The sequence below is a fragment of the Zosterops lateralis genome (genome assembly GCF_965231275.1).
Source record: "Zosterops lateralis genome assembly, chromosome: 8".
Classification (NCBI taxonomy): domain Eukaryota; kingdom Metazoa; phylum Chordata; class Aves; order Passeriformes; family Zosteropidae; genus Zosterops; species Zosterops lateralis.
The window spans coordinates 28,979,809-29,041,061 of record NC_139768.1 but is presented as its reverse complement, the minus strand read 5'-3'; the positions used below and the strand labels follow the sequence as shown (position 1 = coordinate 29,041,061).

General features: G+C 40.8%; 1 protein-coding gene across 3 annotated transcripts; it reads left to right on the top strand.

Moving 5' to 3' along the window:
* Nucleotides 1-875: 875 nt before the first annotated feature.
* On the top strand, nucleotides 876-50,904 carry RHOBTB1 (Rho related BTB domain containing 1). 3 transcript variants are annotated; one of them, XM_083865995.1, is made up of 11 exons: nucleotides 876-976; nucleotides 5,394-5,489; nucleotides 29,779-29,980; nucleotides 30,346-30,449; nucleotides 39,800-39,985; nucleotides 41,753-42,720; nucleotides 43,142-43,260; nucleotides 45,146-45,296; nucleotides 46,830-46,918; nucleotides 48,002-48,107; nucleotides 48,605-50,904. In XM_083865995.1, the coding sequence occupies exons 3-11, from the start codon at nucleotides 29,789-29,791 to the stop codon at nucleotides 48,772-48,774; spliced, it is 2,085 nt and encodes a 694-aa protein (XP_083722121.1). In that variant the 5' UTR covers nucleotides 876-976; nucleotides 5,394-5,489; nucleotides 29,779-29,788; the 3' UTR covers nucleotides 48,775-50,904. The 3 variants fall into 3 exon arrangements, with proteins under 3 accessions (XP_083722121.1, XP_083722120.1, XP_083722122.1); XM_083865994.1 differs by lacking the exons at nucleotides 876-976; nucleotides 5,394-5,489 and having other exon boundaries at nucleotides 29,642-29,980; XM_083865996.1 differs by lacking the exons at nucleotides 876-976; nucleotides 5,394-5,489; nucleotides 29,779-29,980; nucleotides 30,346-30,449 and adding an exon at nucleotides 39,500-39,595.
* Nucleotides 50,905-61,253: the final 10,349 nt, after the last annotated feature.

The window sequence follows — 61,253 nt, the reverse complement described above, 5'->3', positions numbered from 1 at the left end:
TCCCAAATCCTGCTCAACAGCACAGGATGACCTAGGGTGGAAAATTGAGTCCAAGACCCTGAGTAAGCAGAAAATTCCTTTACCACTAGGCTACTGGGCAGTTCCTCAAATTTATCTAAGCATTTCAGCAATACATTCTACAACCATTTCAATTGCCTCACGGAGCTAGATTACTGACAGCACCTCGCTATTTTTCCCTTTAAAGACTTCAGTTGGTGTATTATTGATAGAGAGGTCAGACACCCCGAGGACAGTGTTAATGGAAAGCATCCTGGGCGGAAAACAGGCTTGACGTTGTTTTTTAGCTGCGATTCAGCATGAAAATTTTGTGTGGGGAAACTGAGGAGGGCAGTGCGGTGGGATTTATTCGTCAGCAATGTTAAACACAGGAGTATTCACAGTTCGGGGAGGCGCACACACCTTGATGGCACTGTCAAGTTCCACATTTCATCACGCGGATGCTCACACGGAGCAGAGAGGAGGCAGCCGGGGACCCCACCCTCTCCCGCGCGCGGAGGTGATGCCATTGCGGCCGCTCCCCGCACGGGGCCCCGCAGGATTTCCTGCCTCCGCAGCCCCTCAATTCCTGGAAACGATCTCTCCCGAGGGCAGGAAGGGCGAGCGCTCGACCGGCGGCAGCCCCGGAGCCCCGTGAGGAGCGCGGCGACCCCCGGCCCCTCAGGGCACGGCAGCGCGCGCGCTCCTCACCCCCGGCCCCTCAGAGCGCCGAGCGCGCGCGCGCTGCTGTAACGGCCGCGGGCAGCACCGCGCGCCGGGGCGCGCTCACGTGACGGCGCTGGTTGGCTGGGACGCGCGCGCCCGCTCCGCTCCGCGCTGGGCACGGCACGGCACGGCACGGCACGGCACAGTACAGTACAGAACGGCACGGCACCGCGCCCGAGACACCGCACCGCCCTCCGCACCCCGCCCAGCGTCACTTCTGTCCTGTCCCCAGCCGGTCCTGCTCCGCGCTCAGGTGACAGACGCTGCGGCCCCGGCGGCGGGAGGGCGTGAGGGAGAGAGGGAGGGCGCGGGACGGACGGACGGCGGCGGTGGCTGTGGGTGACCCGGTGGCTGTGGGTGCCCCAGTGGCTGTGGGTGTCCCGGTGGGGCCGGTGGCTGTGGGTGTCTCGGTGGCTGTGGGTGACCCGGTCGGGCCGCCAGAGGAAACCGCGCCCGAGGAAGGAGCGGCGGGCGGCCGGGGCACAGCGGGTCGGCACCGGCGGGCCGGGGGCGCTCCCCGCGCCGCGGCAGCTCCTGACAAGAGCCCCCGGTTCCTGCCCCGGGAGGGTCTCCGCACCTGCCCGCCTCGCCCCGAGGTCCCGTCCTCTTCCGCGGTAAGGTCAGAAATGCTGACAGCTCGCTTGGGTGTCAGGCGGTCCTGCTGCATCGCTCCCGAGCCGTTCCATACCGTTAGCCGTGTGCGTGGTGTCTCTGGCTCCTCACGGGGCAGGCAGGGCGCTGGGGGTGTTATCACTACACCTGGCATGACTTTTACTCGCTCTTAGAGGGCTTCTTTACAAAATTTATCCTGGCTAACCCCTGTTTGTGAAAACTAAGTGGACAAAATTAAAATCTGTTCATATTTCACTCTCTGGGTATTGGTTTGGCACATTTGCCATAGAAATGAAACTTTCTTCTTGTGTAAACTCTCCGGGCACTTTCTGCATGCACTTTGTTTGAAAAGCAATTTGCTGAATTAACGTAGCATGCACAAAGATAACTTGAGTTGACGTACTAGCAGCATATACCATCTATCTCGTGAGCAAAAATGGAATATTCCTGCCCTTAGGTTCCTTTTTAATCTTAAATTATTAATGGTTCTCTGCATTACAAGAATGAAATTTGTAATTGGTACAGAGTGCAAATGCATGTGGAGAGCTGGATACAAGAGGAGCTGGTTATAAAGAAGGACATGCCTCCCAAAAAGACCTAACAGGAGAATGACATTAAAGAGCCTTTTCTCTTCTTCACAGTTGTTGAGAACCTCTGGGGAGAAGCAGTAGGCCATACATAGCTCAGCTCTTTTGCTGCTCTTGGAAAAAAGGAATGAGAAAAGGGAAGAACTTTACACTACTTGGGGAGGAAAGTAGAGTTACTTGCACTTTCATTTGGCAGCTGTTTAACTGAGTTGTTGGGGGTGCTCCTAAGATAGGGGTAGTGGCAATCATAATATCTTCTTTTAGAATCTGATTGTCAACCTCACACAAAATGTTGTCATTTGGACTTAGTTAAATGGAAATATTTATATCACAATATAAATATTTTTGTCTATGTAATCAATACTGGAAAAAGTTTGTTTTCCTCTAGAGACCCCGGCAAAAAAACATACTTGCCTAAACTGAAATAGAAAGGGCAAAACACTTGCATTTGCTGTGGATCCAACCACATTAAAGGCTTGAAAATATGTTAAGAAGAAACGTTGGTTTAGGTATCAATGGCAAGTAACATTTCTACTGTCTGTTCAACCATGTAATGTAGAGCAAGTGAGGTGTGTCATAGTAAAGATTACAACAGTGAGCTAAGGTTCTGCATTCTTTTACTTAAATTTCTCCCAGTATTTGAACTTTTAAAGGTAAAAGTTTGAAGTGAGACCATTTTAAGCAAGTCAGAAACATAAGGCTTAAAAGCAGGTTTTTTTCCATGCTGTCCCTCAAAGTTTGTTAAAGAGATATGGAGCAGATGTACTGTGAATATGTGGTGTTACAGAAACTGAAACCAACGCACAGAGATGATGGGCTAGTTAAAGGAAACTCGTAAAAAACCTGAGAGGATTAAATTCTGCAATATTGTTAGTTTGGTGATAATGATAATAAAATCCCCCCAACGAACTAAACAAAACAGGAGTGGGGAAAAGACTGGATCAGCTTCTGGACAATGCAAAGGTGAAGCTGAGGTGGATTTGAGGTAAAAACTGGGCTGAGTTATCTTGAGTTTTCTGTAGTGTCAGTGTGTAAGAGTGTCTTGTCCATCACAGAAGAGGCTTCTAGAGCAGATTAGACATGACTGTTGGCCACAAGAAGTCATCCAGGGAGCCCAGTGTTCCACCTGGCCTCTTCTGTGTTCCACCTGGCCTGCTTTGCACTGCAAATGTTTCACTTGCCAACCTGCAGCAGGTGTTCCTGTTCCTCACCTTCCTGCCCATTTATAAGAAATTCCCCACTTTGGAGAATTACACCATGCAAGTACATCCCTCACTGAATTACTCTGTGTTCCAGCAGGTCATAATTTCCCTCAGCCCACGGTGACCTTGCTGCATGTGCTGCACTCAGTCTCACAGTGTGCTGGTTGTTGTGGGTGAGCATTAGTTCAGGTAATGCCTGCCTGGGTGTGGAGCAGATGGGAGAGAGAAGGAAGTGCACTGCCACGGCCAGAACTGATACTTTCTCTGCAAATACACAGCAGGCCAGCTCTCTGCTCAGCTGTGAGCTCCTCCAGACTCTGGTAAGGAAGGTGCATGTAAGGTTTAGCTGCTCTGTTCTTCTGAGTGCAGGTCATCATCACAGAGAGAGATCTGCTTCCACTACCATGGTATGAAAGATGTTTGTATTTTGGAGTTGTAATAGGGTAGAACAATGCTCATTAAGAACTCAACTGTCTTCAAAACCAGAAAGTGGAACACTGAGGGGCAGGGGAATGAAAGCCACAAATTTTTACCTGTGAAGTAGAACTTTTAGGCTTATGCTTTAGTAATGATGAAAATCAGGTTTAGCTACATTTCTGTCTGCTTACATTCTTCAAACAACTGGTCTGACTTTACAGCATAGCAGTTAAAAAAAATCTCAGCAAGCAGGAGAGTCTTAATGTGGCCTTTAGTAGGACAATAATGTAAATGATTAATGATTGATGAAAAAAAAATGTGAATGAACTTGTGGAAGGGCTTTACATGTCTGTTTAAGGGTAAGAAGCATCTCGATATATCCTTGGAGGTCATGTCTATAGATTATAATGAGGGTGAAGCAGAGAAAGGCTATTAGAAGTGAATGAGATCTCAGTGAAGTAAAAATGTAGAAAGTTCTGGGTTTATGATCAGATAAAGCAGATGGCCTTTTCTTAGTTTGGTGTTTTTGAAAAGGGATGTTCTGAAAGAAGCTGCAAGTAACTTCTAATCTGCCATCAGTACTCAGGAAACAAGTAAACAGTTATGAATGCTGCAATATCACATAAAATATCTATTTAAACAGTTTTAGAGTTCTGAGTATGCTAATGTCACTAATTAATAATTTGAGGGGTTGTTTAATTGTGGATTAAGGCAGTTATTTGTAGAGCTTATGAAGGGAGCTGTATGGGCCTGCCTTAGAGGAAGTAAGGTTGAACACAATAGAAAAGATGGTGAGAAGATTCTCCACAGCTGTAGCTGCATGAAACATGGCAGTTCAGGAAGACTGATAATGTTTTTGCCCCTAAAATGCTTATTGATAAGTAGCAAAGGGAAGGGCAGGACTCCTAGAGGACAGAAGCATCATGCCTCCAGCTCTAGTGTCAATTCTTGTGGCTTGTGTATTCCACAAAGGTGGAATAAATTGTTACTTCATTTTCTCTTTGTTCTCTCTGTTGTGTTGTGCTGGGTATCTACAGAGGGTTGTAATTTCTGTGAGAAATTAGCTTCAGTCCTAAACTCAGTTCTGAAATGATCCTGATAAGAAGGAAGAAATGCCCAGTGGGCCACTACTCTGTTCATTTGAAGACTCTGCACTTCACTGCTGCTATTCAAGCTAGCATGAACCTCTGAAACCTACCTGTGCCACTAAGCATTAGTTTTAGGGCAGCATCTGAGGTGAAATCAGCATCTTCCATTCCTGGAAAACCTCCACCTTGCTCCTGGATGAGAACCAAGCCGCAATAAAGTGGCATTTACCAAACCCAACAAAGGGCGTTTATAATTAATTTTGTTTGTAACCCAAGGGGGAAGTAACACAGAATTCCTAGTTCATGTGTCATCAGGCTGTCAGCTCATACCTTAGAGTTTTGTCATCTTCTTGAAGGTAGCCAAAAAACCCCTCCTCAGACTCTGTTGCCTAAGAGAGAGGAGCTGGTTAACTGGGATACAGCAGTGTTGGGTTCTGACACCTGAGGTGGTTTGGTCGTTTTTAATCTAAATCCATAAGGGAAATAATTCATGAACAAGTTCATTTGACAGAGTTGTGTCAATTTCCAGTTATGCTCAAAAGCTCATCAAGCTACCCATGATTTCTTCAGTGCATTGGAGCAAAGAGTGTTTTAGTAAAGATACACAAGTTATCTGTTTTAAAGTTTAAAAGACTGTTTTGTTGACCAAGCAGGCCTGCTTTACAATATGAAATGTATCATAAAATATATTGCTGTTGCATGTGTTGTAATTTTAGGTTGAAAATAGTAAAGCTTATTTTTTTTTTCCCTTTTTTCCTCCTTAGGAGTGCCACAGTAAGAGAAAGACATGAAGTATTTTTAATGAAATTCTGCTTTTGATCAAGCTGCTAAAAATGGATGTGAACATTTTCTCCTGTGAGGTAAGTATTGACAGGGAGAAATAAAAAAAACCTGACTCGTTTCACTTAGTGTTGCCTGTCACCACTGCTCTTCTGACCAGCAGCTTTTGAGTTATAACATCTGTGTCTTGGCAAACTTTGTATCAAATGTCTTAACTGAAAAGTCCTACAAATAATCGTTTCATTTACAGGATTAGTCAGCTTTGTTCTGATATTCCAGCAGATAAATGTACAAAGACTTGGTGTTTCAGGGTTGGTAATGAGCAGCTTCTGCACAGGGTTGCTTTTGACCCAGTGTCAAGCTTTTTTCCAAGCATCAAAGAAACGGAAGCTGCTAAGTCTGATTTTCAGGAGTGAATACTTACACAGACTAACTGCAGGTGCAGGAAATGAGTGAGATCCTGGGATGAAGAAAGAGTTTGTACCACAAATATGTAGGTACTTTTCCATGCATCCAGGCAGCTTTCTGAGTTCCTGCTCTGTGCAGCCTAGGGAAAAGTGGGGGTTTTGCCAGCCTGAGTTACAGGTGTATATTTGTATTGCTTTTGTCAAGTGTCACAGCCAGATCTTCACCATTTGTGCAGTAAGTATGTAAGTTAGTAAAACCAAATACATGTATTTAATTTAGGATTGTGGGAAAATTCAGCTTGTAAGGAACCTCAGGAGATTATCATAGAGTCAAACCCTTTGCTCAGAATTTGGAGTAGTCAATTATATCAGGTCATTTTTACCCATTGGCCTCCTCAGTCTGTTATATGTTCAGAGGTATTAACAAAAGGTGGATTTATAGCTTGCCATATGTATTAAACATACATTATAATAATGCAGATAAGGAACATAAGACACAACTAAAATTTGTGAGAAAGGAGAATGTTTTGATTAAGGCAGGATCGCACAGGAATGATCTGTTTCTCTGAACAAAGGAAACAATAAATCTCTGATGTGTTCATTTGTTGCCACTGCAAATGAAAACCTCCACAGGTCAGCTAACACTGACCTAATGACATGCTGCCAGTATTTTCAGGATGGGTTCCCTGCAAGAATTACCCTTCCCAGGCATCTCTGGGGAATCTATTTATTTACTTCCTCCTGTAAGCAAAATTGCTTTCTCATAATAAAAGAAAGGGAAGTGAACACACTGCTTATCCTGTCTGAAACATGTTACTGAAACATTTCCTCTGAAGTATAAATATTTGTTCATGGGAAAACATAGTGACAATGTGAATAAAAATAAGCATCTTTTCAGGAAGCTTAGGGAGCAATCTCTCCCCTGGGCTCTAAAAGTAAACACAAACCAAGCATCCCTCCTCCTCCCATCATCATGTACTACCAAGTAGAACATTTTTCGTGTGAGCCCTAGGAGTAAATACTTCCACTGTTTTGGCCAGGGAGGATTATACAATGAAGGGGTTAATCTTGCCAGGAGAAAGACATTTTAGCATTCAGAGCCTCATGGGAGGGTCAGTGAAGCGAAGAGACACTTGGTTTACTTTGGATTTATGCTTATCTCAATGTGCTTTGAATTGATCCCTCAAAATTGGTAATTTAATAGCTTTAATAGTTACATTAGTAATTTAATGAGCCCCTTTCAGGACATCATCAAAGACAAACATATACTTTGTGAATAAAAGTAGAAGTAATTTTATAGGTAATGCAGTTCCTGAAAGCCAGTGTACAGTATTACACATATGCAAGTTGTGATTGTCGTGGTTTAACCCTAGCCAGAAGCTAAGTACCATGTAGCTGCTTGCTTATGTGCCCAGTACATTAGAGGGGAAGGGAATCAGGAAAAAAAGGTAAACCCCATGGGCTAAGGACTGTTTAATAATTAAAATAAAATATTCTAATCATTGGAATTAAAAGGGAGAAGGAAGAGAAATAAACCCCCAGAAAAACAAGTGGTGCACAATGCAGTGGCTCACCATGTGCTGGCTGAGGCCCAGCCCAGCCCTGAGCAGCACTTGGCAGCTCCCAGTCAACTCCCCCAGTTTATATATTAGGCATGACCTTTTGGGGTGTGGAGTATCCCTTTGGCCAGTTTGGGTTACCTGTCCTGGCCCTGCTCCCTGGCAGAACATGAGGTCCTGAAACGTCCTCAGTTTTGAGTGAGCACTACCAAGCAACACCTACAACATCAGTGCGCCATCAGCGTTCTCTCAGGGAGTCAGAAACACAGCACTGTACCAGCAACCAGGAAGGAAATTAACTCTATTCCAGCTGAAACCAGGACAATGATGGTATGAATTATTTACTACGAATTGACTGATCTCACCATCAAAAAGTACCTAATGAGGGAAATGGCACACCCAAGAATCCAAATATCTCTTTTCACCTCTGCTCCCAGTTTCAAGCCTTATTTCCCAGTCTGTTTTAAAATGAATTTCTGAGTTACATGTATAGCACATGTAGCTAAATTATAGAACAATATTCTCAGAAACTTGCTGTTTCCACACCAGTTCCTGTTGTTTCTCTGATTTGATCTCACTTCTCAAAGAGAATATATCTGCAGGTCTGAAAGAAGCTAACTTATGGATGGGTGTGTGCTTGAGTCAGAAAACGCTACATCTCTGGAAGATGTGTCATGTCGTTGTAGAGGTGTTATTTACTCCTTAATATCCCAGTCATAGTTTATTTGCTTCTGGGCTTCTGTGTCACTTGAGGCATTATGAGACAAGTAGTAGTAAATTTAGCTGTCTGGGTAAAGGAGCTACTGCTCTCTCAGAGATTACTGTCTTCACAGTCAGTGGAATAAAATAGCCACGTGTGTGATTGCCTCTACAGAGCAATCTGGCACTTGAATGTAGCTGACAATTCAGAATGGTAAATACAAAGTTATGCTCTGTGCGAAGCCAGCAGAGGGTGAGCACTGTGTGTGCAACAGTAACCTTCAGCAGAATTAAATTTATCATGGAAAATTTTAAAACTGCTTGAACTAATTCTTCTCAAACTTATGACTGCTTGTGACCAAAGATTAGAAATGTGGGTGGTTCAAGTGAGAGAGGAGGGGCAGTGTTGCTGTTTTGATCTTTGTAATTAAATTTATGTTCTCTAGCACTGTTTATCATACTGTTGAAATCCATGTTTCTAACTTTATCATGCCTTTTCCTGTGCTTTACATAAAGGAGAATGACTGTTTTTCACAACACCTATGCAGAATCAGGAACAATTAGTTATGGTTAGGTGGGAAAGGAAGAACGAAACGATGCAGTTCTGAAATGTCCATTAATTCAGGGAGCTTAAGCATCAAGGTACCCAACATAAGAAGTTGAAGCTGAGATATAAAATCAGTGCTGTTACATCAGAATATTCTCTTGCCAGCTGGAATTACCTTCTGGAATGTCTCTCACACTTCTAGAAGCAAGGGCCTAGCAGCCTCAAAATTAGGATTTGCAGTAAAAAAGCACAGTATGGTAATAGTACCTGAGCTTTAGCAGCTTTTTGTTTTCAGCTACTTTGTCAGTGGTGAAATTTACTTCTGCATGGGCTCCTAGATGTGCTCAGCATGGGCAGGTGTTCCAGTAACTGTCCTGTGCAACAGGTAGAGTTTACACTTGAGATGGATGTGTTGTGGGGCCTTATGGCTCTCCATGTTTCAGTTCTTGATTCATGGCTATTCCGTAACACTTGAACTTCCTGAATTTGTCACTTCTATTTCAGACACATCTTTTTGACTGTCATGCAAGCTTAGGACAATAATGTAGATTTTTGGTCACTAAATACAGAAGAATGCTTTGTAAAATACTTTCCAGTCTTCTAAGAAAAGTACTTGCGGGTCAGGCTTTCCTTGACTGTCTCCAGTCTCTTGACTGTCTTGACTGATCCAACTGTCTCCACTGAATTTCTCCAGGGGTAAATTTTGTTCTTTTTATTCTCTTATGTGTTTGAAACAGTGCTCCCCACCAGCAACACTATAAATAAAGAACTTTTAATGTTTCTCTTACTATAAAGTTACATTAGTCTTTTAGCTGTAGATCTGAATTTCAGCTAGAAGCCTAATGTAAAAAATCGGAATGGTGGAGAAATGTTTATCTTCTGTAACAGATGCAGTTTGATGACATTTTATTGGCCAATTCTTCTGTAAATAATCCATACCTTTTCCTGCAAAAATATTTTTGGGACAAGGTATGGGAGGAATTTATTTCTCTTGAGGATTTTATAATGCTCCAAAATGCACCCTGCTCTAGGAATTTTGTCAATATTATGTGAGTAAATAAGATTAATACCTTAGTAGTTCTCTTCTACCTTTACCCAGGAAAAGAACTCTTGCCTGACTCAGAAAAGACTGTAAAAAAGCTTAAAAATAGAATGCTACATGCCTTGCTACTTTATTGAAAGAGAAAAAAAAAAAACCCTGCTAGTAGAATTCATGATGCTTTGGTAATATGATTTCAAGCAATGAGTGGATGAGAAATTTCAAGGCACTGGGACATTTTTGATTTTGTTAAAGCTCCCTGAATTCCTGATTAGCTTCAAAACCACTGCTGCTGCTGGTTCTAGTTTGTTTTTTATTTTACAAAGGTATATTCTATTCCTGACATATTTAAATGCTGCACTTGTAAGTGTAATTGGAAAGTGATGTCTTTTACTCAGTACTTTGCAAATTACACAGTATACACACACTCCTTTAAGCCTTCTGATTTGTTCCCCATCTGTAGTCTAAACCTGTAACAGTGATATTTTGGCAGGTCCTAAAAGTAATGTCCTAGACCCTCTGTGAAAACTGCAAATATATGCAAGAAGTATATGATTTCATGGTTGATAGCTTTTGGATGGTAGCATTTAAAAGAACAGAATTCTTCTCTTCCTAATAAGCATAATTAGGGAAGTCTCATCAAGCAGCCAGTGGTGAAACATGCAAACTGTCTTTATTGCCTGTTTCTTAGACTTGGAATCACTGGTGTGTGTTTTCTTGTATGGATCACTTGTGTGCATTCTTCTGCAATTTCTGCAATTACCATTATCCTTCAGCTACACCCTTTTGCTAGAATTTATAAGAAGTGTTTCAGGAAGTGAAAAATATCCATCAAAACCAACCCTGGTAATATTCTTTCTGCCTGTGGTTTATGACCTTAACTCATTGGGGAAACAGAAAAAATGGTAACTAGATTTGTTTAGACGTATTGAAGTAAACCACTAAAATACTTAAGTGGTGTTTGGACAGTAGAAACCTCATGCTGATAGAATCCAGCCTAAACCCACTGAGTTTGTTGTGTTGCAAAAATGCAGGCTTTGCAAGGCAGTTTTTGCTAGCGTGACTAAATCATGTCAGTAAACTGGTGTAAGGTGGTGGTAAGAGGCGCAAGGTCTTACCTTCCTTGAAAAGCTTTCTCTTTCAAAAAATGAGTGGTTCCAAGGTATAAAATACAGAGAATGTAGCACAGTTTGAGTTTTGGTCTTGAATTCATAAAATCCCACTGTTGCTACTGTGCAGAATCACACTGTTCAAAATAAATGGAAAATTGTGTACTGTAATCTTGGGGGGATTGTTAATCCAAATAGGTACACTCTTTGAACAACCTAGTGAAAAAGTAGTGAAGTTACAGGTGCTTCATTCATTTCTGTTTTGTTTAAGCTACTTTATCATCTTTTTAAGACAGACATGTAGCAACTAATTGTGTGGACCTTTTCTTCTTGAATTACTCCCCGAACTGAAGCCCAGAGGAGTCACTGGAAGCTTTTCCTCAACAGTTTCAGAAGGATTTATATCAGGCTCTTAAAACCATAACTGAGTCTTACTTTTGTGTCTAGCTTGCTATGGGATAGAGGTGCAGAAGAGTAAGTTGTAGCTAATAAGGCTGTTTCTCTAAGATCAATGATGATGAGATTAAGCTGCCTTTGATTCTTCTGCTTAATTCTGCTCTATTGGTTTGACAGCCTATAAAGATCAGAGTATGGCTGGTGGCTGCTGTTCTTGTATATAAGCAGTGATTCAGAGACCAGTAACACTAGGCTTTGGCAACTGTGAAAAGGGAAACAAAATCCACTTTGTTTCTCTTCCCCTCACCAGCCCTACCTGACATTTTCTAGCTCTTGTAACTTGAGATCTGTGTTCAAGACTTGCCCTCATGGTCTCTTTATACCACCAACATAAGCAACTCCAAGCAGGGGTAGCACATTCTTGCAGAGATCTCTGTTTGTGTATTGCTCTTGTTGAATTTCTGAAATCTTTGACCAATATTTTAACTTCCAAAATTTGGTCTACATTTTGCCCTCTCCTGTGTATAAATCTACTAGGCTTTTAATAGGTGATTTATGCAATCCTCAAAAGGCAGAAAGAGCATTTATAATGCATGGAAGAAAAAGGGCTGATGCATTTATGTGTGGTTTTTAAAGCTCAATAACTTAGATCAAGAGTTAGAAGCAAATACTGTGTATGTCATTGAAAACCTCCTGCAGTTATAGTATAAAGAGGTTTCAAGTCTCTTGGAAACTCATTACTCAGAGACAAGTGAATTTGGACTGATCTACATAGAGGAGAGATGGAGACTGACAGCCAGCCACCAGGTCAGACAGACAGAAAATCTTCCCCAGCTGACTGTTTGCTATGACTCTTATTTCATCCCACAAAGGAGTTCTTTCCATTCCATTAACATCTGATTAGATGGCAGAAACATTTTAAGAAGCTCTGAACAGTTATGCAGATGCCAGCACTATTACTTCCAGATTCATTCCCTTGCCAAACAGCAAAATGACACAGCCAAGAAGAAATCCTCCTACTAATCAGTTTTTTCTATTTAGCTTTTGTTTGGAATTGTTTTTATAAACTGATTAAATCTTTTGTATCCATGTTGTAGTCCTGAGGATCTAGAAGCGTGGAATATAGCAAATACAAGCTGTTGCAAAATTGTTCCCATTAGAAAAGATTACACATGTGATACAAAACTCTGCTGTAGAACCAATTCTTAAAACAGCCTTGTCCTCTCTGGGTTGGGAATGCAGTGAGCCATAACTCTGCCACTTCTTCCCTTGGGAGACTCTTATATAACTGCTCAGCTGTTTCTCTTGCTGTTCTTCTTATTAAGCCAAAATTTTGTTTTGCTTAATTGTATCCTGCTACACCTAACTTTGCAAACTGGGACTGTTCAAGTGAATCCACTCCCTTTTAAGACCAGACCCATCAGTCTGTAGAAAGAGAAGGGCAAGAGCAAAGACAGTTTATTAGAGTTTAAGGCGCCATCAGAGAGACTGTGACAGCACAAGTGGATAGGCTGGGACATACCTGGCTCGGCTGAGCGCCCTTCCAGCAGCGAGGGACAGCCACACCCGGGGCTTCCTGAGGCTGGGTGCAGCCAGGAGGGCGAGGGCAGGGCTTATTCCCTCTGCGCTGCACTTGTGAGGCGGCTTCAGAGAAACCATGCTCAGTTTCAGGCTTTGCAGTTCCAAAGAAAGATTGACCAACTGTGGACAGTGCAACCAAGGGCTGCTAATACTGTGGGGAAACTGAAACATGAGAGAGACACTGAGGAAGCTGCTTATCTGGCCTGGAGGAGAGAAGGTTAAGAGGGCATCTCATTACTACCTCAGGTACTCACAAGGGGTTATGGGGAAACCAGATCTCACAGTTGTGCGACAAAAGGACAAAAGGCAGCAGTCACAAGTAGCAGGAAGGCAGGTGTAAAGAAAAAAATTTCTCACTGGTTGTAAAAAAAGCCATTTTCCTAGTGAGTGGCTAAGCAATGGAACACGCAGATTGGAGATTCTGGACCGGCTATCCTTAACCAGATCAAGCTTTGAAGCTAGCTGTGCATTGAGGAGGAAGTTGGACTAAATAACCTCTGGAGGACTCTTCCCACCTAAATTGATATTCTGTTTTGGAGTGACATGGAGAAAATCAGGGTCTTGTAATTAACAAGATTAAATCTGGAAGAAGGGAAATGCAAAAGCCAATATCCTATACATAATTAGTCTGAAAACTAAAGCGCTGTCAAAATATAACCCTCTGAAAAAAAGTAGATATTTAGTTTTTATTCCAAATTATAAATATTGGCATTTTACTCCTGTAGATGGTTTCTTTCCTGTTTACTCAGCTGTTCAAAATGTATGCCTATATTAAGCCTTCTATATCCCTTTTCTACTGAAAAAGAATGGGGAAATATAATTCATAAGGCAAACCACTGGTGCTATATATCATTCACAGAATGCTCTAATAAAATCTAGTGCACTGCAGGCTTCTTAACGGATGATGGTCTTGCACTATATTTAGGATTCAATGAAGAACTGGGGAAAAACCTAACAAATAAATTCATAGTGGTCTTTGTTGGTGTCTAATGAACACAGTGAAGGTACCATTGTGCATCATACATGGCTCCATCTCTGAGAATTAAGACAAATGTGGGATTGTAGGAAAAGGGATGCAACTGGCCTAATCAATTTGCATAGCTGGCTGAGAGTAGATGTTGATGTCACTAAATAGAGAGACCTTACATCAAATCCTAACCAAAGGAAGAACAGACTGGGTACAATATACAATAGTTTTGAAAAGAAAGCTAATTAGGAATACATGAGCATTTGGCAAGGGTACATTGCAGCCCTGAATGCAAACCTTTTAATAAGGTTTGCATTAAAAATTGTATTGACAGGAAATGAGTTGAACTTTATTTCAATGTTTATAGAATATATTCTTACATAATTTTATTCAAGGCATTTGTTCTCTTTATGATTTTTTAATGGACAAAATCTAATTAAATATATCCTAATCTATTACAAAAATAGTTAGAAATTATTTTGATCTACCCACATCATTAAAGTCTCTACGCCTAATTGTGGGGGGAAAGTAGACTTCTATGACAGGAGCTGAGTAATTCTGGTATTTTAGTTCACATGAATTAAACTGCTTTAATTCACATGAATTAACTGCTTCCAGTTGGCTGAGACTACACATACAACATAAAATGGGTGGATGGTGAAATCCATAACTGAAGTACCATGTTTTCTGATTTTGGTTGTACAACATCACTCATGTTCACTTTGTATTGTTGAAAGCAAATTTCATGGAGTGTAGAGAGCACCTTCTTTCCCTGTGAAGTTGCCTTATGCAATATGGAGCTCATACAGGACAATTTAACTTCTTTCGTTTTACTTAATTCCTTGTGCCTTTAAATTATTTCCACTAATATTTTTTAATCTAAACTTGCTCCTAAAGTCTTCTAATATGAAAGGCCCCTGCATTCAAGGATAAGGGAGAGAGAGAAGCTCTAGGATGTCCTGTTTGGTTTCAGGTTTGGTCAGTCCCAGGCGGTCTCTGCAATGTCAGACCTGCCCTCTTTTAGTAAGCAAGTTCAGTTCTGTAACTGTCCCTGCTGAGTGTTGTTGGTGTAGCTTGTCATAGGAAACTGCATTTGTGCTTGGGTGTTACTACCTAAAGCAGTAGGTAAATAATCTCAGTTGTCCTGAATTAAAAGCTTGAGTGGGTCCTCAGAGGGAGTGAAGAGCCACGTCACTACATTTTTGGATTTTCTTTTTAAGCAGACTGTACCTAGACCTCTAATACAGGGAACAGCCTCTTGCTTCCACATAGCCCTTGGGTCTGGGATGTAGGCTTTCTCAGAATGCTGATAAACAGAAATGTAGACTCTAAACCCTAGAGTTACCATGCTTAGATTATTAGTCCTCTGCAGAGGAAGGACACTTAGATTGTAATGGGGTGAGAACCATGGGCTCCCCTTCCAGAAGAGTTTGTCAAAAAAGCTAAACCAAGTGCTTGTAGAACCTTCCTCCTGTTCTTCCTGTTATGCTTGACTGGTATTTTTTCAACCTGTCTCCTCCTGAGCCTTTCTCTGGTGTCTCAGAAGTGCAGAGGATGGAAGGGCCTGAGGGCACTGAGCTTTAGTGTTTCTGAGCTGGTAGAAAGTTTCTTAAGGAGTTCTGCTAACACTGCATGTTGGAGCAGCCTCTGGAATTAAACTGACTCTCAAGATCCAGGAGTAGAAAGGTTATTTGTAAACTCACTTACAGTCTATGCACAACTGATGCTCTCTCCTGATGTTTTTTAATCATCTGAGTAATATAGTCTCAAAATCAAAAGGTTAGTTTAGCCCCAGAGTAAAAAATAATAGATTGGAACATATGGGGATGTGAATTTACATTTGTGCTTTCAAATGCATTTTGAAATTTAGCAAAACTAAGATAATTCTAAGTAGAATTCTCCACGGGAGTGAATGCATTTTTTAATTATTATTTTAGTCTTTTTAAAATCCAGTTGTTCTCTCAGTTGTGAGATAGTGTTTAAAGCACATAACTGAGCTGCAGTGACAGAGCTCACTTGGCAGCCCATAAACATGTTTTGGAAAGCTGTATTGACTTGGCAAAAGCAGAGTGTAGTTAAATGCTACCATGGTCCAATGCCATGTCCTTTAGGATTGCTTGCAAAGACAGAGCTTATTCCCTTCTTCCTTTCCCTCTAGCTGTTATTCCTCCCTGAAAACAAACAAATGAAAATGAAAAATCCAAGTTGGCTACCTGGAATACTTAAACATCCAAATGAGTAAAACTTTACCATTTGTGGATTTTTAATGTTTATGCAAAGTCAATGGAAATAGTTGTGGTTTATTACTGTGCTTTCTTGTACCAAAGCCTAGAAACTGTCAGTTGCTCTACACCCTATTAGAGATGCATTCCAACCACTTCTCAGTGTGTCACTCAAGTTTATGGTCAAAACTCAACTGTTTGTTTAAAAAGTTTGGGAAAATGTAAATACGTTTCCATACAGGATTATGTATCAGAGAACAGAGAACTTCTGGTTGTCCTGGGATTTTATTTATACTTTGCTGGAAAAGCTGCAATCTAAGTTACGTAAGACGTTTTACATTTGTGGTGGGAAAGCACTGAATGGTAAAAATTGCTGTAGATGGTCATTAAAATGGAAATGAATATAGTAGCATGTACCTATTTCCACAGCAGCAGAAGCCTTTATCACCCTTTGATGAAACAGTAAAAAGGAGAGAAACTTGAGACCTTTTCTTTATCCCCATCAAAAGCAACACTCTCTCTCTTTTTCCAATTTTAACCACCTGACTAATCTTTGTCATTGCTGTATTCTGCTGAATTTACTATTGTGCACCAAAAATAACTTTCTTCCTGTCCTCTTCCCTTTATTTTTTTTTGTAGAAAAGCTCTGTAAAGAGGTGGGAATTAGATCTAAAGGTTTGTGGGGTTTTTTATTGGCTTGGTTTGGATTTTTTTTGAATCACAGTCCAACACTTCTTGAGTCAATGGCAAGTCTGGTTGTTTTGTATCAGTTTTCTCTCACTTTATGTTAACTTACCTGTTCTCACATTAGCACTCACTGTTTGCAGCAGTAAAAGTCTCGGTATTTTTAATAGAGACATGGGTTCTAGCTCTTATTTGTCTTTAGAAAGTGATCATTTAGACTGTAGAAAAAAGGTACCAATAAGGAATTAAAAATTGCTGTACTGAAACAGTTTAGTAAAAGGAATACCTTTTGTATAACACGGCTTTGCTCAGCCTCCTGAATTGAGTGGGATGAACATGATGTTTTTTGTTTTCCTAAAAACTGTGTGTCTGAGAAACAGGTGAATACATGGAGTTGTTGTTCTTGCACAGAATGAAAAATTTAGCCCTCATTTGTGGAGAAGAAAAATTCCCATAGAACTTGAAACTTAAGAAACAGAAAGTAATTATACTATACATTTTAAATCAGTTGAATTTTTTTTTTTTTTTGACTGCATTATCAACTTGATATTTCTTTGCTTGTAAGTAAATGTCGGAGTGAGAGTTGTTTTAGTTTCTGATGCATTTGTCTTGTCCATCCAAACTGTGCAAAGCTAGGAGAGGAATACTTTAATATTTGCCATGATGCACGTTGTTCTTCTGCCCCTAATAGCCTCCTTTGATATGAAGTTGCAAACTGTAATTTGTCCTGACATAGATGTACTCAACTGAAAATTGTTGCAGTCAGACCTGGTTAATGTAAGTTTGGCTTCTGGGTATTTGAAAAATGTAAGTAATTGACTATAACCAAATGCATTTGGATACTGTTAACCTGTTACTAGTACAGATAACTGTTCTTGTAAGTGGGGTTTTAAGCAACTTCATAATATTTTTCAAAAAATTACTGTCTTAATGCTACGATACTGTGCAGTGTGTGAGTCCAGATTGCTGTAAGAGAGTATTTTTTGAATAGTGACTACTTTTTAAATAGTCACAGCTATGTCAAAAACTATCCTTAGCTGCAGCAGTTGTGCCCATGCCCCTTACTGGTTTGTTGATGTCAAGTGGTGAACCAAGAGCCAGAGACCAGTGTTTTAGCACAGAGCAGGGTCTGCATTGTAACACACAGGGTCTTGAGCTGCTTTCACTGGTTTGAAAACACCAAGTCTAGATTGTCACTGTAGAAGAAGGTGAGGCTGTGGTATAATTGTGATATGTGTGTTTTAAATGAAGACTTCAAACACTAGCGAGAATAGAGAGAAGTGATTTCAAAAGATATCAGCAGCGCCTGCAGTAAGAAATCGCATGCCCAACTTAGGGCATCATCCAGGGAGGCTTTCAGGACCTTTGCACTGTGTATGTATTAACAATATTTACAGTGTATACATATAAAGATTGCGTATGGGAGGTGTTGCTTTGTTTTCAAGTTGTTTCGTGTCCGAGCTTTTACCATGCCAGGCCATGGCAGAAAGTCTCCGCCGGAGGCCGTGGGGCAGGGGCGGGATGCGTCCCGGAGATCCCGGCCGTGGGGCAGGGGCGGGACCGTCCCGGAGATCCCGGCCGTGGGGCAGGGGCGGGACCGTCCCGGAGATCCCGGCCGTGGGGCAGGGGCGGGATGCGTCCCGGAGATCCCGGCCGTGGGGCAGGGGCGGGATGCGTCCGGCGATCCCGGCCGCGGGTCGCTCCGTCGGGCGGGCGTGCGGGGGCGGCTCCATCCTCCGCCCCTTTACGCGCGGCCGCGGTTTCATGAATGAAATCCAATCGCTGCGCTAAAATTAGACCGCGGGGCTGGCACGTCACGGCTGCCGCCGCCCGAGTCAGCGCCGCAGGGCGGGCCGGGCCGGGCCGGGCCGGGCGGGGACCCCGCGGCGGGGCCGGGCGGGCGGAGCAGCGCCGGCGGCAATGCCGCCTCCCTGCCGGGCCGCGCCGGCTCCGGGCGCTGCCCCGCCGCCGTGAGGAGCAGCGGGAAAGGGGCGCGGCGGCGGCCGCCACCCCCTCCGCTGCCGCGGGCCCGGGGCCAGCCCCGCTGCACGCACCCCGGCCGCCGGGCATCCCGCCCTCCCGGGTAGGTCCCGCGTCGCCCGGGCGCGATCGTGCTCCGAGCTGCCGGCGTGCGGTTCCGCAGGGGGGCGGGGGGCGGCGCCCCACGAGTCCCGTTTGCCCGCAGGTGCTCTCCCGCCCCGTCGGGGGAGAGCAGGAGGTGGTGGCATCCTCCCCTCCTCCGGGGACAGAGAGGGCTGAGTCCTTGATGAAACAGATCTGTCTGGCTTCTTTTTCCAGCGAGGCCACGAGGTGCAAGGCAAAAATAGAGGGGTGTGATGTGTACGGGAAGCACAAACGTCCTGGCGCTTGGTACCTCTGAGTGTCATTTAGTACAAACCCGAAGGATATCTTTTCCCCCTCTTTTTTCCCCTCCCCTTTCTTTCCCCTTACAGTGTCTGTGGAGTCTGCTGTGAGTTGCTCTGACAACAGCAGGAGGCTGTTGGGGGGGTCTTGTGGCACAGATTATCAGGTGTCTATGTCGGGACCTATTTGTGGGCCATGGGAAGGGACTGTAGACACAAACAGTAGTAGATTTTTCATTTGTTTAGTCAAACTTTAGTGGGTATTGTGGTATCTGACATCTAGAGCAAGGAGAAATCCGTCACTGGACATACCGAGGCAGACTAGGTGGAGGACTTGCTGTCTATTGGTCAAGACACTACTCTGAAGGCAACAATATACTTGTTTTAAAAAGGATAATAATAAAGAAAGCCCTTGAGGCTCTGCATATGGTCACAGCAAGAGCAAGGAAGTGATGCCAGAATAGTCTCAATGACTTTGTTCATCCTCCGTTTGTGTACTATTTCAGGACACACAGCTGACTTGAAGCCAAATGTTCAGCTTGAGCTGTAATAGCTTGAGCTGTAATAGAAGCTGAGGTGGAAATTAGCTTTTCCAGTGTGCTTAAGGGGGTCCTTCAGCTGCTGGTCTTTCTAGGCAAAAATAATGCATGTGGGGAGAAACTTACCACTGTTAGGATTACACTGAAGAGTTGTCATGACATGTAGTAATATTTCAGTACATGGTATATTTCAGGATCAGGAGCCACACTTCATGAAAACTGAATGGCTTCAGTTCTTTTCAGTAGTTTTCTAGGTCCTCTTCCATTAGGTTATGATTTCTTTTTATGTGTGTTGCATTTGCACGTCTGATTCTATCTCTCAGATATACAATGTATCTACACACTATTAACAGAAGAAAAAAAAAAAGTGAGTTCAGTATTTGTACCAGGGTTCTTTATCTAAGTGATGTAATACTTAAGGAGCATAAGATCTGGGACAGGCTCAGATACACAGAGGTATGTTTATCCAAGAAGAAATAAACATCAGTTTTAGCTCTGGGAAGCTTTCTAAAACTCCTGCCCTTTTAAAACTCCAAGCTTCATAAATACTGCAAAGCATTAGGCTGAGAGGAGGAGCTGATCACTTGACTCGTAAATCCTGATGTTTGATTCTTTGTTAATACATTTTATTTGCTGGAAAAATGCTTAAGTCCTGTATCCAGATGTTAGTGTGTGCTAGAGGGGACCGAAGGACAGAGAAGCCTTGAAGGAGGAGAAGCAAAGGAGCAACAGGTGTTTGACATCCTCCTCCCTTTCTCCCTTCCATCCTGCTAGAGAAGTACACAAACACTGTAGAGCAAAGTATGCGCTTGGGAAGGAAGAAAAGGAAATGCTCAGGCTGCCTTGCTGCATATACAGCAGACTTGCAGAGCAGCTCAGAGACTGGGTGATTGTATCCTTGGATCACTGATTGGATTTCCATAAAAGAGCTCAAGATTTTCTGCTGAAGGAACGAGTGGTGCATGAGCTATAATTGGTGCACCTGCAGTGTGTGTGGTCATAGCTGGGACTCTTTGCAATGCAGACAGGTCATGAAACAAAAATATGGATTCCCTTTGCCTCCCATCCAACACTATGCTGCTTTTCTGTTTTCCTCTCCTCTCTGTCTGACATGAGACCCAAGAAAACAATTTCTTTCTTCTTTTTAAATTACTTTTTTCTTTGCAAAATAGTCTCTGTGTGGGATTATACATTACAAGTAAACCCCACATCTATGTTCCTCCTGCACTGTTCTGTTAATGTTGCTGGACTTGCATTTGAGAATAAGTGCAGAACTTGACCCATGATCTGAAAATAGCATTTACCTGAAGTCTGCCATCCTGGAGTGTTTGCTGTTCCAGTCAGTGTTTAGGTTCTTGGGTGGGTTTTTCCTGCTGTCATGAGGTCTCACACTCCTTTGGTAGTTTCCTAGTGGTAATAATGTCTGGGAATTAATAAAATTACATATAATGTCTTTCTAAGATCACTGATTAACAAAGAAGAGAATGCATAAGAAATGTCACACAAAGTTCAAGACGCAAGTGCCTGATTCTGTCTTTTGGAATGAGAACAAGTACAGAAAGGGAATTCAACAGCTCTCTGTGCTAGAAGGTCACCAGTGTCTCTGGAATATTCTTTGTTTGTAGCTCTAGTGAAACTCGATAAATATTTTCCCCACAGAAATGCACAGAAGTTGAGAGAACGCCTTATTTGGTGGTTATTGTTGTTACTCTTGCAGTACTGTTGGGAACAGCATACAGTGTCAACACGTGTTTTATGCATGGGTACAATCATTAACGACCCCTACTACAGCATCTGTAGTTTAATACTTTACAAGCATCTTAATTACATAAGAGTAAAATCAGGCCTTTCATGGAGTTTATTACAGTGAAACTTAACAGTGTTGAGTCAGACTTTTCCAAGGACCCATCTTCTTTTAATCTTTGAGTTTTATATGTTATCCCAGATACTCTTGGGCAGTATGGCATGGCAGTCACTAGGGGTTCAGCTTTGCCCCAGTTATGTTGATCCAAATACCAAAGCAGGAATCAGAGCACCTGATGCTCTGCCTACAGTGATGGTTTATGTGATGCAGTAGAGCAGGGGACCTGGGAATAAAAAAATTGGTGCTGAGGGTCCAGTGTCCACATTGCACACAGCTCAGGGACAAAAGATGTTACTTCAGACTGCCTTTAATCTGGTCCCATGGACTGAATGCTTATCACAGGTGGGTGGCACACAGTCCACTTCCAAATTCAGTTTATGCACTCTGGCTGCACCTGATGTGAACCAAACCATGGAATATTTGCTTCAAAAATGTATTCTTGAGCTGAATTAACATGGTATTAGTGGTGCACCCTCATTCAGCTCCTGCAGCATGATTTTCTGTTGCAGAAGGAGGACTGATCTGAGGACTTCATGCATTTTATGGATGGCTGCTTTAAAAAGTGCCAGCTGTTTGGTGATGGTTATCACCATCAATGGGTATTGTCCATTCTTCAGGTACTTGGTTCTCAGCCACTTTTATTCATGTCAGCCACAGTTAATTTCAGTTTGTGATGATGTGACAGATTACGACCCACAGCAATGCCAGATCTTGGTCACTGCCTGGTCCCTTGTGTCTGCTATGATTATCTCTGGTGAGTGGAATGAATAGCCAGTTGTAGCTGGGTATATCTGGAATCCTTACAAGATACATAGGCAAAGCTAAAGTGCCAGCCTTAAATCAGTCATGTACCAGCTGTAGGGATGTTTCCCCCTTTCCAGGTCCACTATGGGCAGTTTTCCACATCTCTGTGCATACCAAGAAAGAAGCAAAAGGAGGCACAAGAGACTGCCTTGTGTAGTGGCTTGTTCTTGGGGTAGACTCTGGAATACTGGTGACAGGAGGAGAGGCAGTGCTGCAGGCTCTGCCACCGTATAAAAACTCTCATCCCAGATTCCCACACATGAGGTTTCTGAAATGGTTAAATGTCCTTCACCTGCCATGTGGATTAATTTCTAGGGCGATGATCTCATCACAAAGGCTATCCCAAGGTATGTCACAGGTCAAAATAATATGTAAGCTGCTCAGTGTAATCAACCTGTTGATTTCTGCCCTTCAGGTCTTCCAGAACTTGTCAGATAATTGACATAGCTCAAGTCTAATGCTGAACTCTGCATTTGGGTCTCTATTTGGTCTGATAGACTGAGCGTTTATAACACAAAACCAGGTCCTTTTGAGCTGCTTTTTTTTTTTTTTTTTTTTTTTTTTTTTTTTTTTTTTTTTTTTTTAAGCGGTTCAGAAGAATCTGTTATTGGACCTAAAATTGAATATTTTCATTCTTAGCTATTGCGCTGTCTGCCCTCAGCAGAGGGCAGTCTGTTTTACACATTGTTATGTGGGAAGAATTTGTATTTTACTAGTATCTCTGATTTTTGGGCATCTGAGGAAATGCTCATTCTTACTGATGAAAAGTTTTTGTGTCATCACAGAGGTAGGTTGGGCTTGACAAAGGATCCCAATAATTAACAGCAACAAACAAATTTGGAGTCCTGCGGGCAGCGAAAGAGCAGAGTGACAGGCATCTGATGCTGCAAACAGGGAGTTGTTATTCTCTGTCTCTCCAATTTCTGTGAGGGTTGTGGTGATCATTTAACTGAAAAGTTTTCTAGCAAACTTCTTAGAGACATTTATTCTATCTTCAACTTTACATCATCATTAATGGCTGCTCCTTTCATTTCTGTGTCAAGCCATGGCAAATTTTTCATTTCCTTTAAAACTTGAAGGATAGAGTGGGGATTATGGCAGCTGAATGGGAGCTTCTGAGAACTTGTGTCTTTAAAAAGAGGTAGCATCCAGAAATGAATCTGGTGCTTATTATTCAAAAGCTGACATGAAAGAAGTTGGTTCAGGCAAGCCAAGTGGAGTCTCTCTTGATGACTGTCTCAGTGTTTAATTTCTCCAGCTTTATCAAATTTTAGCAGCATTCTGAGGGATTTATTTCTTTGTTTATTTCTTAGGTACTGGTCCTAAGATATCCCTAAGATCCTAAGATATGGAAGAAAAAGGATAGAACCAGGTTCTGCCCTTGTGGAAGAGAAAGGTGTTTCCATTGACCTGCACTCTTGTGGGCAGCAACAGACAGGGTTATCTCATTTATCACCTTGTGCAGTAAAAAATTTCTTTCAGCTGCTCTTCTCTTTCTACCCCTGGGAGAGCCCAGGGTCTCACATTTGCAGTCAGGGCAGCTTTAGAATATAAGGGGTTTTCTCCTTCCCCAGTCATTGGTGTATCCGTTGTTTTCTGCTGATGGACCAGGTAGGGTAAATAGGTGATAAATTCCAGCGTTAATCTTGAATTTCTTCCTTCTGAGGTAGTCTCTTCAGTCTTTCCATGTAAACTGCCAAAACTTTATGTAATAGCAATAGGGTAATGCTGCTTCATCCTGGACAAGAATCCAGCCTGATATGGCTCATGTCCAACTTTGTCCCCAGGTGACCTAGTGATCCGATCCCACCTTCAGTCTTACCAGCCTTTGTCACCAGCTAGTTCTTTGATGCTGACCAGGAGGAGTTTTCCTTTTGAAACCAGCCTCCTCAACAGGCCTCCTATGATTTAATAAAATAGTAATATTAATGTACACCTTGTAAAAATTGTTTTGTGATGGTCTTTCAGCAGCTGGTGGTTTATGTGTTGCTTGATCCCATGTTGTGATTAGCTTCACAAATATACTTGGTGTAGCACTAAGTTAATTGAATAAATTGATGCAAACCACAAAACAGCCTTTTGGCCCTTAAGCTTTCCCCAAATCAGAGCTGTCTGTGAATTCTACACTCTTGCATGAGTGAACAGCAAGTTCCCCCTGTTTTGTCCCCTGGCATATCTGTGTTATTCCACTAAAGATTCTGAAACAACACATGGCAGGTTATATATTGAGAACGAACATTTCACATGCTTATTCTGGCTCATGTGCTCGTTGGTCCCTGCCAGCGTGCTGGTTGGTGCCTTGGGATTCTGCACTGCAAGGTAGAGATTTCAGTGCCTGAAGAACTTGGCATTTTGTATCTCCTTTTCCAGTTTCCATGGTTGCAAGCAGTAATTTTGCAACTTGGGTATGAAGGCAAGAGTGTTGCATAGTCTTGTAAATTTTTTTATATTCTTTTTGACATGTTATTTCCTAATGGCTCTCTGAAGGAGTCACTCCAAAACTACACTAAAAAATACATCTCCAGAATAGATTGCAATATGGAGTAGCTACAAATGCACTTTCATATTGTTTCAGGAAAGTGTGTTTTTTGGGGATAATTGTTGATGAGCTTACTGCCTTACTGGTGGCCTGAGTTTTTCAGATCATTCTCATGCCCACCATTCATATTAAGTTATATTAGACTGTGGTTTCTCTTTCCATTAGATTTCTTTAGTAAAATTGTGACATTTTAATTGTGGTTCCCACCCCTTTTGTTTAAAGGAATTCCTGCATGTTTGGTCAGATTACTTGACACAGGTTGAAAAAAAATTGGTTTTTTCCCCATGGAATAGCTTGAAGAAAAACTCCACTGAGCAGACAAGGTTCTTACATGCTGTCATTCTGAACTGTCATCTGAAGAGTTTGCTCTTAGCACAAGAGCTAAGTAAAATGCTTGCTTTGAGGGGTCTTATAAGTACAGAGCTAAGAAGTAAATGGCTGCAAGATCACCCCATAATCACTGATTAATGTAGACACTCTTAGTGATTTGTTTGTGGTGTTTGTGATTTGTTTGTCCTGAAGAGAAAAGGATTGATAATTAGCTACTGTTCTTTGAAATAAATCTTGGTTATGTTTTGTATATACTAAGTGAGGATTTTAAACATCTGGACATTTCAAAATGGACATTTAGAGATCCACAGGGGTGGATTCCTGATCCTCCACAGGCAACTCACTATTTGGTTTGGATCTTCATCTACCTTGTTTCTAGCAGAGAGAAATGCGATCATAGCTTTATATATATTAAACTGCATTTTAAAAACAAATTCATGGTTATGATCTGGTTATCTATTGCATATTAATACACCTACACTAATACAGAGAGTTAGAGGGAGTTTGTTTGTCTGTTGTGTTTAATCTGTGTACCAATGGACTCAATAATCAAGTGATGTGCTTCATCTACAGATCTTCTGGAAAATTTTTGTAGAAAGGGAGTGTTTCATTATTGTGGCTGACCAGCTTGCATGCTATGGGCAACCACAACTGTTTTATAATGATAATAATAACAACTAATTTAGCAATGAGGGAAAACTAAATGAAAACCCAAGCACCCCACAGCAATTTGAGGTGAAGCAACAGAAAAAGAAGTTGGCACCCATAACCATCTGCAAGCTGTGGTTCAGAACAGTAGCCTTATATTTCTTTGGAAATAAATCAGCTTTATTTGGAATATTTCTTAACTGCTAATCAAGTGAATGAATTAAATGGTTTTATGTTAGATCTTGAGTCTGCTCACATCTCCTGCTTTTTTGGCTGCCTGTGTCTTCTCTTCATCTGCAAACAATCACAGGTGACAATGTAAAAATAGAACATCCTAAGAGATTTTTGAGATCCTGTGTTATTCTTACGGGTATCTTTTTCCATTTCCATCCATCTGCTCATCTTTCTTTAGAACTAGATTAAGCAGCTGAATTTTGTGCTTCTTTCTTTTGGAAACGGTGATTTCTGATCAGACCTTTTCCCTGGTAGGTTCCTTGCTGCCCTTCATTTGATGGCCTTTTTGTCTTTGTCTTTTTTGTCAGTGCCCTTTCTGGAACTGGACACACTTCTAGTAACTTTCCTCATCGTTTTACCCTGCTTTGTTTTGCTGGTAAACTAAACTATTGCAGGTTGTAGGTTGGTTTTAGCAAGTTTTTTGTTGATCCTAGAATGTTATGCCTTTTTTTTTAATCATTATATATGCTGCTTTGTTCTTGTCTAACCAGTTCAGTTTCAGTTCCAGTTGGTCTCCCCAGATATTACCAGACTTTCAGACCTCAAATCTAGTTGTCTTATTGTTGTTTTTATTTTAATTCTAGTTTTGCAAATACATGTTCAGCATTTTTAATCAGTGTGATGATATAATAGGTTTAGCACCAGCTTAACCTAGAGGCTACCTTAAAAAAACGAACTGTGGCTGTATTTTTTATATCTTGTATATATTCCTGGCTGTAATCATTCCAGTAGCCAGAAGGCATCTGGCTACATTTGTAAGCATTTAATCAACTTGTTTTGCTAATTGTTTGTACTGTAATTTGTTGTTAGCATCTGGTTTTACTTGAGGTGTCTAAATATCTGTCTGGGCTTCTGTCTGTCAGTCTCTTCAGAAGCTATTTCTGCTTTAATCCCTTCCTGAAAACTAGTGAACAGTATTAAAATAATCTGCATTTTTAATAGTAACCTTATGGATACTGGAGAGTATTTAAGAACTTTCCTTAACATAGCCACAGAGCTCTACTTCTGTTTTTATTGCCAGTTTATTTTAATCTCTGTCCTGTACAGTATTGAGTCATGCTAAAAATATCTTCATTAGATTGCCATTGATCTACAGCAGGGCACTCAGGCATGCTGTGTCCTAGTCCTGTGATAACTTTGCTTTAATTAAGTTATTAAGTATATTGGAAAATTCAAACCCCAGTAATCTGTGGTTTTGTTGTTCTTTTTTTCATGTGTCCCTTTTCTAGGATTTTCAGATAGTTGCATTGATTTATCTAGTTACTATTATTTGGATTTGCCTGTTAATTTTAAACTGGCTTTGTTATAGTCTTGGAAATTTTTTAAGATTCCAGACTCTGTAGTTAATACATATTTTGTGAGTGATTGAAGCATATTTTTGCAGAACTATCACTTCAGAACTTTGGAAGAATTTTAAAATCAAACTGTTATATAATACCCAGCTAATCTGTGTAACAGCATTTTAATGGAATATTGGGTTGGAAGAAAAATTGATTTGGCATCTCTGCTTGGTAGTTTTAAACCAACCAGACACACTGGCTAGCTATGCTCCATCACTTTGCTTTCTAGCCTTGTAAGCATTTCCATATTCCATCTGTGATGTCTAGTCCATGCATGAATAAAATATGAAGTCATTTAATACCACATAATATGTCAAGGGGGCTGCTGTTTATTCTCAGACTTGAAACTTTAAGATCACGTGCTGAAAGCTCTCGGGGGTTTGCTACTCATTTGGGGCCCTGCCTGTGAGGCTGGGGTGTATGAACATGCCTTATTCTCTGTAGTGTGAAAAAAAAAATGGCTCTTGGTTCTCTTCTTGTGTTTGGAATCACAGAGGGGGTACAGAGCCCATGGCCATCCCAGGTATCAGCCTCCTGGGAGCTTACATCCAGCAGGCAGCTGGGGCTGGATGGCAGACAGGGAACTGGAAGCCTCTGGAGTGCTTTACCTCAAGACTAGCAGCCTCTCAGGATGCAGGTTACAAGCCAGGTGAAGGGATGAAGGCTGTCTCTTAATAGCTTTGTGTTCTTACCAGTCCAAACCCCTGTGCCAACGCAGCAGGTTGGTATCACGAGGCCGTGAGGGTTCACGTGTGCTTGATCCTCTGGGGGTGTGTGGTCAAAGCCATGTTCTTTGCTCTGCATCTGGCAGATTGCAGAGCTCTGCTTGTGCAACCGTGCACTTGTGCCAGGATGCGAAGTGTCTGTGCCCACGTTTCAGTCTCCAGTAGGATAACTTCAAAATGTATTCCTCTCTACCGCAGCATGTCCAGAAGCATTCAGTGTCTGTGGAAACATCAGTGTGACACAGTAGTCGCAAATATCACTCTTGCACCTTGTCTATGTCATCCCTAACTCCTCTCTCCCCACGTAAATAAAGATTACAAATGTGCCTTAGACATTAAAGTTGTTAGCACACAGTCCATACTCAAAATTTTATATAAATGGGTAGCCTTCAGTTCCAAAAAAGACTTTTGTTTCTTGGTGCACATCAGTTTAAAAAATGAAAAAGAATACAGTTAAAATCAGTGTTTGACTAATAGTTAGTAAACATGTTTTTTCTTAAATCAAAACATACTAGCCCTGACAGTGAAAAATGGACACCAAAATAGCTTGACTCTGTTATTTTAAACAGCCCAACAGGTAATATATAGTCTATGTTTAAGTGCAAATGAGATGTGAATATTAAAAAAGGCATTAAAACAAGTAATTGGATTTCTTTATCTGTAGTGCTTTCTTCTCAAAAAAGAGGACACTATCACTATAGATGATGACCTGTGTTTTGTCAATTAAATTGCTGTAGGTTTCTTGCTGAAATAATTACTAGGCAAGCCTTCCTGAGAAGGTTTGTGACTTGCATTTTCCCTTTTCTGCCTCCTTGATTACAATTCCCTGGCAGAGACCAGATTGCTCAGCAGACTGCTAGACATTAGAAAACCAAATTCAGAGATATCAAGCTATGATCCCACATATGAAAATGGCAGACTGTAGTAAACATGCATGAGTTAGTTTTAGTTTTTCAAATACCCATTTTTTCCAGCTTGCCTTTGTATCCAGGCATTTGTTCAATATATTGCCATAGAATATTTAAGGAAATAGTTTCAATAATAACTTTCCATGAGGATACTATCTTCAAAAATCTTTTTCTCTTCACTTCCCATTTCACGTCAAAAAGAATTTCTAGGTATAGGTAAGTATATTTGCAAGTTCCTGCTTGGCTCTTTGGTTTGTTTTAGTCCACGATTTGTACAAACTTCTCCTTGGACAACTAAGAGTGTGTGATGCTTGCAGGATATAATGGGAATTGTGGTTTTGTAGCAAACAGTCTCTGGAGTCATCTTACAAGTGAGTTTGATTGTGTGCTAAAGCCATCTGTGTGACTTGCTGTTAGCAATATTGTCTGGACAGCCCTAAATCAAATCCTGAATGGGCAGGATTGCAGAAGGCAGGTTTATACTGGTATCCTTCAGGTTGAACCCACTGATGGCCAGGCTTTTTTTCCTCCTGGCATAAAAAGTATTAGGAAGAAGTGAGTTTATGCTAGCTGTCTTGTTTCACCAAGATCTGTCTTCTGCAAACAGGCTTGTGTTTACAGAAACCAAAGTGAAAATAGCATGTGAGCAGCAGAAAGCTGCTGTGGTCCAAATAGTTGTGTATTTGCATAACCGAGCAGTATTTAAAGGGCTGGCTGGCTTACTTTGGGACAATTTACTTCACACTTTCCCTTAAGAGTTTGTTGTCTCCAGGCATCTGTCAAGAAGTGGAAGTAAAAGGCTCTGATTCTAAACAGCACTGTTTTCACACAGAAGTAAAAAATTAGTTTGACTGTCTCGTTCCAGTTTTCAATAAATGGACATTGACATGGACTACGAAAGACCCAACGTTGAAACTATCAAGTGTGTGGTGGTTGGAGATAATGCAGTGGGAAAGACTCGTCTGATCTGTGCCAGAGCCTGCAACACAACCTTGACTCAGTATCAGCTGCTGGCAACGCACGTCCCAACCGTCTGGGCCATTGACCAGTACCGTGTCTGCCAGGAGGTAAGGACTGCAGGTGTGCAAAGTGTGCAGCACATGCTGGGAGGTGCTGCTATTGTTTATTGGCAAGCCTTTCCTTGCCAGGATGCTGCAATGAGCTCGCAAGTATTTTATGAGTGACCTCTACTGCAGCCATGGTCTGGTACACCTCTCTTCTAAAGTAATTTCTCAAACCTATTTTTAGGGTGATAAATATTCTGCCTGTTTTATGCATCATTTGGTATTCTGCCTGTTTTACTACATCATTTGGTAAAAAACTGCTGGAGATAGACCCTTGACCTAGTATGTTTTGGACCTTTTGATGGGATGAATTAGAAAAGTAATTGTTTGATGGAGGGAAAGAGAATGTTCTGTGTGTTCTGTTCTAGGTCCTTGAACGCTCAAGAGATGTTGTGGATGAAGTGAGTGTTTCCCTCAGGCTGTGGGATACTTTTGGGGACCACCACAAAGACAGGCGCTTTGCTTATGGAAGGTAAATTGATCCAAGCAAAATTTTAAGAAATACTTGCATTCAAATTTTAGGGTAGAAATTAATTGCAAATCTGAATTTTGAAAAGCAAGGACTTAACAATCACGGGTATTCATGTTCCTGCCCACTGCAAAGAGGATTATCTGCTGCAAGGATTAAAAAGATACAAATATTTAAAAAGCAGCATAGTTTTACTATGCTACATTTCCTTGAACAGCCTGCTAAGCTCTGTCAACAACTGTTGTCCTATTTTGAATTTTAAAGAACAGTCTCCAAAATAAGATTGTAGTTTCACAAAATTGAACATGTGCATTCTCTACCTGTATGAGCAGTATTTAATATAATTGCCTAACAAGCAACAAACAAGGAGAGATGTTGGAAAATATCACTCTCACGCAATGAAATATTTATTTTATTAAAGCCTGTGATGTTGAATGGGCAGCTAACCTCTTGAGAGCAGAGCCAGATTCATGAAAGATGAGGCTCTTCCATATTTCCTTAATTAAAGCTGAGGGTTTTCTTCTATAAATATAAAATGTCTGTTAGCGAATCAATTAACCCTGAAAATTCTGAAAAATACACACATAATAAATATATATTTAAATTAATGTGATCTAGATTTTTCCAGCATGTATTATATATGCATGTGTATATATATCTGTATGTAAAAGTTCAGCATAGTTTCAACAAGGACTGAAGCCAGTGATAGTCTTTCTGGTTTGTTTAATTAGATCTGACCTTGTGGCAGTACAGACAGCAGAACAGCTGTATTAGGCACATACTGAGCTGAAGGTGGGTTTTGGACATATATTTTCATAACTCACATTTGAGAGGTCTCAGTTCTCACACATTTTTTCACCTTGTTGAACCTTTTCATAACCTTTTCATATCTGCTTCAGTCCCTGCAGTTGGTCAGACCTTCGCAGACAGACACATTTTTTTTCCAGCTGGGAATGCCCTTTGTAGAGTGTCAGCCCCAGCTTTCTATTGCATGTGGCCAAAATGTACTGTCCTGCTGTTTTTATTCTCTCTGTGCTGCCTGATGACACAAGTGACTTTGAAGGAGGATGGTCTTTTCTATTCTCTACCCCTTAGAAATGCTGTAGAGGGTTCTGCTGGTTAAATCCACCCATTAAATTTTCAGGCTGTAGAACTCTGTGTGTTTTTACAAACCCTCCTTTGTGTACAGCACTGTGTTAGTTGAGTTTTCAAAGTCATGAATTACCTGGAATTTTCTGTCGGCAGTTAAAGTGGCAACACATCTGGGCTGTACATCTGTATGTAAATAAGCTTTGTGAGAGAAGTTACAGACTTTAAGGTAATATTTACTGTAATATTTCATGCTACTGGAAGATGTCCATAGATACTGTTTTACCTTTTGGCAGCGGTGTGGAGCCTGCATTGATAAATTTGGATGTAACTTCATGTTTCCACTCACTGTTCCACTTTGATGTGGCCTCCCGATATTCTGCAACAGATACTGTGTCACTGAGAAGATTACTGGAGATTAGGAGAACAGAATCAGGCATGTTCTGAACCCTGATCCCACATTTACTGACAGGACTGGAGAGGGAGGAAACAACATACTTAGATTCTAATCCTGCAAACACCAAGGAGGACGTGAATAACTTGAGATCTCGAGGATTAAGCGTATGAACACAGTGATTCATTTGTGATGTTAGCAGAACTGAACTTGTGTAGAATGAGGTTTGCTATATTCTAATTAGCTTTAAAAGGCTGTTCTGGAAGCTTGCTCTCCTATTAGTCATTTTTCTGCAAGTCTATTAATGAGGAAAGTAACTGGAAACTCTAAAGAAATACTTTATAAATAGAATTTCAGTTTTAAAATGTTGTGATTGTAAGCACTGCTTAGGTACTTGGTTGTTTTAAAAATGTTAATGTTGCATTTAAAGCAGGCTGTTTAGTATTTTATCTGGGTTGGCATTTTAAAAATAGTTTTTCAATGCTAAATGTTCGTATTTATAGAAATTTATTTTAAATCACCTCTGTACATTGAGCCGCAGTCTAGTCAGCTTTGTCAAATCTTGCAATACAGTGAAAGGCCTATTTTATGCCAAACTGCTCAAGGTTACACCTGCAAGTGCCCCCTGTTCTGATTGTCTGAAGGATTATATAATAATATAATCCTTTGGTTCTCTTAAAAAAAAATCTGTGCATCTGCACCTTATGCAGGGGAAGGCTTACTCCAGCAAACATTCAGCCAAGACCTCTAATTGTCCTAAACCTGGTGTAACAAGAACCAGCAAGTCATTAACTCGCCTGCTGCCCATTGGAAAAATTTGCTCCATACAGTTTTAGAAAATGTTACATAAATAGATTATGCTATAGATGACAGAACAGTTAATAGGACTTGTAGTACAGATAAAACCTTCTTAACTTTATTTTTCACAGATAGAAACATGAAAGGAGAATGAGAAAAGGAATCCGTTTTCCACTATTTTTGTGTGACAGAATGAGAGAAACATTTAAATGCCACTGGGGATGGAATAGTTAATGTTTCTCTGCCATCCCTTAATGGGAGTATGGAGAGTGAGATCAGCTTGCATTCTGCTCTGTGGTGTTTAGTTTAATAATCACACTCCTCTGGGAGCTTTGGGAAACAGTTCCTGACAGCTTAAGGGAGTGAGGGGGATGTGACTGCTGAGACTTGTGGAAACATTTGCTGCAGTTTTATAGAATGACATTTTTCCCCCCCTTAGACTAAAGTGTGTGCTTTAATTTTGTAGATATCCTGTTCAGTTCAGCTTAGGCAGTATGTGATGCCAAACAGCCATTTATTAATAATCTCCCATAGGGTTTCATTTGGTGCAGCATCATCCCAAAATGCGGTTAAATGATAATGTCTTGGTTATGATTTAGTGTATTGATTTCCAGCTCCCAGGCACCTCTTTGTTTAATAACAATCTAATCTTGGTGCTATTGTATTCTCTAAGCCTGCAGATGAGGTGTGAACTTCATTTAAAGCCCAAGTCATTATTCCATAGCAGTTTCTCTGGGAGGCAAGTGTAAAGGCAAAACATCTTAATTTACATTTCAACTTGTCAGGATTCACTATCTTCCATCCTCCTGTCCAATCTGGTTTTGAATGAGAGTGTCAACATATCATCATGTTCAAACTAATTCTAGAAGCTGGCTTGAAGTTCTTTTTCTTGCTTTTTGCATCCTTTTTTTTCCCCCTCACAGGTAAACATGTTTGGCTAATTTGATAAATAGCCTCTGTATCCTGGGGTTTTTTAACATGCAGCTCTAGTATGTGTAAACATGAGCACAAACCTGTAAAGAGTTAATTCAGTCCCAATCAAATATTTATTCTCAATACCGTGAATGGGGGTTGTCAGCTAATTCAGCCAGGATGAGTTAATTTACTTGCAACATAAATATGAGCTGTAGACCAAACAAAATCTGCTCATAAAGCATGAACAGAAAACAGCTTTTTCCTCATGACTTACAAATGTGAATGAGTCTTGCTGTTAGACTGCTGACAGAGCCTCTTAAAATATGTTTAGAGTATTTCCTCTGTTGTGAATGGATTTTGTAAGCCTTGTGGGTATTGTATGTATGCAGAGGAACACATGCATTTGACTTCTGTGTGATTGCAATTTCCTTCACCAGTTACTTCAATGTAATTGAATCCCTAAAAATACACCTTCTGAATGCTGCTGAAAGGAGTCCATGAGAACAGGGTTTATCACTGATATCTGAAGCCTTCCACCAACCTCTTTCTGATTTTTTTCTCAAGGGACAATGGTGATGCTATTTCTGTAAGAACAAAACCAAGGTAGCTTTGATGTAAAATGGTACCTGCATTCATCAGATTCAATGAGATTAAGGTGAGGTTTGTGGCTTCACAGAGTTACTTGGTCTGCCTTTGGTTAGATCAGTGCCGTCTGTCATGGATCAGCTGGGGCCTAAACTGACACTGGGCCAGCAGCTCCCCTCCTTTCTCCTAGAAGGTCTGAGGTTTCAGAAGTGCCTTGTGAATGAAAGCTCACACATTCCCTGTGCCTCACAAGCCATTACTATCCTGGGTTGGAAGGGATCCTCAGAGATGTCTCTCTAGAGCAGAGATACTTATCAGACACAGGAACAGTCTCTGGCTTTGCTAGCAAAGGCTCAGCTGATGGGGAATCCAGTTACTCTCAGTTGTCTCTCAGCTCAGCTGTTTCCTTTTGTTATGTTTTCTGCCACAAAAAAAGCAATAGGCTGTATCTTCAAATCATCTTCAGCTACCCAAATTTGTGAGCCTCCCCATTCTACTTTACAGTGGTTTATAAGCTATTCATGTTCTTCATCATGGGATCATGAAGAACTGTGAGGAAACATTTTTACAACATGTACATGTATTTATTATGATTTTTTTTCCTCTTTTGAGTCCGACTTAGGCCCAAGAAAGACTGGAATAAGCACAGAGGTTCACAGAGACAGCTTTCTCCAGTAACTTTCTTCTGATATGCTGTGTGTATGCACTGTTGTTTTTCTTCTTTTGTTACCTACATGAATATTTGAGGCTTTTTCATTCAGCTGATGGGGAAGTAAATGATTTATATGCTTAGGCCACTGAAATTAATGCAGATCTGCTTTTCTCCTTTGCATCCTGCCGTGGTTCCATACTGTGAGTAGAAGGAGGTTACTATGGCATTTCTGTCAGGAATCCTTCCTTCTTTAGAAAGGTGTGTGCCAAATGGCTGTTGGTGGGCCTGAGACTCAACTTGATGTATATGTCATTTATCTATAATGGAAGGATACCTCCAACACTTTAAGCCTTCTTTAAGGAGTGAAAAAGTATGTGGCAGTTGTTATTTGTGATGTTACATCATTTCACATTTTGCCTTGCTTTCCTGAGTCAGGGGGTGGGTGGAAAGGGGGCATTTGGGCTCTACGCTGAAAGACTGCAAGGCAACCTCAAAATCTTTTGGAAAAGATAAGTGCAGGAAGCTACTTTCTGTCAAAATCTTGTTCTTAGTGAATTATTTCTTTGTGAATAGGTACTAGGTGGATTTCTTGTGCTGTTTTCAACTCTAAGGATCTCAATATCTCAGTCTGGGTTTCCTGAAACGTGTCAGACTATGGAAAACACTCTGCACAACCAGTTATGACTGTTTTAAAATGGGTGCTTCTCAATAACTTTGTGACATCAATTGCCAGTTAACATTTCTTCATAGTTTAATTTAAATTTTAAAAAGAGAAGGAGGCTGGTTTTGGTCATAGCCCAAAGAAAGCCAAAAATATAAAAGTCCATATTTTCTCCACAGAGAAAGAGATGCATCTCCTAATGTCCAGTATCCGTGTCTTCTCTGACTTCAGAAGCCACTCCAATACTGGATGCAGACCAAAACCTATCATTTTTTTCATCTTCTCTGGATTTTTCCCTCCTTCCCTCCAGTAGTACTTTTAAAGAATTATGCTTTTAATGAATTTTGGGATCTAACTTTGGACCTTCCTTCTGTTTTTTTTCCTGTTACATCCTTACATCCCTCTGCTACCTGAAAGTATTTTTTTCCTCTAAACATGCTGCTTCACTTGATGTTTTAACTAAATTTGTTATCTTTTTTAAACTCAGTATGTTTTTCTGATTGACCATTGGTTCCTGGGGTATTTTTACATGATGGTGCCAGGAGTAAAGAAATTGTTAATTTCTACTTTCGTTTATTCTTTTTCAGTGTCGTTGGTGAAAGTTAGTTGGTTCTCTGTAAAGAGAACTTATGCTTATCTGTAAGCTAACTCCTTACAATAACCAAAAGTAAGATTGGAATGCCTGCATTTCCTTGCATTTCTGGTTTCTCCATCGTTTTGTGAATTCATCTCTCATTATTTTGTTTTCTGACTGTTGTCTGGAGGCAGCAGTCAGCTGATATGTCTTACAAGCCCCTTTTGTGTATTTGGGTGTTTGCCCTGAGTTGATCAGACATGTTCCAGAGGGCCTTGTGCCTTCACTTGCTCCAGCATTTTCTTTCATCCTTTTCCATTGATCTCAGGCTTTATGTCTTACTTATATAAACCCTGACTTGGCATGTGATACCCAGAATATTTCAGCAACAATTAACTGTGTCTAGGATTCTATTTGTCATAGAATTCTTATTCCTTTATTAGAAGTGCACTAAGCAAGATCTCTGCTTTATGAGAAGTCACATATTGGTATTTTATGGTGAATGTAAATACCTGATTCCAAGGAGGGGTTTCCTGAGTCTGCTGGCCAAATTTGGCCCAGTATCATGCTGGGGTACCTTTCAGGCAGCCTGTTTCAATTGCAAGGTCCTATTTAGCACTGAGCTGGAATTTTTCATATGTAAATGTTGAATTAGACTTATATGTGAACTTGCTTCACATAGTCATCAACAAAATAAACCAAATTCCAAGACTGTGTAAGCAGTCCTTTTAAATAATTTTTTGTTTGGTTTTCTCTTGTTACATAGTTCCACACAACTTTGCCATTCTTTTTAGCATTATTGCTGGTCAGCCATAGGTTGTAGCTCTTACAAGCTTCTGCAAAATCAGATATTTTAATCATTATTATCAAAACAGTTCAGCTTGTATTTGTGAATATATTGCTGCAGAGAGCAAGGACGGATCAGGTTTGCTTCTGTTTTTTTCTTTCTCATTCTCTAGGTAACCAACACAAAAAAATAACTGCACAAAAATGGCAATAAAATAGGCATTTTTTAAAAATCATACCCTTTTACATTCCCTGAGAATATTAAAATAACATTGGTAAATTTTTAATGTTTAGGAAATATTAATGCATTATTTTAACCTGACAGGGTCTGCTTTTCATGAACAAATGTCAAACCGAATTTTATACTGCGGTGTTAGAAAGTTGTAAATGTGCCTTTGACATTAATAGGAATTGTAGGTACTTTAATAAACGTTTCCAAAGGACATGTTTCCTCAAATGCTTACAGTTCTATGTAGATGGTTAGTCTTCCTCATACATTTCTGTCTCCAGTTTGTACTGAGTGCAAATTGTGCGTATGACTTGAATGAAAACTTAATTTATTATGATAGAGTAGCTGTATTTTGTGAGCTAGCAGAGCCAGCTGTGGTGCTGGTTCAGCATGTGAACTCTGCCACTACAGAATGATTTCTCATCCATCCTGTTTATGGCACAGAACTATTAATTTCTCTCTACCCAGTGCAGAACTCTCAGGGATCTTTGTTTTATGGGGAAGTCCAGGTTTTAACACAGGATAAATAATTTGAAAATCACATTTTTTAAATCTTTACTCTGTTATTCTTTTCATGTGGAAGGCAGTAAGGTGAGAATGTCCTCTTAATGCAGTGCAATGAGTTTTGGAGAAAGATCCCAGCTTTGTTCAGCTCCGTTTTACAGTTGCCCAGCAAAGGTCAGAGGTGAGGAGTTGCTCAAGAACCACGGTGGCACAAACATGATACTCCCTTGGCAAGGGCTGTAACACACACAGGGCTGTGCAGGAGCCAGCCCTGCCCAGGGACACAGCTCACTCCTGGCTCCCTCCAGAGCACAGACTGTGCCCAGCCCAGCACTGGGCACCTGGGGGAGCTGCTGGATGTCCTGCCTGGAGCACCTGCTGGAGTGGTTTCCTTTTGGTTTTCTGGGAGATGTGATGTGTGGCTTGTAAAGTCAGGAGGGTTGGATCCTTGTGACTGCAATTACCGGGCTTAGATATTAATTTCTGAAGAATGCTGGACAGGCTGTCTCTGTAAGATGCTTAGTTGCAGTTAGAAGCAGCCAGGCAGCCAACACTGGCCACTCCAGCAGTTGTGGTGGCCTTGAATTAAACAATTGACCCCATTAGAATACATGTAACAGAGAGTTTTTTGTATCTTAGCTGTACATTGATTTCTCTTTCTGAGAGCTGAACAAATGTCTGCTGGGGTTTAGGTTTTACTCTTACCTGACCTTGAATAGAGCAAGTCTGAGTTTAAAGCGTGTTTGCCTCAGCTATGCAGCAGACCATTGTGTTGGCTGCTTAGCCCTTCACTATTTACTAGAGAACTTTCCAGTTTGAAAAGGCCTTGTTCCTAGGTATGACAGATGTGTTGCAGTTTATATAAGACAGAAATTTGGAGCAGGAGCATTTCTCTTGCATTAAATTGATGCTCACAGCAGTCTTTGTATTGTGTGCAGCTATCTTTAGAAATAGCTGGATATATCTGTGCCCTCAGTGAAATGTAGAAAGCAGCACTACTGAGGAGGTATTTCATTATTTAAAAGGTGAATGTTAAGATTCACTGCTGCTGATGCTCTGTACATGACACAAACTGTAGATACAACACTTGGTGCTAAATTAAAGAATAACAGAACTGAGATAGAGATGGTATTGCTGAGCTTATCCTGCTGACAATCCCTTAGCAATAAGTTGCCTCCTCAAAATGTTCCTTCTCCTCAATTTTTCTCCGGAGTTTAAATTCAACTTTTTTTTTCTTCTCTTCTATTTTTTTTCTCCATAAGAGACCCAAGAGCTTGAGAACTGTTTGTTTATAAATAATGAAATTGCCCCTAGTTGGGTATGCCCTGAGACAAGAATTCAATCATTGCTCTACTTTGGGTGCCAGCTCTGACAAGAGTTAGGCAGTGGTTCAGTGGATGAGCTGTCAACTTTAATCCTCATACTTAGAATTTATATAGCAAGTATATTTAGTGAAGTAGTTTCTGTTTTCCTAGAAACCTTTAAAAGCCTGCAAATATTGTCATCCTTACTTTAATTTAAGCCATCGTCGTATTCTACAGTTTACTGTCCTTATTTTCACTGTCATGTTTATTTTTGCTGATATTGTAGAAGTGGTCATTCTGCAGTAGTTTGACCTTCTAACAGGTTATTTATTAAAGACGTTGGAGAATTGCTGTGCAAAGCACATTGCAAAGGCGACCACCTCAGTACTTCAAACAGTGCAGTAAAGGTATTTCTCCATGACAAGTTTAGAAGTGGTCTGTATCTGCCTGTGTGGTTGTTCTGAAATTTTGCACAGCTCCTCTCTAATTCCTAAGCACCAATGACCTTTGAACTGCAATTTAGGTATCCAGTCAGCAGAAGTATTTCTGGAGAAATGGCAGCCTGTGGATAACTGTTGTGTAAAAGTAGAGAATGGAAAGCCCTACCTCTCTTCTTAGTGCTCCGCTCACCCGTGCTGGGATTATCTCGGCATAGAGGGTATGTGGCTTTGTGCTTCCATGCTTTTGTGGTGAAATGTGTAGCTTCTCTCAAACCTCTGCACGAAAAACATGTATCCTGACATCTGGGTGTCAGCACGTTTGTCAAAGAGCCGAGTGGAGTAGTAATGAAAATAGGTGAAAGTGCAGCAAAAATCATTTATTTGTTGGGTTTTCATCAGATGTTTTCTTGTTACCTTTCTAGGTCCGATGTTGTTGTTCTGTGCTTTTCAATTGCTAATCCTAATTCCCTGAATCATGTGAAAACAATGTGGTATCAAGAAATCAAGCACTTCTGTCCTCGCACACCTGTCATCCTGGTGGGCTGCCAGCTGGACCTTCGCTATGCGGATCTCGAGGCTGTTAACAGAGCCAGACGGCCTTTGGCAAGGTAAAGTTTAAACAAAAATAAGAAGTTAAAAAAAGAATCACCTTGGTAATCAGGTACAGCACTTGCAAGAGAAACTGGAGAGCCTAGTTTCCTAGTTTTCTTTTTTTTTTTTAGTACGATGAGAATATATGTGCTTTCTTCTTTTTTTCATTCTCTTGTCTGAGTTGGTTAGTTCTTTAACACACATTGTTATTAAGTTTCCCACAAAATTTTTGCACATTGGTTATCTGAATGTATTTGGGTGGCAGAATACTACTTTAAGACAGATGGTAATGATTATTGAATGTTTTCTTATGTATCTTTCTCCATGAACATGTGTATCATATCCTGCCCTCTCACTATGGCCAGGTACTATTTTAAACTGGCAGATTCTACTCAAATTTTTTTAATTCTCAATTTTTTTTTTTTTTTTTTTTTTTGTAAATGTAATCCCAGATCATAGCAGAAAATGTAATGGTTGCAAATTAAACTTCTAAAAGTTCTGAAATTAAAAGAGAGTTTGGGGTCTGTTCTAGATCTGTTTGTTTCTTCTTCCAGATTCAAAATACAGCCATTCATATATTTGGCCACAACAGTCCCACAGTAACTGGCGTGCTTCTAATTTATTCCTTTTATGGGAATTTCAATGAGATCAAATTCACAGAAATTATATCCATGATTATGTAATTAATGACTGTATTGTAACAAATTTCCATAAAGAGATGGAATTAATATCTTCTGGTCCCTTAGAAAACTTTGCATTGCATTGCATTACAGTCAAACTCTTGACTTAGCAATATAGTTTTTATAAGTCTGTTTGTTTATTAAACATTTCTTTGTTGTGAAGGTGAGGGTGGATGGGCTTTTTGGTTGACTCTTTGAAAGGAAATGGTCTTTGTTCAAAACTCTTCTTCTGCCCTAATCCTCCTCAGTGATTTCACCATTAGTAAGTTTGAGTCAGAACTCTGCATGTCTGGCACAGACTTCTGCCACCTGAACTGGTTATTTATTAGCTGGCACTCAACAAGCTGTTGTCTGGGGCATGTTCTGTTCGTGCCAGCTCGTGTCTGCCCAACATGGTGGGCTCAGAGAACACACTCTTGGGTCATGTCTTCTGGGGAGATGATTTTTTTTTTGCTGGGAAAATGGATCCTAGCCCAGACTTTTTACTGGTTTGTTTACACTGCATCATATACTAGAGCTGCTCTGGAAATTCACGAGTTCCCACATATTACTTCTACAGCCAAAACAAGCCTGTCTCTTGCAGTCTGTGTTCAGTTATTCTTTTGTCTTAGGTTACTGTGTTTTTAAAAAGCATGACTTAAGAAATATTTCCATTTCATATTTAACTGTATTTCTGGCATTTTTTATGTCATGAGAATTTCCATTTGTGCTAAATGATGGATACAAAGAAAGGTTCTGACAGAATATCTGAGTAGGAGTGGTAGGAAGTTTACTAAATAATGAAAGTTCTCAAGTATCCTATCAAATTTTTTTACTGTAAATTTCACTTCAAGGAAGAGGCAGCTCCATTTTGCATAAACAATTTCTACATATATTTAGTAACATTGCAAAGACATCAACAAAATTTAACAAAATTACAAGTATGCGCTATTCTAAAACTGTGGAGTCATGATTGTAGATTTCCAAAGGGCTTAGTGTGCTCAGTTTTATATTTTGTTTCATTTGAACAATAATTATTTTGGATTTCATGCTGAATGTTTGGTAAAATTCCATGCTTTCTAGCATAACTTTGTGTGAAAAGGTTTATTTTTTGTTTAACCCTAGGCCGATAAAAAGGGGAGACATTTTGCCGCCAGAGAGAGGCAGAGAGGTCGCCAAGGAACTCGGGATACCCTACTATGAAACCAGTGTATTTGACCAGTTTGGGATTAAAGATGTGTTTGACAATGCAATTAGAGCTGCCCTGATCTCCAGAAGACACCTGCAATTCTGGAAATCTCATTTGAAGAAGGTGCAAAAACCTTTGCTTCAGGCTCCATTCCTACCTCCAAAAGCCCCTCCTCCAGTTATCAAAATTCCTGAGTGTCTCATGCCGAGCGTGAATGAAGCTGGATATTTATTGGACAGCCCGCTGTGCGCAGATGTCATGTTTGTTCTTCAGGAGCAGGACTGCATTTTTGCTCACAAGATTTACCTAGCTACCTCCTCTTCAAAGTTTTATGACCTTTTCTTAATGGAATGTGAGGAAAGTCCAGACTTGGACGAAATACAGTGTAACAAAGAAAATACAAATAAGGATGTTCTTACAAGTAACTTTGAGACAAACAGTGACAGTGATGAGGCATCCTTGAAATCTCCTGATGTTAAAATTCCCCCACCAGAGAGTAGTGAGTCTTTAAAGATGCTACAACTTGAGTCTGGTGAAACAAACTCTGTAGCAAGATCTCTGTCCTCCTGGGGTAAGGGATTTGTTAGTGTGCATAAGGAAATGCAAGTGAATCCCGTCTCAAAGCGGACGTGTCCTGTAACTGTGGTAAAAATGGATTCGTCTGTGCAAGCCGCACCCTTTAAAACTGTTTTGCAGTTTTTATACACAGGCCAACTGGATGAAAACGAAAAAGACCTCACCAGACTGGCTCAGATTGCAGAAATCTTGGAAGTATTTGACTTGCGAATGATGGTGGAGAATATAATGAATAAAGAAGCCTTCATGAATCAAGAGATTACTAAAGCATTTCATGTCAGAAAAGCTAATCGCATTAAAGAGTGCCTTTGCAAAGGGACATTTTCTGGTAAGTAAATACATGCTTAAGCAGGAAGAGAATTATTTTTTTTCTCATCCATGTTACTGTCACTTCATAGACTTCAAACAAAGTGACAGCTTACATTGTTCTGAGAGGAGGGATGACCCCAAAATTATGGTGTTACTCATGCCAACTGTTCCAACCTGGGATTCTTTAGTTTCATTTCTCAAAATCTACTCACAGCTGTTAAAGCAACCTAATTCTCAGAAATGTTTTACATCCAATATCCTCATTTACAAGCAAGGCTTTTCATTAACTATTTAAAATGAAAGAGTTATTTTTGAGGTGGAGGTGATGGGAAATGAAGGAAGCCCTTGGTTAAGAGCATGCAAGTGAAACACATTCTTGAGACAAGGTTACACCTTAAACAGAGACTTGCAGCACTCCTGTGCCTTTGTTCCCATGGCAGATGTGACATTTAAATTGGACGATGGAAGCATCAAGGCCCACAAGCCACTGCTGATCTGCAGCTGTGAGTGGATGTCTGCTATGTTTGGAGGATCATTTATTGAAAGCTCCAACAGTGAGGTATTTGTCTATTTTTGCCTCTTTTGTTTACAATGTCAGATGGGTTTAGGATGATGGAAGCATCATCTATTTGAAAGGTTGCAACAATCTCTAGGATCAGGGATTTATTTTTCCTTGCAAACCTGGGCAGCTTTTCTTCTTAAAGCATTAAATAAGGTTGCCCAGGAAGACAGCATACTTTCTCCAATGCACAAGTCTTCCTCCAGCCCTGGAGTGTGTGTTTAAGCCCAAAGTCCTGTAAAATGTTAAATATGGGGAAGGAAATTTAAGTATTAATTTGTGAATTTCTTTAAAATATATTTTTAGATTTTGTGCATGTATATTTATATAATCAAAATCACTGCAAAGAATACTAGGGGCAGAGACATCGATAAAGAAATTAAAGGTAAAAAAGGGTTAAAGAACATAGGAGTGTTAAACTAGAAAAGGGAGCTGTTTTCACAGTAGAAACTGAGCTAACTTTAGGAGTTCTACTAACTTTAGTAGAAACTCAGCATAGATTCTGTAATGCATCATTTTGTCCCCTGGAGTAAAGCAGGTATATAGTACAGTTTAAAATATCTCAATGCTTTGAATAAGATTTTGCAGAAGAAGTCATGTGCCTTCATAGTCTGTTTTTCAAATTCTAAACACTCTGCTAGTGTTTTTTCTTGTGCCATATCCAGGATTGGTTTTTTTTTTGGGGGCGGGGGTGGGGGTTGGGGATTTTTTTGGTTGGTTTTCTTGTTGCTTTCCATACAATTATGCTCATATGAAGTGTTCAAATTTAATATTCTGATAGATATTTTTCTACTTAGATTTTTCTGGCTTCTAATACAACTGTAAACATAATTTCTTTCCCAGAGGCATACTGAACAAGTGGTTCAATAAAAATACATAGTTTGATTCTAGTATGCAACATTTGGCAATGCAGAACATGCAGTTATTTTCTATCAATCTATTTTTAATTATTAGCTTCACAGTCTTATCTCATCTTTCCAATTTAAAATATTTAGCTTCCATTTTGTAAAGTAAAACATTCAGTAATGCTTTTGGAAGTTTTAAAATACAGGTAGATATGAAGTGCATGGTTTACAAATAATAAAAACCATCTATTTTTACATATTACCTTTTCTGTATTTGGGGCAAATTTTATAAACTCATTCATTAAATTACAGTTCTCTGCATTAACAAAAATCTATCAATAATGAATGAGTTTCACAACTAGCTGCTCTCATTTGGAGGACTGAGCTGCTTCCCAGAGTGGTTGGCTGATGTGCATGAAAGGTTTATGCTTTAGCATGAGAAATGAGACAGTTTTTGTCCTAGTTTTAGTGGCTTCATTCCATGCTGGTTACACTCATTACATGTGTGGGGCAAAAAGGGCTTACATTTTTTTTCCTCATTTTTTCAATTCTTAGTTCCTTCTCAGCCTTGTTTACCTGGATAATTTGGTTATTTGCCAAAAGACTAAGAGGGGTGGTTTTACTGTTATCTTTTGTTTTCTGTTATTCTCAGAATTCACAGAATATCCCTTGCCAGGAGCAGATAGATTGCATTCCTCAAGGAGTCCACCACGGGAGCTTTGGCATGGGAAGTGCTCAGTGTCTGTTCTGTGTAGCTGTCAATTTGCAGGCTAGAGAGTATTGAACAGATTCACTCTTTGATGTGGATCCAATTCCAGCTTGGATATAACCTGGCAAAGGATCTGACTCTGGAGCACCGCTTACCTGTTGGCAGTGTCTTGAACTTGGATGGGAAATTTCTGCTTTGAAAAATGTTTTCCCTGCATTTCTGAAATACCTTGAAGAGAAAAAGAGTCAAGCAAAGTGAGAGAAGTGAAATACAGCTGCTCTATGAAAATTCCTTAATAATTAGAAATTATTTTCTTAAATATCTTTTCCAGGTAGTTCTGCCCAACATAAACAAGACCTCCATGCAAGCAGTTTTAGATTACTTATATACCAAGCAGCTGTCCTCCAGTCAGGAACTGGACACCCTTGAGTTAATTGCATTGGCAAATAGGTTTTGCCTTCCTCACCTGATTGCTCTAGCAGGTAACAATTTGTGGCCTTGTCCAATGCAGTATCTTCTGCAACAGCTGAAATGTGCTTTAATGGTTTTTGGAACACGTAAGATTTTCTCAAGTGTCAGAGAAAATAATGTTTTTTTTCTTAGAGGGATATTGTAATGGAAATTGATATTTTCACACAGAGAAATGTATTTTCCTTCCTCTTGCCTTTTTTAGTTTCATGCTAATCCAGCTCAGAACACTGAAGTTTTCTGTGCTTTAAAAACAGAGTAAACCTTCTCTTCAGCATTGAGGATAATGTCTGTGGATTGTAATATCCATTCTGTTGTTAATTTATCTAAAACCAGGAAGAACTCTGGGTTTTCCATTAAGTAATGAATGAAGTGCTCCACTTTGTATTTCTGTTCAAAGAGAGTAACTGAGCCAAAGTTTATCTCGATGATCATGGTTTTTTTGAAATGCTGTCTAGGTCCCTTTTCACTAGATGGGAATTGGATATTTTGGTATATCCATGGGGATTTAACCGTCATTTCAGGAAAAAGACCTTTTCAATCTCATATTTAAAGAAAAGTTACATGTTAGAATACCAATAAAGTTTTAAAAATAAATCCATAGACAACCCAGAGCTCTAAGGTTGTTTGGGTTGTGTTGTTGTGTCTAATTTGTTTCTCTCTATGTCAGTAATTTGGCATTGTTCTGAAGACACAACCAAGACCAAAACTCAGAGAAAGCTGTACACCTACCTACAGAACTACATTTAGGCAAAATTTAATCACATACCAAACCCTGGCTCTCATTCAGTTGTGCATCAGGACTGTCTCTTGTCTTTACTGTTTCTGATAGACCAAATCTATTGCCAGATTTTATTTGCATATTTTATCCAAAGTTTTGGGTATTTTTAAAGTAATTGCAGTGTAAACATACATACAGTATTAAGAATATTTAATTCCATTTAATTCTTGGTGAAATAATTTTGCGTCCAAAGGCTACTACCAACAATTGAACCCAGTGGAATCAAACCAACTGTTAATATTTCCCAAAAAGCCACTCAGACTTTTAAGATTCTAGGAAAAGGTTAAGGAGAATCTTGAACTGTTGGGGGGGCTGTTCAGCCTTCATCTGAATCCTAGGAAAAGCTGATCTGAAAACCTAAAGAGGGCCTGAAGTGACCTTTATCAATGCTGTGTGTATCCTCATTAATAAATAATTCAGTGGCAAGTGCACTGTTCATTAAAAGCTTCGTATGACTGAAAAGAGAACAGCTGATCCATATTTCTAATTTAAATTGAATATTATACCCATTCCAGAGAGAGACTAGTGGCTGCTGAACTATAAGTGGCTATGAACCACATCTTCAGCCACAGCTCTAAAGGTCAGACTTTGACTTTCCCTAAATCTCAGCTTGCCAAGGATATCTGTGTGAATGTGGCCCCTGCACAAAGCTGTTTAACACCAGGAGGAGGGAGAACATGCTGCCTGGGTTCTTTGTTCCCAGTAGATTATGTGACCTTGCAGTGTGCCTGTTTCCCCTGTAAGTGATGGGTTTTCTCCCCAACAGAGCAGCATGCAGTGCAAGAGCTGACAAAGGCCTCCATGAGCGGTGTTGCAATAGATGGAGAAGTCCTCTCCTATTTGGAGCTGGCACAGGTCAGTGTACACAGCCTTCTGAAGATATTCTGGTCAGCTGCAGGACTTGCTTTTAGCTCCCCACTGGTTCTGAGCATTGCTTCCAAGTGGCTCAAAGTCTGCAGTTCTGAGAATGCCTGACGATACACCTTAGTTTTATCTTCTATTTTAAATAAGGTGTTTTCATTAGTTCAAAGGTAAAATATTCCTTTAAGTAACCTCAGAGGAGTTGTCTTTCAAAAATATATTTTAGTTTGTCTTGGTTGTGGAACTTGCAAGCTTTGTGTTCTCATGACCATGGTGCCCTACCATGAACAGCAATGAAACTGTTCAGCTTTGTAATGGTGATTGATTCTTGCATTCCTTTCAATTCAGTTCTTGGAGATATATTTAGACCTGTTCTGCAAAGGCAACGTTTCTTGAATACTTAAACTGGCTACTTAAAGTCAATCATCTGATAATTCAGAGTATGTGCAAATCTTCTTTATGTTCAAATGCATTTCAGTAGTTTTTGAATCCTGTAAATAATTAAGAGAGAGCCCTCAGCTCACCATTAAACTGCACACCTGTTTCCCAAAATGCAACAGGCTCCCAGCTACAGTGCAACAAGCTAAAATATTGTTTAAATTTTATTATTCTTGATTTCACACTAACAATGAGTCAGCTGCAGCTTGGCTTGAAGTAGCACTAAAACACTGCACAAAAGTAGCACTAAAACACTGGCCACCATGATTCCCTGCACCTGTTTTCGAGACCCTCTATGCAATACTTGTAATCCTGTTGCAAAACCAGAACTGAGCCCCTCCCAAGAGAAAGCAGCTTGCTTGACTTCATTTTTATCTTAAGAAGGGCAATTTTTCCTTTATTTCCTTCTCCTGGTTGGAGACAGAAGCAATGTCTCTAACTACTGTTAGAATACCCTCTATGGTCAGTACCTAGCTTGTGTTTATAACCTGAGATCAGAGCTGGCAGTCAGAATGAACACCTGGGAGAGTACAGCCAGGTACCATCTGTTGGGACCATTCTAGCTTTAGCTGTTAATAGGGGCTGCAAAATGAATGGTAACCCCAGCAAATGAAATAAGCTCTTTGTTTTCCTTCACAGTTTCACAATGCTAACCAGCTGGCAGCTTGGTGCTTGCACTACATCTGCACCAATTACAACAGCGTTTGCTCCAAGTTCCGCAAGGAAATCAAAGCTAAATCCTCAGGTATGGGCAACTTCCCCACCAGTCTTCATTGAGTTTCTCCTTCTTTCTCCCCACCCAGTTGATTAAACATAAAGACAAAGATGAGCTCATGTAGCTAAGCCATGAGACCCAATCTCTGTGCTATCTTGAACAGCATTCATAAATTCTTATCTGCAAAGAAAGAAATCATTAGCCTGATTGCTGGGCAAGCATCATGTTATCTATTTCAGTGAGGCTAAAAGGAACAGAGCTCTTTCCAGGCTCTGCAATGAAAAATATGCTCTGTAAAGGCCTTGCTTCTTTATAGTTTTTGGTGAACTAATGCCTCTTGTGTGTAACCACTTTCAAAGTCTCTTCACACTTAAGGTATTTGAGGAAACTAAGTGAATCCTTGATAAACAATCCAGCAAAGAGAATGGATAAATTACTAGTGGCATAGCTTTTTGCAAGACATTTCTGGGATTTCTGTATCTTACTGGCACCTTTGGGCATTTTTTTAATTGTTTCTTTTTAATCAGATAATCAAGAATATTTTGAGAGGCATCGGTGGCCGCCTGTGTGGTATTTAAAGGAAGAAGATCACTACCAGCGAGTTAAAAAGGAGAGAGAAAAGGAAGATGTTGCACTGAACAAACATCATTCAAAGCGGAAATGGTGCTTCTGGAATTCTTCTGCTGTAGTTGCCTGAACAAAGCAAATAAGTGGAAATGCATAGCCAGAAATTAGTCTTATTGTTAGAAATAAGATATAGTTCAGGTTTTCAGGAAACTGTGTTCCACATGTGCATTTATTTCTGCTAGGGTCAAAAGCACAAGCTCACTGAAAATGAGCCTGGAACAGCTCTTTGAAGTCATATGTATATTTTTGACTGGTAAGCAGATAAATGTCAACCATTATTACATTACTTTTTATACAAAAAAAACCCAAATCCAGCATTAATGTTTCAATCTCCAGTTGGGAAATATTTTTATACTGTCTGGTGTATTTTGTTCGGATAAAACTCTGGATACTGTTTTATTTTACAGACCACGAAATAACCATGTAGCAGCTTTGTAATTAGATTTTAACTATTTTTACTATGCGAGTACAGTGAAATAGACAATCTTCAGTCATAAGAGACTGCTTTTAGAGTATCTCATAAAAAGTCATCTTAGGAAAAAAAATCTAGTTGTCTACTATAGGTTGTCTTTTTCAAACTAAGTACTGTGCACTGGTAATATAATTATATGGTTATTTCCCCTTTTTAAAGCAAAGGGTTAGAATAAGATCCCATAACTACAAGATATAGAGTGCTTGATCTTTGCTCAGCTGAATAATAGACAGTATAATTACCTGTTCAACTGCAGGCAAATGTATTTCTAATATTTGCCGTGTAAGTACAAATAATTATGACTATGTGGGCCATGTGAAATCTAGTGATTCTAAGTATTCAGAGGTTTTATACGTCTAGATCAAAGAGGATATTTCTAAAATCATTTAGAAGGGCTTATTAATTTATATCCTTATACAAGTATGGATCTGAATGCAAAAAGCAGTTACACTGCTTGCATTTGAATTACTGCATGGCAGTTACCTTGTTCTGCAGGATCTTCACCATTCAGCCATTCCTCATGCTGAATTCTTTTTTGCTTCAGTGCAAGCAAATGAAAGGGCTGCACAAACAAGTAGATGTTATCTAGTGTTCCAGCATTTTGTAAGTGAGGAAGGGTCTTCACATACAAGATTACTTCAGTTTGATCCAAACTCTTTTATAGCTCTTCCCAGGTAGAACTGAGAGTCCTAGGTTATTTTTAAGCAGGTGATATATTTCCTGTGGAAGTAGATGTTCCCAGAACGCTGGGGGCAGACTGCTGGCAGAAAGGCAGGAATTCTGCACAAGTCATGCAAGACAAGAAAAAGCTTACAGTGTTTCCAAATAGCCTGTGTGTTTATGACTTTTTATCAACCATTACTCTAAAGCTGCAGTGTTACACTAGACTATATAAGGATGAAAGCATTTTTTAAAAGACCAAAACTAAAATACCTAGACTGTAGAACATACACATGCAATCCTGTGCAGTGTCTCAGGCACAGCTCTGTAACAAAGGTAGTATTGTGTTTTAGGTTTGTTAATACTGTTCTGTGCTGGCAGCTCAGCACACAAATGTGAAAAGCTGTTTGTTTGTTTGTTTGTTTGTTTGTTTGTTTGTCTGTCTGTGGTTTTTTTCTCTGGATCCAAAGGCAAAGCAGTACAGTCACCCCCCAGCACTGTAGGTCAGGAAAGGCTTTGGCCTGAAAGCCATAAACACCTCGACATATTTGCATTCTGCAAGGACTCGTGCTCAGCTGAGGCTACCACAGCTGGGTGGTAGGAGCTACCCAGCACAGGAGAGGCTGCTTTACAAACCTTTATGAGGAAAGCAATGAGAGATTCATCACCGTGTGGTGATAAAGAAGGGCTATAAATGATGGTTGCAAATATGTCTCCTTAATTCTTGGTCAGTGACAATGAGGACAAGAACATGGAATGAGAGAAGACGTATCAAGACTGAGATAAATAGCTGTTGTCATAAAATGTTAACCAGTCACATTTTAAGTAAGTATTGCTACTAGGTTTTACACAACCAAAGCTACTGTATGATTGTAATCTTGCCAAACTAATGAATATATAAATGAACCTGAGGTATATGCAATAATATCCAGTTATTCTAGTTATCAGCTACTATAACCAAGTGGCTGGTTCATTTGGTTAATGCTGTCTATGGCCTTTAATCTTGGTGGCTATTTTGTGTTTTTTATTTTGGAAAAAAAAAAGTCAATAAAACTGTTTAGTTACAAATTGTCTCCTAGCTCTTTGAAAAAACTTCCTTAATTTTGCCTTGCATCCTTCCCTTTTTAGTGCTGCTTGTAAACATTCAGTTGTGCTTTCACTGAATTTTACTGAACTTTTGCATATTTGCATAGCACATTAGGATTTATGGTCGGGAATGTCACAAGAAAATCCTACAGAGTTTGCATATGATACTGGAAGGTTGGTGTTTGTCTTTTACTGTTAAACTGCACAGCAAAAGAAAAACCTCTTTCCACTTTTCCCCACAGTTTCTAATATTTAATTAGCATGATGTTACTCAAGGGACATGAAACTAATTGGTCATGACAGACACAGGGAGGAAAAATGTAGGTAAACAGCAGGATGTCTGTGAGGTTTTCAGTACGCTCTAAAATTTATACAAACACTGTTTTCCCCATTTTCTCACTGCCTTAGTTGTCAACCATCTTACAGAATTCCTCATTACCTATTAGCAAACCCTCAGCAACTACCTTCCTGAATATAGTTTATTTAATTGATAGATGTGTAAAGTTGGTACTTTTCTAGACAATTTTTTGCAAGACATGCAAAGAATGCCATGTTAAGATCTTTGAAAAAAATCACAAAGCAATGCCAATGACAATGAAAGTAAGCACATTCAGTACAGTATTTGTTTTTCAAGTGCTAATTTATGAAAATGTTACATATCTAATTTACTTTTGGGAGCAAAATTTTATTTTCTTTGAACTTGCCATTAGTAAAGGTAATGGAGTGGTGATGTCAGGTGTAAAAATGTTTCTCTTGTTTATGATAAAAGCAGTAGCATGGGAGGAAGGAGCAAATCAAATGCATTGCTCTCCAGGGTATTCTTTTTGAAATGTTAAGACCAATATTAAGAAGTCTTTGTTTCTGGGAAGTCTCATTCATCTTACCTCCTAGAAAACAATGTTTTCCTATTTGTTCTTCAAGACAGAATTTCTGCCAGCAACTTTCTCTGCACCACAAACCAGTTTCTGTGGCTTCCTACCCAAAAGTAGCCCACTAAAGTCAGAAATGGAGTAGTTGTATAAGATGGGAGTGGCCAGACTTCAGGCACAGCTCCCTGATTTCATTCACTGAAGAACTGCTCTTCGCAGTCCTTTAGTCAGATCAGGCCTCAAAGTGAGCAAAGGTAAGCTAGACAGTACTAAAAATGTGGGTATGTTAAGAAGTAGTTGCCTAGTAGAGGAGAGTAATCTGGAAATCCCTTCTGAGCCCTGAAAGCATGATTCTCACAGAGGGAGTAAGGAAAAGCAGCACAGTGATTTATTGCCCTAATTATTCAGCAGCTTGCCTACAGATAGCCCTCAAGAATAGCTCATGCCTAGAGAAGTGTTTGATTTGTAAAATTGGGGGATTTTTTTTTTTCCATGTTCAAATAACAAGCACTGATAGAGCAACTGAAGGCATCTTGGAAATCCTTCTCTAAAGTCAAGTCTCTCATCCTCTGTACAAAGAGGTTTAGATAAAGATCTAATGTACAGAAAAGGATTTAATTTTGGTACACAAACTCCAGCATGGTGACATATTTCAATTCTTCCAAACTTTAGGATTACAGTGTGGTGAAGAGATTTGCTTTGTCCGATGAAACTACAGTTTTGCCCCTATTCTGTCCCTTTTTCTTAAATCACAGGCTTTATACTCTTGTGACTGGATAGGCCAGCATTTATTTACTCTGAGTTGTATTCCAAAGTATGTACTGTGCAGTGAGATATCTTTAAGGTGTCTGCTTGCCACTCCTGAATCCCCTTAGATTTCTGGTCTATTAAAATGATCTAACAGCATTTGCATGAGTTTACTTCTCCTGCAGGCAAGATTCCCGTTGAAATGGATGAGACACTACACACACACACTCTGGGCTTTGAGGTGCCGCCTATTAATGAATTTCCACGTTATCGCTTGCCTGTGTTCCAAATCTCCCAAAGAAGTTAGCTCTGTGTACTGCATGCAGGATAAGACAGTGTGTTAGCAGTGATAATCCCCATCCTGAAGGCTCTACAATAGGATAATTCATTGTCAGTTAACTTATGCCTTTGCCCTTAGCTTAGAGAACACAACCCATGTCATGGATTCGCTTTGCACTAGCAGCCAGAGTAGTGAGACTATTGTATATTTATATATGCAAAACTAAATTCCTCACTGCTGCTGACATAAAAACCTTGATTTCTGGTGTAAATATGAAAAGCTTTTAGATCAAGGCTGCAGGAGGCTAAGATGAAAATTTGAACATTGGGAGAGGCAAGAATGGTTATGCTAATGTATCCTAGCTCTAGAGAAAATCAAACTGAAAAGGTAAAGCTGTGATTTAGGGTGAGCCTAGCATGGGACAACAGACTAGGCTCCTTTATAATTGTTCAGCCTCACCAGCTGGCTTGTAAGCAGGCCAGATAGCTATAACATCCCACTGGGATGTTCTGAAGCAACAAACATTCCCTAGAGGCAAGTCCTGCATCTCACTCCCACAGCATGGGGGGCACAGGTTACACTGAAAACATTACAGTACATTGCTAATTCATCTCAAGTCCTTTCCTGTACCGTGGTACCCCACAGTCTGTCCTTTGGCCTGCAGAGGTGTCCAGTACCACCTCCTGGACATCATATAACTGTTTTTGTCCCATCTTGAAAGATATTACAGAACAACTGCCTTACCCCAACACAGGAAGGATCTCCAGCCAATTTCCTTCCAAGTGGCAGCAGATACTGGAACAAAGCTCTGTGGCAGCCAAGTATTGGCCTGTTGAGCGATTTCAAGATAAAAATATATACATTAGCAAATTTGCAAAAATACTCAAAGCTAGAGACTGAGTGAAAACACAGGCATGAGCCATGAGCTGTGTGACTGCATAGACAGGAGTATTTCAGGTACCATCTGAAGATGCTAAATGGGGAGGGGGATATCCCCAGGAGATAGCAGCCCTGATGTTAAGCTTTAAGGAAAAGCAGCCTTTGCCATTAGATAGAAGTAGCAAGCTGGGTGCCATCCCTCTGTATTGCACAGGTCTGAGGCCATGGAGGGTGGTCTCACCCTCCACCCTTGCACTTATCTAAAATTTTAGATAAGCAGCCAGGTGATGACACTTCACAGTGAAGATTTTCATAAGAAATTTTCTTGCCTTTAACATTAAGAAAAGAAAGGATTCTTTAGTCCCCATTGGGATTAATATTTTTTTAATTTAAGGCTGTATAATAAGGATTACATGGCATTCAAGGTGTTAGTACTGAGCATTCAAATTATCCTCACAGGTTATAAAAAACCCCCTACAATTAGCAGTTTATGAGTATATGATTAAATTTGCATCTTAGTCATTAAAAATAAGCTGGTCATTCTGACTACATGATCAGATGTGATTGCCTCCACCACCCAATATTTTAAATATTAGTTATGCACTACATATTACAAAGAAATTTCTTTACATATTTCTCCTGGGACCTCAATTACAGCTGCTTGAAAAATTTTGTGGATCCCTGTGCTCTTTGTATCAAATTTACATTTTTCAATTACAGAGCGTCTAGGGTGAGTTTCTAAATAATTGGCAGATCTCATCATGTGTTGAAAATCAGATGATGGTGCCTTTTCCCATAAACACTCTAAAGAAAGGGAGTTTCTGAGGAGCCCCTGAGGACTCTCCAGGGCTGGAAGATCTCAATCCTGTCCTGCTCTTGCGCAGGAGCAGGACAGCTCTCCCTGCACAGGAAGAGCTGCATCAGCTCTCAGGGGATGTGATCGGGTGTCACCAGCCCTGCAGGCTGTAAGACATCCAACAGCACTCTGAAACAGCCTCAGCCAAGTGTGACCGCTCACACACTTACTGCTCATCTTCCATTGACTCCCTTAGGCTGCTCTGTTGAGGCAGCTCCTCCTCAGCTTTGCTCCCCCTTCATTTTGGCTGGCCAAGGAGAGCAAAGTCTGAGCATGCAGAGGTGATTTTTAGCCTGCTGAGCCCAGTGCCAGCTCTGGCAGGTGCTGCAGCTCCCACAGCTGCACAGCCCTGCACTTCTCAGCTCTCCAGAGTAGGAAAGGTAACAAGCTGTAGACTGATGTCTACCTTTAATGGAGTTTTTTATCTGCTCAGAGCGTCTGTTTGTTTGTTTACTGTAGTCACAGCAAGGTTTGTTTTCTGGAAGCTATTTGTTAAGAAGATAGGAGGAATAGGAAATAAAAAATGACTGTATCCAAAGATTATTGGGTGATTACCTCAAGATAATTGGGTAATTGAGTTAAAGACTTGCTTTCCTTTCTGCTTAGGCCTCCAGTATGTCTGAAGGTGAGGAGGTGACTGAATGTCAGTGCAGGCATTGCTGGCAGAATTTTCCTGTTAATAGAACAGATTGCTCCTGTGTAGCTGAACAGAGGGGCAAGGAAACTGGTGCCTGGGAGTTTGTTAGAATCCATGAAATTATTCATCTTCAATTTTTTCTGCAACTTAATTGGCAAGGCACTACAGTAGGTGCTGCAGGGCTCCAGGAAATGTTCTGTGCCCTGCACTGAGTGGGGGTACAGGGAGCACATGTGCCATGCATCTGTAAAAGGCAGGAACTTGCTGCAGCTGTAGGGGTAGGATTTAATGGCGTTGCTGCTTTCTTCTGGATCCATGGCTTTTGTTTTGACATTGCGCCCCTGCCCAGCCCATTAATGCAGAGACCAGAGCCAGGGAGTGTCATCCTACAACTACATTCTCCCTTGGGCTTCAAAAGATTGTTTACTTAAATCTAGTACCCAGACACTGAACAGAAATCTAGAAGTCTTACCCACTGCACTTTGAGCCCTTCTAAGCTGTTTTTCAGTCCCTGTCAGACTTCCCATGCAGAGCAGTCAAGCTGCAGAACTTGCCACATGACACTGGGGATGTGAAGAGCTTCGAGTTCCCAGGTAACCTGGAAAGGTTCATGGATAAGAAGTTTAGTGGGAGTTAATAAATGCATAGAAGAACATGCCTGACTGAGAAATTTCCAAAGTTGAACAAATAGCTGGGGGTTTGCAGAAGAGCTGTTGCTAACTGGTCATGCTGTCCTTTGTTTCTCTGGGCATCAGGTTCTGGCCACTGTCAGACACTGTGTAAGGGACAGAAAAATCCTTGGTCCCACCCAGCTGCACTCATCTCTTTGCTCCAGAAATGTTGGGATGAAGAATTCAGTGCAAGAGGGAGGCTTTTCCCACCTAACCATGTGCTCCTTTGCAAGGAGCCTACCTAAGAGCCCTATCCAACAGAGTTCTTCCCTTGCCCTCTTGCTGATCACCTTCCACTACTGAAAGTTCACGTGATCCTCTAATGCTACTGTTGTCACTGCTAATAATAAATCCAGGTGACATTGGTGGCAGCAGCTTAGCACACAGCGCTTCAGTGTGCTTTCACTGCACTACCTGCACTGAAAAGAATTATTGCACATTCACTAACCCACATCTTGGCAGGCTGTCCAGCATCCACAAGTGCCCATAACCACTCTAGCACACTTTGCACCGCCTGGGTGTTCATCCAGAAGTTGTACCATGTCACAGCTGCAGCTGGTCTGTGGCTGCAAAGATAAATTTGGCCATAACAGACCTCCAAACTGGATCAGCCTGGAAGTAAACAAGTCCCTGGGTGAGCAATGATAGGATGGATTTGAACTCAAATGGGAACCTTAGCCAATCCCTTCCAATCCTGAACGCAGACACATCACTGGCCAGGAGCTGGGCAGTGCTGAGAGCCCAGACAATCAGTTGTCCAAGCCCAGGAGTTTTGAACCCCCTATAAAAGGGGACACCACACAATAAACCACACTGTTTGTCTCATGATTGTCAGTGAGTCTGGTCATGAATCTGTCTCCAACCTACGACCAGTAATGTAATAGTGCCAGACTGGGCTCTGGATTCTTCTCTCTATTATTCAGCAAAGTTGAAACAGAAATGTTTTTTCCAGGGTCATGCAAATGATCAAGACCTATCCCTGATCTCTCCTCTCCCTTAGGTGCACAATTGAACATAATCAATGCTTGAATGGACCGTATGGTGTAAGCTACAGGCTCAAGTGCTCTCTCTGTGACTGCTTCATCAGCTATTTTCTTTCAGGGATGCATAAGACAGATCTCTAAATTCCCTTTTGGCCACAACTGCAATACCTAGCAAGTAAAATCCAGCCACCATATTTTACCCTTGTCCCTTCATCAGTCAGCTACACCATCTTCTTCTGATTTAGCTCAGCTAAGTGGAGCACTAGCCAAGTCAGAACCATTTGACACAGGCACTTGGCATTTCCTGAGCATCCTCATTCTTTGACAAGGCTTTAACTGGGCACAGGGAGGGCAGACTGGCACAATCTCTGTGTTAGTTCTGAGTTCTCTGTGCACTGGCATACTGTAGGTAGCCAGCAGGCTCCTCAGGAAGAGTTAGCCCTTCTAGCCAGCCAAAAAAGCATATATAGTACATGAAGGGCTGTGTTCAGTCTGAGGTGGAAACTGGAGAACCCCAAACTTGTGGAAGGTGGAAAGGCTCTCAGAGAGTAACTAAGCATTCCATTAGCATGAAAGTTGGATGCCATCAAATGAAACTAGCAGAGGGCAAATTCACAACCAAGAGCTCCTCTTCACACCAGTGTTAGCTGAGCTGCAAAATTTCTTGCCAGAGAACATAGGCTGGAAGCTTACACAGCTCCCAAAAGAAACCTTTAGGGAAGAAACCTATCAAATACAGATCGTCACCTCTACTTCAGAGCTTATGCCCAAGGCATTGAAAGTTGGGAATATACTACCAAATATCCTTTTGTGCTTACCTTTGTTTTATATTTCCTGGAGCATCTGCTGTTGGCCACTGTGAGAAGCAGGAACCAGGGCAGAGCAGACCTCTGGTCATTTGTTTGTGGCTGTTCCTGAGATTGTGATTAAGGGCTCTCCTGCCTCACTACAAAGGCCCAAACCTGCTGTTCCCCACCCTGTGCTGCAGCAGAGTCCTTGTATTTGCACAGGCTGGGTTTCTATTGGCTGTGGGTTCAGGAGCTCATCACTTGCCTGATGGCAAGTACAGGTCCAGCCCAAGAAAGGGGAGGAGGGAAAGCAAAGAGAGTTATCCTTCCATCTATTCCTGGAATATTGTAGTGTTCCTACATTGTTGTGTGCCAAAGAGGAGGTCAGAAGAGGTCAGATCCATGAAGTCACTGTGGGACTGAAAGACTGCAAAACAGACACCTTTGAGCACAGGAGCCACACCCAGGCATCAGCTCCTAGGAGCAAGAATTGCTAGTCCTGCCCAGTATTCTTAATTATGAAATCTAGCCTCAGACTTCAGTGAATGCTGGTTTTTATTCTGGATTATGCTAAATCACATGGGGATACACAGCACAAATAGCGTCTGCCAGGGATTTTAAATAAACTTGAATCATTTTGCCCTAACCAAGTACCCTAAGTGGTGCTGTAGATTCAGCTCTTGTGATCCCTGGGGTCACCTACATTGTCCTGCTCTCTAGGAATCCCTTTTGCCTGTTGGGAATTAATCAGTTTCCAATTCTAGAGCTGCACAGTAGCAAATTAACAAAACAAAGCCCTGCTGTGAGCAGTGATAGTAGGGAAAGAGGGAGATATGTATTGCTTTAAGTATGGCCCTGAGCCTGTTGCTGACTGCAGAGAGCCAAGGTAAATATGTGTCTAGCATCACTTCTGCCTGCTGTCAGCCTTGTTTCTTCCTCACTTGGCTGATTTTCACAGACAAAGCACCATCACTTAGTGTGTTACACATTCCTTCTATTGCACTGGGAATAATCCTTCATTGCTATAAGCTTTTTCAATTTTCTTAAGGCCTTTTAGTACTTAGCCAGCATAGCATAATTTATTTTGTTGAGTGGTTTACACATTGAAGTGTGTGAAGTTGTATTTATATGTCTCTGATGAGTTCTTTCCTGGCTAGTGGATCAGAGTTGTGGGGTTTTATTTTTACTGTAGCTTTCTGCTTTCACAGTGTGATTTTTCACCTAAAAATGAGACTTCAGACCTGCTGATTTCTGCCACTTCACTCACACCAGTTCAATTCTCAACTCCAGCAGACACAGTAGAGCCTCTCACCTTTCCTGTAGTGGGAGCTTCTCACTTTTGTCCAGAGTAGCTGAGGATCCTTTAAACAGCAAACTACAACTGTCCCTCTGAGGTGCTGTCCTTGGGTTTTCTGGCTTCATGCCCTTAGTTTAAGTTACATATGTTTTTCCATGTGTTTTTCACATATAGTTTTAAAAGTTTAGGCTCTATCTACTCTTGTCTTTCAAACTGTAGTTCTTTCCTCTCCATACATTCTCTTCCCTCTTGGAAGAAAAGCTTTTTGTAAACTGGAAGGTGTGGACAACAAGTGTGATTAAATCTAGCTGTGGGTGTGCTCACATCAGGGCACAGCTAAAGTTACACTTTTTGTGCAGGTGCCATCAGTGACTGAGAGCTTGTGCAGCACCTCAGGTAGGACAGAGCAAGGCACAGTCAGAGCCATCAGACACTGCCCAGTCCTCACTATTTTTTGTGAAAGGATGAAAAGGCAACACAGTCCTCCCAGATATGGTGATTAACAGGTTTCAGTCACAGCACATCACTTCATCTGCCATAAATGCCTTTTGGGAAGTGCCCTAGTTCAGCTGAGAACATGTTTATGTGAGTCTGAGCACCCGGGTTTTCTAATAGAGACCCAAACCTTGGGGAGAACACCTATATTTGTCAATGGAGTATACATGGAGCCTATTGTTATTAAACTAATCTGGTTAACAAAACTCCACAGCTTTTCCTAAAGACAGATTCAGAGGATTTAAATTTCAGGGAGAAGAGCACCTTCTGTCGTTGCCCTCACTAGCATCCCGTTCAGCAGACTGGGCCCTCGGTAGTACTGTGACACTTACTGCCTTTTGGACTGGTAGGAAGAAAAAGGAAAAGAATATTTAGAGGAGGCTGAAGTGTTCACGGTAGGGAAAAGGAAGAAAACCAGGCCTTGTTATTAGATGCAGAGTCATCCTCATGAGTGGATTCACCTGCATTCACCTCAGCTGAGAAGGGTCTTTGCAACCCTCATGCACACACTCAGCTCCAGGTCCTCCCCCTTGTCCCATCACCCTCTGACCTCCAGCTGCAGGGAAGCACTGGAGCAATTCATTATCCAGGGCCACAGGTGAGTCTTTAGGACAACCTTCACACCCTTTCCTTTGGAGGAGTGCCACCTGCACAGATGGCTTCTTCTTGGCTCTGTTTTCTGCTGAATTGTAGGTATTGGAGCCTGCCTCAGATCAAATCTGCCTTTGCATCACTAGCTAGAACAGAGCTGTGTGCCTGGTTGTGAAAGAGAATCATATTCCCTCAGAAATAGGAGGCTCCCTTCCTGTTTTGGGATGTTTTACCTGCTTCTTGTAAGGGTTTGGAGGATTGCCAGGAGAAGAGGAAAACAGGTCAAACAAAAAATGCATTACAACATCTAAAGAGGGTAAATTAAAATCTGAATGGGCTGCTGGAAGCTTAATTTAAGCAATGGCAGTAGCTGATCATTAACTTTTCCATAGCAGTGCAGGCAGTGCTATAAAAGCATATTACTAAGACTAATTAATTTAGCACCACAACACCTCTTTTAAGTAGGTGGATTACCTCCCTGAATAGGGAAAAAATAATAGAAAAGTACTCTGGAAGTTAATTGGAAGTACATCAGCTGCACAGAGCCCCACACCCACTTGTCCTCACTCATTGTATAAAGCTGCAACAACAATTCCCTCTTAGATCTCTGAGCAAAGCATTTGCCCTGCTATTAGTGACCAGCTGGGATTTGTGGTCAAGATAGCCCACATGGCAGTTCATCCCTACAGTTATTAGATGTTTTACTACTTATTCCTTAATTAAACACCTCTTTCTTTAGCACAATAGTGTAGCATAGCAGCAGGGAGCAGTGACTGAAGTCCAAAGATGAATTTACAACTATTTTCTTACCAGGAGCATCCAGCAGTGTCAGGAACTCATACAAGGCAAGCCTGTGAAACCAGCAGAAGGCGGCTTATAGCCAGCTGAAGTCCTGGATGCCAGAACTAGACAGAAGAAGCTGTAAGAAGCCTTTAGTTCAATCAACAAGCAAACATACAGGTTAAACAAACAGAGCAACCACTGAAGTGCCATGGGATAGAAGATTTTACATAAAGGGTTCCTATAGGTTTTAGAAGATAAAAATCTCCTTTTCCAGTTTACACTTTGTACATAATGGAAGAAAAAGATCCATTTAAGCCCAAGAAGCATGAAGCAGTTTACCTTCTACATCCTTTAGCTCTGAGCACTCTTTCCCTCCAGCAACAAACTCTGAACAAGCACCTCTGCTGTTCCTTCAGTTTTTACAGCCCACCTGTTCCCCAGAAGCCTTTGCAGCC

What these genes read in the sequence shown, in the direction of transcription:
- RHOBTB1 (XM_083865995.1), top strand. Translation starts at nt 29,789, where the DNA reads ATGGACATTGACATGGACTACGAAAGACCCAACGTTGAAACTATCAAG. An exon ending in TTGCAAAGGGACATTTTCTG is followed by an intron (nt 42,721 to 43,141) that starts GTAAGTAAATAC and finishes TTCCCATGGCAG; the next exon opens with ATGTGACATTTAAATTGGAC. An exon ending in TCACCTGATTGCTCTAGCAG is followed by an intron (nt 45,297 to 46,829) that starts GTAACAATTTGT and finishes TCTCCCCAACAG; the next exon opens with AGCAGCATGCAGTGCAAGAG.